Source organism: Nelumbo nucifera, chromosome 3, assembly GCF_055504915.1.
Source record: "Nelumbo nucifera cultivar China Antique chromosome 3, China Antique-T2T, whole genome shotgun sequence".
NCBI classification, from domain to species: Eukaryota; Viridiplantae; Streptophyta; class Magnoliopsida; order Proteales; family Nelumbonaceae; genus Nelumbo; species Nelumbo nucifera.
In genome coordinates this window covers 41880837-41941784 of record NC_142651.1, presented here as the reverse complement: position 1 = coordinate 41941784, position 60948 = coordinate 41880837, and the positions used below count along the sequence as shown (strand labels likewise).

At 36.3% G+C, this 60948-nt stretch overlaps 2 pseudogenes; one reads left to right on the top strand and one right to left on the bottom strand.

Moving 5' to 3' along the window:
• Positions 1-9887: 9887 nt before the first annotated feature.
• LOC148801154 (nuclear transport factor 2 pseudogene) lies at positions 9888-18082 on the bottom strand (annotated as a pseudogene).
• Positions 18083-18869: 787 nt separating this feature from the next.
• On the top strand, positions 18870-20974 carry LOC104603943 (uncharacterized; annotated as a pseudogene).
• Positions 20975-60948: the final 39974 nt, after the last annotated feature.

The following is a 60948-nucleotide window of genomic DNA, read 5'->3' as shown; positions in this document are numbered from 1 at the left end:
TTACTCATGCTATTAATTCTCTTTCCCTTAGGCTATGTTTGGTTTGAAGGAAAATGTAGGGAAAGGTAGAAAAACCTATACAAGGTTTTTAAAGGTTTACCTAACTTTTCCTTCCTTTCCTACTTTTTCCTTCAAACCAAACACAGCATTAAGGATTCCATTAAATTTCCTAATTAATTCTATACTATACTCAATAAATTTTACGGTTGCAAAAAGCTACAAAACAAATCTAAGTAGGGAAACAACACATCAATCACCATACCATGCTTCAACCATTTGTTATAACCATATATGAGTTCTAAATTTTGACTTACATTTTCTCTTCTTAGTACATGCATGCATATCAACAAATTTTAAGAAAGAATTTATTATTAAAATTTATTTTTTATAAATATTAACATTTTCCAATTGCTTCAGCTTCCTATTTAATAGCCGTTTTCGTCCATGTCAGCTTATTCTCTCTCCTCATTCCTTTGAACCCCAATTCTCTCAATATTTTGTGTTTTTTTTTAACACTACTTCATGCATCACATGGATCTCTTTTGGTATAAAAAATGGTAAGAACTTAGTAATGAAGTTTTCAACTGTCATATTTTGGAGATTGATTGCAGGTTAACCAATCATATCCATTAACTAGGCGGATCCATTAATTTGATTACATCTAGAGTGGTTGAAGTTGAATTGAACAACTTATTACTTTGCCTTTTAGATATAATATTTAAATTCCTCCTATTTATAAATTTTTATGAGATTGTACAGCTAGGAACAAGTAGGGGAATTTATAACAATGCAGCGGATACTTTGGCATAAATAGGAATTTGTAACAATACATTGAGAAAATCAATAAAAAATTGTGAGGATGAACTAATCATAAATTTTCCTAATATTATTTATTGCAATCCATTAATTCCTGTTTCTTTGTCTATGTAAAGTTATTTTTGTAGGTGATGTGAAGGACATGGTCCAGCTCCTGTTGGAAGATAGACCACTTCCTCATTTATACAATACATTCTGTGGTTGCAATGTGCTGGAGCTTCTTCTCAGTTTTATGATGTCTCGATGCTATTTAATTATAGGGACATTCGGATTTTGTCTTCACAAACAGCGCTTGTACCCATAGTCTTTAAAATCTATCTGGAGACTGAACCGGTAAGGGGTTTGGTTACCGGGTTGAATGGTTAATCGTCTGGTTCAGCGGTTCGTTGATCAAAATCAATGATATTGGGGGAAAATCCGGTTTTTGGAGAAAACAGAACCGGTCACCTGACCGGTTCCCGGTTTTTCCAGTCTGGTTCGATTTTGAAAACCATACTTGTACCTATGCATTGGGAACATCTAAATACTTGTATGTTTCTATTCATGGGGAGATATTTCCAATGCATGAGTGAGGATGAATTTTCTACAAACAAAATCCAAATTCCCAATAAGGGTTGTATATACTCTTGCTCAGTATGCCCTTGACAAACCTAGCTACCCTCTGGTTCTCTAATCCTTCAAACTTTATTCTCTCTCCTTTTAAGATTCTCCTTGGTATTGAGATATTTAATTTGTTGAATGGTAATCCAAAACAAAACTTCACCTTCAACCATTGAGTATATAACACCTTCCATAAAAACCTATTCACTAAAGCTGTGTTTGGTTTGAAAGAAAAGGTAAACACAGCCTAAAAGTCAAAGCAATAAATCTTTCAATACAGTGATTTCAGCTCTTTTGAGGGGCCATTTGATAAAAGCTGAAGTGGCTCAACAGAATGACTTACTTTTTTTGTTTTGTTTTCAATGAAGAGAGTGGTCATATAATGAAAATATTTAATGGTACAGCAATCAACTCAATATCATTGCCCCTAAAATTGAAAAACATCACTTTTTTGTTTTTTTTTTTTTATAATAAACGTCTCTCTCATAAATTGAAAAAAATATGTAACAATTAAGAGGGTATTTGGTAGTGTAAAAATATTGTTGGTCCTGTCCACGATAGAATGTGGTGTTTTGCTTTGTGTGGATGGTCTCTGTCCACAAAATAACATGAACAGGGATGGGCCATACATCAATTTATCATTCACAATATCTTTTTGTGGATGGGCCACAGTATGGTATGGATAGTTTGTGGAAAGGATTCAGTGTAATGCCGGTGCGTTAACACTGGTCCAACTGCCATCATTTTATTTCATCTTTTAATATATTTTAATTTATATTGAAATTATTTTTTAAATTGTTTGTTGTTGAAGATAATATTGTAATGATAAATATATTTATTTTTATATTTATTAGTAATTGTGTATTGGTGTTTATTTTATCCATTATTATTTCAAATTATTTTTGGCTTAAATTGTGGTTTTTTTTATTCGTGACTGTATGGATGCAAATGGATCAAATCATCTAATCTGAATCCGATCATCTTTTTGTAAGATTCAGATAACCCTTTGTCGGATCTGACCTATTCGATCACTCCTATCCGATCTGACCAATATATGTATATATTTATAAACATAATTACTTATAAAATACATGTATATATTAATATATTTATTTATAAATATGTTTTTATTGCATTTTTTGTAATTTTTTTATAAAAAGGCATGTATATATTAATATATATGATGAAAATAGTTGAAAAATACTTATATTTTTTGTTTTTATTTATATACTTTTTTTTTGTTTTTTCTTTTAATAATTTATTAAATTTTTTCATAATTTGAATCAGATCAGATTTGATTCAAATATTTAACATCCTTAACGGATTCAAATTTGAATCACCATTTGTGAGACCCAATCAGATTGGATCGGATCTTGTATTCTGCTATTGGATTAGATTTGGATATACCCTGATTGATTGTATAAATTATCTCACAAGTTGTACATGAGATGTATGGAATTAATATGTGTGGTGTAGACAAATCCACACTATACCTATAGAATGCCCTTGTGGGTATAAACAATTTCTATTCATAGAGTTTTGTCCACAGTTCATAACAGGTGTAAGCAATAGTGTGGTGTGGATTGGTTCCCGTCCACACCCACCAATTTCTCATCCACGTTACAAAACACCCCCTAAATAGTTCAACAAAACAATAAATTGGATGTTTTTGTGTTAAACACATATGTTACTCCAAAAAACACCATCAATACCAAACATCATCTTAATTGATAAAAACTCCATCATAAGGTTGGAATAGGGCTGAGTGGCTGATGTTGGTTATGAAATTCAAGCCATGGCTATTATAGATGGTTCCCTATCCATAGATTATGATGGCATTAGGTAACGTGTTCATCTCATAGATGGACCATTATGGTCCATGCCACGGGATGAGCTCCCCATTCGATTGGTCATAGACGGGACTAGTCCACACTATCGTGGACCGTCCTCACCCACAACCCAAAATCTCGGCCACGCTTGTATCTCGTGGATGTGGCTAGTCCACAACATTTCCACACTCTATTTTGATACAATACATCTCTTCTACGTACTTTTCTTTCTTTTTAATTTTTATATTTGAAAATAATATTTTTTAATTTAAATTTTAATATTTGATCAATAAAATAATATTTTTAATTTTAATTCTAGCACAAGCCCAACAATGCTTCTTCTCCACATTTTTAATGTTTTTATCAATAAAATAATATTTTTAAATTTTAAAATAATTTTTTATTTTTAATTATTTTACTATTATTTTTATTAAAATTAATATTTATTGGTTAATATTAATTTATCGATGACTTTTTTCAATATATTTATAATATAAAATGTAAAAATTAGACATTTACGATCGATTGTGTAGATCATTCATAAAATATATATGAGATATATTGAATAAAAAAGTTTGGTCTGGACTGCTCCACGCCACGCCTACAGATCGACACTTTGGGTGTGGAATAGTCTAATCTACATAATTTATCCATAGTTCATAATAGTTGTGAATTGTGATGTGGTGTGGATTGATTGGTTGGTCTCTACCACAGGGTGTGGTGTGGACCAGTCCACACCCACCAATTTCTCATTCACACTATAGAACACCCCCTACATTTTGTGGATGAATCTTTCAACTTGACCCGATTAAAAAACTTTTTATACACAATACTCTTCAAAGAGGTTTTTTAATCAACTCTATCTAGTAGGTTGCTTCCATTTACACAATTTTACATGTTTTTTCCATATAGAGTGATCTTGTGGCCAATCCAAACCATCCACCCAGGAGATGATACTTTGGATTGGCAACATGTTGAATCTTTCAGCCCACATCATCACTATAACTCAAGCCCAGATCTGCTATTTGTGCTGCACTTGTCATGCACTACATTCAATCTGTGACAGGTGTCTAATTATAGAGTTTGGGTTAGCTGAATGCTTTAACCGTGTGACAGGCTGTGAGTCTAATGAATTTAGGCATATCAATGATGCTTGAAATTTTGAGGCCCGATTCGATATCTGATTATATTATAATATTTATTGATTTTAATATATAAATTTTATATAGTCATAATTAAATTTATAAAAATATATATTTTATATATTATATTATATACGAATATATATATATATATATATATAATTCAGTATATTATATTTACATTAATTTATTATATATAAAAATTAAAAAGTAATTAACTTTTTACTTTTTTTATATTTTAAAAGATTAAAGAAGAGTTTGATTAAATCCGAATCCACTCAGATTCAAATTCAAGGTTTTCAAAACCAATCGAACTCATATAAATTTTCATTAATCGGATCAGATTTGAATTTTATCGGATTTGGATTTTGCTGAATTTAAATCTGATCCAATTACAACTGCCAGTGATAACGCTCAAACCAGTGTTAAAATATAGTGAGGGGTTGAATGTTTTTAGGTCCCATGCATTTTATCACTGGTGTGTAGTTGAGTAGTTATTGAGTTCAACTAATCCTATTCCCCACATAGTAATAGTGAATTGCACAGCCCAACCAGCACCGGTTCCAACATAACTGAGGAGGTCTGTGGTCTGTCATATACTGCGACCAGCCCTTCCTGGACATGACCACACCTACATCTGATGCCTGGGCTGGGCCTTGGTTACAAGAACCTATGCCTAACTGATCCCTAACTCAAGGCTGGGCTTACTAACTGTGCCAGGGCCCATCTACGGATGAAAACGGAACAATCTTATTCGATATTTAAGTAAATCCAAATTTAATTCATTTATATTCTATTTCAAATCAAATTTAGATTGCAATCATGTTGTATAAATAAAATAAACTATAAATGATGAAAATATTATATATTACTTATAAATGAATTTAAAATGATTTTGATATTATATTTCATGAATAACATGAATAGGAAATTGAGCATATGAAACTTTTAGGAGGCATTCTTGTTTTGGATTTTGAGAGGGGGGAAAGTTGGTCAATAAGATTTTGGTTCCCATTGACCGATAACCCCATATTCATTTTTCAGATTAATGTGGGGATCAGGGAATTTTTATTTTCCTAAGTATCACTTATCCAGAAAAGTGATACCCATCTCCTAGGTGTGTAAATAACTTTCCCACCTAGGAAGAAAATTGGTAACACTTGAATGGGACAAAAATGCCCCTTTTAATAATGAATTTTTATGATTAAAATGGTCATTACCTTATTTACCTGAGAAATAAAAGAACATGGATGAATGCACTTACCTGGGTAAATGTTTCACAGGAAAAACTTACCCAAATAATTGCATTCAGACCAACTTTACACACAAAATAAAATCTAAGTTTATATAAGTATATATATTTAAGTTGAACATAATTGGCTTATATTAGATTGAATAGGGATAGATCGATGTTTGATGTTTGATCCTATTATAAACAGATCAAATTTAGATAAACCATAATGGGATTTAATTCAAATTCGAACAATCAGATATTGTTTGCAGCCCTAGTCCCTGCTGTGGCGCTGCCACCTCTAAGATGATTAAAATGACACTAGAATTAGTTAAGGACAAGGACTTCTCAATTAATTTCATTTTCTCAGATAGTCATTTAAAAAGGGAAACTAGAGGGAAGACTATATAATTAAAGATTTATTTTAGGAGGAGAATGAAATTTACCCTATAAATGTTTTATCCAAGGTTCAAAGTATCGATATAGGCTGATATACCGATACCCAAGGTTAAGTCCCGAATATCCTCTGAACCTTGGGGCGTATCGGAAAGGCATCGGCATGATACGTATCGGTCGATACGAGTTGATACGTATCCATACTTTGAATCTTAATTTGATCAAATCGGGACATATACCAGACCATAGTCATCATATGTTGGCCCATCCACACATCAATTTAGGACCACAGCTGACGGCCTAAAAGGTCCGACCATCCGGTTTAGTAAAGGTCCCATGTAATGTTGTCAGACTTTAGACCAGAAAGAAAGAAGGAAAGCAAACTTGATCAATGTGGTTTTACCAGATAACCAGCGAATTGGATCTTCCTTCTTTTTTTTTATTTTTTGTTGGGTAAAAGCCAATTAGATCTTCCAAGCATCCGGTTAACTTCACTGGGTCACCGGGTCGTTGGTTCAACTATCCAGTCAGGTCCGGTTCTGACAACACTGTATGGAACCTTTACTAAACCGGATGGTGAAGAGTGTAAACTCAAATGAATTTTACTGTATAAAGTTGATTCTGGGTCTGAGTTGATTTCCAGGACCAAAGCCCATATACATCACAACTTACCAATTGCAATTAATCCGGTCTCAAGTCAGAACAAATTAGTTTAAACCTTAAATCATATAGAGAATACAAGAAGACAAACAAACACACCAGAAGTACATTTCTCTCAGATCTAGATACAGAAAATGGCTTTCATCTATTACACTAATACCTCCTCTTTCCAGTCCACCTAATATCAAACTTGGTGTAATCAATTTCAAAATCCAGGGACTTTTAATTAGAATCAGAATCAGCATTCCAACCAGCTGGAGAGATGCCACCAGTTTCCATATGGAAGACCCACCAACCAGGGAGACCTCTTTGGATAAAATAGATGCAATTGCCTCTGCATCCCAATTCACTTGCAGAGACCGATATGCAACAAGTGAATCCCACAAACAGAGTTCTGCCTCCTAGATTTTCCATCTTAATCCAGGAAGGCTTAGCAAGATCAAGCTTGAAAACTTCCACATCATCTACAATGTTGGTTGATTTCCTAGAGATGAGAAAAACCAGCAGGATCTCCCCACCAGATTCAATAAGAATTTCCCTGAAGCCCTTTGAGCAGGTAGAAGGAATGGCTCTTGTTGAACCCAGTATTTTCACTCTAGGATTAGAGTTAGCATCGATCACTGCTAAAGTTCCCTGCAAACTTAAGAGGTAAAACTTCCCTTCAAATACAATGGTGTTTGTAAACTGTATAGTACATGGCTCACTGGAATTTGGGTCGAAGAGTGTGCATTCCTCACCGATCCATTTCCCATCTCTCAATTTATAAAAAATAAAGTTTGGATGAGAACCACTGGTCAGAACCATTGAAAAACAGTTGGTTGTAGTATCAGTGGAGACTTTTTTGAAGCAGAAACCAGCTGAAGAACGCCATGGAAAGGAGAGTCCAATGGAACGAAAGGCTTGGTTGTGGTTGAATTCAAAATCAATTAAAAGGAGGTATTCGCAAGGCGACTTGCCTCCTCTCATTATCAGCTTTCCATGAGGAGAACCCACGTAATTATTCAAGTAGTTTCCGTCGGAATCCGAATCCCAAGTTCCAAACTCGGACCACCATGAGCACCATCGCTCGCTAAAGCTGTGATAAGTGGTCGTGTTTGCATAATTGGAAAGAACGAGCAGTGGAGATTGCTTGGCCGGGCTACATTTTCTCGGCAGTTTCCATGTTTTAGAGACGCTGCCATATTTGATAGTAGAGTCTCTTAGCTTGTACTGGTAAGGATATTTGATTAAGATGTCTATTTCCTTTGGAAGGTCTGTACATGGCTTCATCCTGTAAAGGGCATTTGGGTTAATCTTCTTCTCCTTCTTTCTTCTCCCCATTTTTGTTCCTTGCTTTGCTGTCGGATTTGCTTCTGTGAGTCAATGGCTTATGGTTAGAATTTAGAAATAAGAAAAAGAACAAAAGCAGCTTCGATTCTCTTAGCATTTAGATCAGTCGATCTACTCTCTCAGAGGCCACAAACACAATACCGTGCTTGAGAATAAGTTAATATCCAGTTACAGAAATCACAAGTACATGCATAATACATCTGAAGTTCAAATATTCAACCCATGACACATCAATGCCAAAGCAAATCATCGATTTAATTTGATCAAGCAATTCTCAGCGGCATTCAATTAATAAAGAATAAAAGTAAAGAAAGAGAAATGAGAATGAGAGGTGCGGGTACAAGAAGATACCTGCTGTTAATTAAGCTAATTAAAGAGAATGAGAGGGAGGGTGAGGCTAGTCTGATACTCTCTGGCCCAAGTGAAAGGAACAAAGCTAGAAATATTAAGTAGTTTACTCTCACAGTCACAGACGTAGCCTCCAAGTTCTAGTTATTATATAATAATATACATCAATCCAGACCTTTGTGTGCAAGGCACTCGTTATTTATTTATTAGTTTATTATGCCTCCATTTGTTTTTTTATTGTTCTTTATCTTCATGGAGAAGAGATGCCAAGGTGTTGACTGCCACCATGCGTGATAATGAACAATATTATAAACTGAATTCACTAGTAAGAAATTCTTGGGCTCAGTTTGTTTGTAGTGCGAAATTCATTTGTACTAATGTAAATGTAAGGGAGTGCAAATATTGATTGACTGCAAATTCAGGTTTACTTTGTCTTCACATTTGATGTTCCTAAATTTGAAGTAAAATGATGTGATCCCCACTTTATATGTAAGATAAAAGGAGGTATGAAGAAGGTTATTTGTTTCGGGGGAGTAAGGAAGGAAGCAAATTGTGTGGTACCCACTTATATGAGAGGGAATGGAGAAGGAAGGAAGGTGGTGCAAGTTTGGTATCAGTTTTATGGATGCGAAATTTGCATTTGTAAATGAGTGCAATTGAGATAAAAACTGCAAAATTTGCACCAGGTAGCTAGGATTGTATATCTTAACAAAACAAATGAATGCAAAATTGAACCGAATGCAAAAATGTGTATCCAATTCAAATTTGTGCTGCAAACAAACAGAGCCTAGAGATATGCCTATTGCTATAACAATCTCAGCATTCACTAATAGGAGATTGGGTTAGCTGAATGCATAGGCTGTTTTGTGGACTGTTAGAATCAATAATAACACCCCAGTTAAAATACATGAGGCCTTATAGTGAGAGATTGAATAGTTGTGGGCTCTATGGATTTTATAACTGGTGTGGAGCACGTACTGGAAAATTCATCTATAGAAGAAGCCATAACTGTCTCTAAAAGTGAGTGTCTCTAAAAGCCCTGTCGCTAAATGTTTTAGAGGCAGTTGGTTGAGAATTAGTAATCTACCTCTCAATTGAACTTTTAGAGGCACATACAACTACCTCTATTGTGTAGTGCCTCTAAAAGTTCAATTTAAAGGCACATTCGACTGCCTTTAAATGATTTTGAGGCGATTTTATATACCTCTAAAAAAATCTAAGAAAAGAACAAATCTTAATTAAAAAAGTTTCAATTTTTAGAGGCACTTTTAGTTGCCTCTAAAGCTATATGCCTTGGCATTTAGAGGCACTTTTGGCCACCTCTAAAAAGGTTCTATTATTTTTCTAAAGTATAATATATTGTGAATATTGTTCCATAAAAATGCAATTAATACACTTGTATAAAAATATATTCTTCAATCAAAACATAAAAGTTGTATGTTTTATCCAAAAGATACACCTTATCCATAAATTGTGAATAATTCCAATTGAGTTCCATCATCATTTTAAGAACAAAAAGAAACCAAAAATACAACATTTAGCCCTCATTATATTTCTTCTTCCTTTTTATTAGATGACTTCTTTTTTGACAACCTACAAATCAAATATAGAGTCCAAAAAAAATTTCCTTTAACATATAAAGAAACAAAATGCTCATTATAGTTTTCATCCAATCCTCCCTTCCTCTACAACCTGTAAAGAAAAGCAACAAAAAGAAAAAAAAAAGTAAATAAGTATAATTTTTGTAAATTAATAGCTTGTGTCCATCTAATTACATATAGAAAGACATATGTAAAGGAGAGAAGTAATAAGTATTTGGCTTAAAAAATACATGAAGACTGTTATCAGTAATTTTATAGTTAACTAGATAATAACAAGACTATTATCAGTAATTTTTAGCATTTTGCGTTTAACAGAAATGATAAATACAAATATAATGAGGAGATACAGTGTTGTACATGATGTGGTGAAGGCAACCAGTACTCTTTATGCTCTCAAACACCATATACAAGGTTTTGATACTAGCTCAATTCATTTAACAGTCAAAATGGATTAATCTTATAGTACTTATTAATAGTAGTCAAATACAAATTCAGTATATCAATCAATTAATAGCAGCAATTTTCAATCGGTTGGTTCTAGTCACATTGATCCCATCTTTGAAATCGAGATGGGAATTTGACTAGTTTGTATCCAATAAAGAGAAGATTAATTTGAGTAAGTGGCTAGACATTGATATCATTAACATGATTCAATTAGAACTCCCATCATGAGAGTAATCATGTGTAAGCAAACCCAACGATTATATTTGATACTCTGACAATAAACTTCTATTCTATCCTTGCTATTTCAATTCAAAACTTGAGTAGTCTCCATTTATGAAAAGCTTGACTCTATCAACTAAACGCACCTACATTCTTAATAAATCTTTACTTGAAAGAGTAAAGCCTGGACAAACATTTCTTTCGCTTCACCCTTGATGAGGGCAGATTTGACCCTCCAGTGAAATTGCGATACGTGGCACCTCGTGACAACTAGGCAAACACCTAGGCAAACAACTTATCAAGTTGGTGTCCCACCCGGGCACCGGTCTGGCTGGCCTAGCGCGACCTGCATGCGGCCTACGGGCGGCCTGGCGCGGCCTGCACGACCTGGCCGGATCAGCCTGGTGCATGATCCGACCTGGCCGACCTGGCAACCTATAAGATGCCCACCGAGAACCATTAACAACATACCCGTGAGCTCGGTAGCTCACCAAGGAGCTCGCCAAGGAGCTCGGTAGCTCACCAAAGAGCTCGCCAAGGAGCTAGGCAGCTCTCCAAGGAGCTCGCCGCCAAGGAGCCAGACAACTCGGCATAGCTCCCCCGGGCTTCTCGCCACTTGTAGGGTAGCTCGGTACAAAAGAGTAGTTTGGCGTATCGCAGGAAGATCTCCTGCCTGACAACCTGGCCCAGACACCGACCCGCCGACTAACACAGGCGCCGACCTGGCAACCTGGCCCGGACACTGACCCGCCGACTAACACAGGCGCCGACCTAGCAACCTGGCCCGGACACCGACCCGCCGACTGACACAGGTGCCGACCTGACAACCTGGCCCAGACACCGATCCACCGATTGACACAGGCGCCGACCTGACAATCTGGCCTAGGCGCCTACTTGGCCGCTTGACACAAGCGCCAACCTGACAACCTCGAGGAGTTCATCACCATACCCCGGTTCTGACGGGATATGACGAGTCTTACCATTTGAAGGTTTTTCACCCACCTAACCCACGAGGACACCACTATATAAGGACTCCGACCCCCAAAGCCAAGAGGAGGGAAAAAAGGATGGTAACCCCTACTCTCTAGCTCTCTCATTTCTCTCCAAGCTCTCTGTAATCAGAATGCTAACTTAGGCATCGGAGAGTCCCCGCTGGGAAAATACCCCCGGGTCCTCTGATTCAGTTCTCGTAGGTCCCTCAGCTCCTACCGCCTACAAAGGAGAGGAAATCACCTCACGCAGAAGGTGTCGGGTTGCGCTGCACCAGGGAGCTCCACCATCCTCTGAGTTGCAGGCCGCCTAGGAGCAGGTCAAATGATGATCTCGTAGGTCCCTCAGCTCCTGCCGCCTACAAAGGAGAGGAAATCACCTCACGTAGAAGGTGTCGGGTTGCGCTGCACCAGGGAGCTCCACCATCCTCTGAGTTGCAGGCCGCCTAGGAGCAGGTCAAATGATGAGTCCACTAGGGAATTCACCACCAGGGAGCTCACCACCAGGCAGTTCGCCATCAGGCAGTTCGCCACCAGGGAGCTCGCCACCAGGAAGTTCGCCACCAGGCAATTCGCCACCAGGCAGTTCGTCACCGAGTAGCTCTCCACCAGGGAGCTCGCCACCAGGTAGTTCGCCACTAGGGAGATCACCACCAGGCAGTTCACCACCAGGGAGATCGCCATCAGACAGTTCGCCACCAGGGAGCTTGCCACCAGGCAGTTCGCCACCAAGTAGCTCTTTACCGGGGAGCTCGCCACCAGGGAGCTCACCACCAAGCAGTTCGCCACCGGGCAGTTCTTCACCAAGGAGTTCGCCACCAAGCAGTTCGTCACCAAGTAGCTCTCCACCAGGCAATTCTCCACCAGGGAGTTCGCCACCAAGTAGCTCATCACCAAGGCACGTCACCACCGGGTCAAATAACGAGGTACTTAGCCAAAAAAATTTATACATCACAAAAAATTGTACATGACCAGAAACGGTTACATCAACCCTCTTCATCATATTAGCCATCCTAGGTAGGGATTGCATTTAATTGGATAGTTTTGAACAGTACTAGTAGATATAAATATTTATTACTCAAAGTCTGACAAATAGAAATAGAATTAATGAATTTGATACTCTTACCGTGATGGACGCTAAATATCATTAATAAGCTAATCACCTCCATACCATGGATTGCTTTAATGATTAAAACTTAAAAACAAATTCATCCTTAGTTATTCTTTACAGAAAAATTAAAGAAAATGCTAAACAAACTCAACCTTAGGCGAAAGAAAGCTTTCTACATTACCCAAAAATTGAACATTAAGGCACCATAATTTTTTTTTTTTTTTGGTCAGTGATTAAGGCACTATAATTTCCATGGAAGTAATTTACAAAAGCAACAAAAAAGCAAGAGGAATCCAAAGAAAATTTGGTGAAGAAAATGTTAATTAAGGTGACAAACTAGTCAAATTGGAGGCAGTTCAGACATAAACCACTCTAGTGGGAGAGGGGACATGAGATGGCCATGGGCTTCCTAAAGAAGCGTGATCAAGTCTGGTTCTTTTTTTTCTTGGGATGTTTGGATCACCATCATCCTCATTCCAAGTATATGGGGTCAGCTAACTGAATCCTGTTTTGTCATTCCATTCTGTTCAGTGTCATTACAGGGCATTCCTAATAGATGCCATGAAACTAGCTTTCAAAATTTAGATTTAAAAGCTTGTATCAGAATTCAAACTTGTGAGAGAAACCATTTTCCTTTATTTGAATGCCAAAGAGAAATACAGATGGGAAAAAAAAAAGAAAAGAAACTCAGTTTCTTTGAAAAAGCAATAAGAAAGGACCCTTGCAATCTCCATAAATCAGTAATGTCACCAGATCATTAACAACCATCTCAGTAATAACATTAGTGCAAATTTAGCCTTGCCCCACAAACCCAACAGGTCATCTTTTTGAAACACAGCTCAGAAGAGGTCAATAGAGAATTAGAGATCATTGTCACGTGTGGCACAATCCATTGCAGCTCAGGGGCACCATTCTCACAAACCACATTCTAAATTCGTGCTATAGAACACATTCAAGTTAAATCAACTCAGTCCTGAACATCATCCAAGGAATCTCAACATGATCCCTTCTAGAATGGTTTCATGCTACACCAACATTTAGTTTTAAAGCAAATGGATCAACTCACATTCTAGTCTAGTCCGAAAGAAATTCTGCTCTAGATTATCTTGATTAAAGAAAGAACAGAATGCATGAACTTCAGAGTTCAGATTATCTTAATGGAAGCAAAATTTTTGAAGATTGCAACTCTCCATCATGAGGTTTTGCCACATCATCCAGCCTAGGATCACAAATCAAAAGTCTCAATAGGAAGGTCTGATTACCTGGCGTAGAACATGTACTTTCATGAGAAAATATAATAGTTTCCTTCAAAATCAAAAATATAAAAGCAAATTTCACCTCTATTAGTTTCCAAATTTAGAAAAATATAATAGAAAATAAATTTACAAGAAACACTTCCTACAAAATCCTTGTCGCTGCCTTTGATGCTTCTCCACATTCTTTCCCCATCTCCAAACTTCACAAGCACATTCTAAACCATTTCTCCATTGTCTCTGTTCAGAACATGATAGTATATGGTCAGAAAATATATGCAAATCATTAAAACAACCACTAATTTGTCATCTACCTAGCAAAGCCAAAAGCCAATTGATAGGATCTCTAATTTATTGGAGTTGAGACCTGGGATCAACTCCCGTTGCTACAAGGGTTGGGGGTTGAAGGGAGGGGAATGGGCTACCCCCATTGTGTAGCCCCATGAGACAAGAAAAAAAAAAAAAAACAAAGTCAAAAAATTCATTAAACTAATAGAGAACCACCTATTAGATTATTGAAGTTTTAATAATGTCATCAATTGACCTAGTACTAATGCAAATGAAAAAAATTATAAGGATTGATATGTAGAGAAAATATTATAATGCAAATGAAAAATATTATAATGATTGTTGAACCACCTACTGCCGCTTCTGCCAAAATGGCAAAAAGATGAAATGAGGGGGGAAAGAAACAAAAAATGAGGCTTATAGAAATCTTACAGAACCTCTTCATAATTCCCACTTATGCAACATTACCTAACCCAGGCACTTGCTATCAAACCACTTGAAGAATCACCACTAACAATGCTTCACAGCCCAACGTATACCTTCTTACTTCCAGTATTTCAAGCAGTAGCAGGCACCCTTGGTGCTACGGTCTTCGCTGTTGCATTAACAGCCAAACCAGCACGGTTCACACGGCCACCATATCCTCCATCACCACGGTTTGAAGATCCTCCCCTACCACCACCATTACTCCTGTTGGTAAATTCATTCCTGTTGAAGTCATTCCGGCCATAACCTCTACCACCTCCATAGTTTCCACGGCCTCTTGCCCCATCATTCCTGAACCCAGTTCCCCGCCCAGCTGGAAATCGACCTCTGTTATTCACTCGAGAACTTGATGCCCGCTCTTCCTCAGCAAAAGCTTGTTGACATTCAATCATAATGGGTGATGCCTCTATTGCACTCTGCACAGCACTCGCCACCTCAAATTCAACAAAAACAAAACAAAATGCTTGTTGCTTATTGCTCCTAACTTGAACACCGTTAACCTTGATAGGTCCAAACCTCTTGAACTCTTCCTCAAGCTGTGCGGGTGTAGCATTCCGTCGCAGGTTCCTTATATAAATTGAGTTGCCATCACCTTCTCCTTCTTGGTGACTACCATTTTCAGCAGCATTTGAGTTGGACACTGGTGTCTCATTTGCTGGAGATGGTGACTGAGTTGGGGCCATCTGTCGCTCTTGATTTGCTGGTCCTGACCTCACAGGAGAAGGTGCTGGAGCCGACAGGGGTGCTGCATTCTCTTTCATAACCTTCACAATTGAAGCATACGACTTTTTAGGCACTTCTTGGACAGCAGAGCTAGACTCAGTAACCATCTGAGGTTCAATCTGAATTTCATCAACAACCTCAGACACGGGTGCTTACTCTTCCACAACTGAACCGCCCTTATTGTCAAAATGATTATAAACTTCCTCTACATTGACTTCTTCTTCTGTAACTGGTTGCTCCATAGCCTGATGTTCCTGTGCTGGAGCAAGATCCTTCTCTGGAGCAAGAGGTGCGACCTCAACATTAGGCAACCCTTGGTTCCCATCATGAAGTTCCAACTCTTCCATGTACCTGAACATGTAATTAAAAACAAAGTAGCCTTTGTCCTGGGGAGCAAGGAAGAACGACTGAGTAAAATTCCTCCTTACATTGTCCTTCCCAGTCAAATACCCAGTCACAAGGACAAGAACTCCACCGTTGAACGAATCCTGCGCATCCACTGTCTTTTATTTCTGACCTATATTTGCTATAGTCGAGAGACAGTATCTTCTCATTGATAGCTTGCATGGTTGTTACAGCACTCATGGAGCCGTCGGCTTCGAGGCGGCCGAACTTGCTAATATCCTGGTAGAACCGATACACAAGCTCTGGAGATTGATGCATGATATGGTAGTACTGGTGAACGAAAGCATTCCCGACCACTTGGGCAGTTGGACAAGATCCGGCAGGTTGTTGCGACGCCATTAGTGATCGAGCTCCAAAAGCAACACTCTAATAAACATAACAACCGCTATCATCAGTGAAAGCAACAGAAGAACGCTTTGAACCCTAAACATCAGGAAACTCGAACGGTAGTTGAAGGTGTAGGAACATCTAAAGAACTAAAGGCAGAGATCAATGGACATGGGCTAAAAAACGGGGGGGATCAAAACAAATAGGAAGATTAACCATGCCTGCCTTTCTTCTCTTCTTTCTCCCGTTTCGCGCTTTCTAGGGTTTTTCCTTTTGGATCTGAGAGAGGCGCCAGCAAGGGAGAGAGAGAGATGCCAAACCCTTGGGGAAAACCTTTGGAAGCCTTTATTGGAATGGATTTCTTGAGGGAAAAAGAAATGGGGACGGTACCAACAGATTTCTTAAGGGAGAGGAAGAAAAAGAACAAACAGTGAAGAAATGGGGAAAAAACGCGTTCGGTGCACTGGACGCGTGAACCCACCAATAAGGAGCTATCACGTAGCATTTGGAAATTTGATTTTTGTTAATGGACTTTCTACCGTTAGTAACTAGAATCCGGTTGAACCGGATACAAAAAGACAAAAAATAGATTAAATTCATTCAAACTCCCTCTTCTTCATCTCCTCCGCCGAACCCTAACCCAGAAACATCCCACCGACGATCTCCCTCTTCCTCCTCCCTTTGCGTGGCCAGTTCGCTCATTCTCCCAAGTACAAACTCATCCTTTCTCTCTGTAGAGAAAAGGACTCGTTTATTTTATACACCGATTTGATGTTCTGTACTGAGGCCGCAAGGTTGAGTTGCCTAAGCGCCACTCCTTTTGGTTGGCTCGTGGTGCCGGAGGTGTGGATAAACAGGGCTACGTCGGACGGCTCGTTGACGATTTCATCTATCGACTTCTTCAATGGAACCGTGTCTTTCGAGTCGGATGAGAGAGTAACCTCTTGATGTCGAGTTGGAAACTTGGAATTTCCTAAACTTTTTTCTCTCCACTTCTTTTTTACTACATTTCCATTTGGTCTGTCTCATAGCAGACAAGTGAGAGCTGTCATAGACGGAATGGAAGTGCAAAATATCTGGACAGAAAAAGAAAACTCGAATTCTAAAGCAATGGAGAAGAAGGTCAAAATAGTACCATTCACCCTTTTGATTGATTCCTGAGAAGAAGTTCAGGTACAATTATAACACTGTAAAAAAGATATATCCTACTGATTTTTATTTTTTGAGGTCACAGACTTTCAGAGGAGGAGGCCCGGTGACTCGTCGAACGTCCGTTTTGAACAGAAGAAAACAGAGCTTGTGGATCTAAAAGTATAGGAACCCTCCTCGCGAGTGAGTCACAAACGATCCAAAACTCTTCCCCACCATGCAGTGCCAAGCTGGGCCGTACGACGCATCCACTTCCTGCAAAATCGATCAGCCACCACTGTTAATGCTAAGCTAATTAAAGGAAGGCTCCACTTGAGATTTAAGTTCATTTATTCTCTTTCGTTGCCTAAGATCTTAAATCCTGAAAGTTGGCATCTAAGCATGGTTCTCCGGCGATCCCGTGAAACCGTATTAGTTCGATCATAACACATATCCGGTGATGGTTAAACAACATGTGGAATTATGGACTGTCAACTAAAGAGGAATAAAAACATAATTTTCTTTCTCTGCGGCTTCGTCCAAGAATTTAAAATCGTTAATTGGACCACCAGATGGGTTCCTTCTTCAGAGCAAGAGCCATGGGAGTGGGGTTGAGTTGGGTTGGGTTGGGTCGCGGGCTGTTTGAGGCGGCATCCATCAGAGCCCTGGCCAGTCGGAACGCTAGCTCTTGCATGGTTGCAGGCATATCGGCCGATCTCAACCTTACATTCAGTTCCATAGCAATTGCTACCATCTTCGCCCCCATATCCACAGACAGCAGGTACTAACTATCTTACGCCGTGATGGATGGACCACACCCTCCTTACTCCTCTTCAACCAACCGAGATATTAGTAACGGAGAAAATTTCCGTTAATTCAAGGTTAACATGGATGAGATGACGTGTTCGTCTCTCATTCGTGGGTGTACTGGACGAGTGCACCCATGGGTGCACAGAACGACGCCTCTCTCGCCAGGTGCCTCTAAATTTAAGTATTCTAGTAGTCCCAATTGCAAATGGATGTATACAAGGCCATGAATTTCATAATTTTCAGGGTGGTTTAACATTTAGGTAATAAGATATCCAAACATTTCTCATAAGCAGGTAAGTCTTGTATTCATGGGTGATTATTCTAAGGCCGTCCCATACCAAATCAACACAATATTAATAATAACTATATTGATTTTCTAAGAATTAATATATCTTAGTTATTTTATCATTTTCATCAACATTTTATCCTATTGTCAGCTTCTTCTCACTCCTCCCTTTTCATCCCAGTCCTCTTAATATTTTGAACACGGGGCATATTTTTAACACTAATTCATGCATCACATGGGTCCCTTCTACTGTAAACATAAAAAAGAATAGTAAAGGATTAGTGTGGTTTATTACTTATGAAGCATTTAACCAAGTCAATGTTTGAATTGAACGACTTAATGCTTTTAGTAGATATAATATTTAACTATATAACTTGAAAGTCATAGCAATCAACCCAACCTCAGCTTGGCCCATTGATGATCGATCTTACAACCTCCTTAACTCAGTTGGTAAGGAGTACAAATAGAAATATGTAGAGTGCAAAACCTTATATTTTTTAGTGTAAAACTTTAGATATTTTTACTTACATATTTGTATTTATACTCTTTCCATATTGAGCCTAAGGGTCTGTTTGATTGCTGAGAAAAGGATGAGAAAAGGGAATATTCCTGAATGATTCTCCCTTTCTTGTGTTTGTTTACGGGTAAACAGTGTTTTGGGATGAGAAACAAGAGGAACGCGGGTTCCCAAAATTAAGTGAGCGGGGTCACACCAAAATAGTGCGACCCCGGTGAGAAAAGAAAAGGTTGAGAAAATATCTCGAGTTTGTCAGAGCAAGAAGTCAAAGGCACCGACGGAGAGAGAGAGAGAGAGAGCTCAGAGAGGGAGAGATGGAACACGAAAGTTGCAGAGGAGGAGCTAAAGCAGTGTTAAATCTTCAATCGAACTCCTCAATCTCGATCGCTTATCACCCCCACTTTGGGCCCCATGATGATCTTATGCTTCTTGAAATCGACGAGAAGTTGCTTCCTGATATCTTTCACAACAGGTAATCGCAATGAGTTTTCAACTCTTCAAATTCGATTTTTTAGGTTTCATCCATATTTCTTTTCTGTATCTCTGCAATTTCTTCGACTTGGGTTATGATTCAATATTCAGTTCTAGGGTTCTTTATTTGTAGAGTGAGTCTATGAGGTCAGTCCAACAAAGAAGCTGTTCTTTGTACGTCGTCCAAGACTTATGCCGTCAAGTTCGTCGGAACCTCCAATTCTGTGTTCCTCGTTCCTCCATCAGATCCGTCGGAGTCGAGTGAGACTGCTAGCGATGAGCTAGTGGTTGCATCGGTATTCAAAGTGGCACTTGGAATTATGGAACTTGTGGAAGTTGCTCCTAAGCTGGATAAGCTTAAATTGCTCCTCATGGAGAACCCCTACATACCAGAAGATGAGATGGATGTGGAGGAATTGGAGGAGATTGAGAAAGACAAGACGGGTTTGTTTCGATGGGAGGACTTAGTTGACAGGATACAAGCTAGTGATGAGGAATTGAGAGCTGGTCTGCGAGCTCTTTCGGTTGTGGAGATTGATGGCTATTGGAGAATCGTGGATGAGAAGTAAATGGATATTGTTCTGAGTACGCTTTTACACAATGCGGTGTTGAATGGATGGTCTTTAAATGCGTTTAAGGAAGATGAAGTTGTGGGCATGCTGGAGGCTGATGGGTTTCCCCGCAGGCTAGCACTGCATTGTTTGGAAGTGTATGGAGGCCAGGTAGGAGAGGGGAATGGGAGCAACGGTAGAGCGTGGGTTTTGGATGAGAGGCGGGTTTGTATTCATTTTGCCAGAGTGGTTCTGAAAGGAGGGAAGATGAAAGTAGAGAGTTTTATGGATGAGTGGATGAAGAAAATTCTTGCTGGGATGCCTGCAAGCTTTGAGATGTTGGAAGGGGAAGTGTTGGTAGAGAGGCTTGGAGTTGAGACATGGATCTGTGCCTTCAGTGTTTCATCTCTGCCCTCCACTCCTGCTGATCGTTTTGCAGTGCTCTTTAGGGAGCGATAGAAGTGGGAATGGAAGGATTTACAGCCATACATCAGGTTTGCTCGGATCCCTCTCTCCCTCTTCCTTTCTCCTCGTCTTCTTGGCTAATTTATTGAAACTGTTCTCCCTATATTTATTACTGGATTGGTTGGAATTGATTGCTCTAACTTTTGTTTTTGATTTTGTATTTATAGAGATTTGCGTATACCAGGTTTCTCATCAGAAGAATTGCTTCTAAAGTACACTCAAAAAATGCAACCTACCTCAGATGCTGAACCTATTTTCAATGCAAGATAATCTCACCATGCATCTCACGGGGGTATTCCATGCTTGTCTTCTAATGAGTGGTTAAGATGGATTGTTCTGAAGGCATCTTTACTGTCCCATCAGTTGAATTGTTCAGTGGCTTTGCCATAAAAATTACTAAATCTATTACATAAATCCTGTTATACTTGTATCTTGTTTTACATAATAATTTATTAACAACAGGCTCTCTGATGGGATGTTTGGAGTTCTTTTTGTTGATCACCCAAGATATGTAAAGGGCCCAATATAGGTTCATTGTGGGAGAATGGAATTGGTTTCTCTTAGCCCCCTATTAAGGTGCTTCCTTTAATGGTTGATAATATCTTTAGTTAATCTTTCTCAACAACACACATTTTCATCACTAAAGTGTTTTTTTCTGTGTCTTTCTACTGAAGTGACTATCGGTGTTCTTCTGCTGCATCTACCCTAGAACCTAGTAGAGGGTTTTATCTAGCTTTTTATGTGCCTTTGTTGTCTTCTTTTGGTGATGCAAATGACAATTACATACTTCGAAGATGGTTCTGCTTAATCTTTGATGGTTTATAATCCCTTGGAAGATACTCCTTGGTGATGTTTGTGTAAAATTTGAATATTGAACCAGATAATAGGCTTTTAGATTTATATTAACACTTTGTTGTGGCTAGAGAAGATGAAAAAGCTTTGGCTGATATATTGTGTACTGGTTTGTTGAGGCAGAGACCTTGTTAGTTCTTAAATAGTTAAGCTGCACTTTGGTGGGTGTGTCCTCAAGAATCAAGACCTGGGTCCTTTGGGGCCCAAAAGATCAATGAAGGTGACTATTGTATCTTCTTAATCGCCTTTCTAGGTCCATGATTATCAATGATTTAAAGAGGCAAGGTTTATGGATTTTAATCATGATTATCCATGATTATTAACAAACTAGGTACTAATTATATATGACAAAAACTTGTTTTGATGGTTGAGCCTTTGCGTCCATTTTGTATATATTTTGGGGATGCATTGGCAATTTGATTGTTGTCCTTTTTTTTTGCGATGGTCAATCTACTTGTATTAGGTGGAATGAATGGTTATATTTTACCACAAATGGATTTATTGATATATGGATGATTATGACTACATGGAATGAATAGGTTGAACTATTGGCATTGATGAACTAATTACAGGTTAAAGACAAGTTCAAATGATTTATTGATGTATGTATGACTTTTTGAATGAAATATGTTATTGAATGCAACTTCTTTGATGTACCAACAGGTCCAAATAATAGAGCAATTTTAGTTTATAGTAGACTATTTTATGAATGCATGCACAGGTTTTTTATGGATGAGTACATTGAGTAAACTTATGAACAAATTATATGATGAATGAGCAGGTCCAAATAATTAAGCATTTCTTACTCTTTTTAAGTAAAATTTTTGAATGAGCAAGTTTAATAACACTATCATGTCACGTGGCAAGTTCAATCATATGTGTCATACATTTGGGGGGTGCAAGTTGTCATAAAAGTAAATTACATGCATTTTTTTAGTTGAGAAAATTTTCTCAGCAAACAAACACTAGAAAGTGGATTTTCTCACAAAAATTTTCTTAGCAAACAAACACATTAAAACTAACTGAGAAAATAAATTTTTCTTTTCTCATCCCAACATTTCTCATCCCATCCTTTCTCAGTCCAATTTTTCTCAGCAATCAAATAGACCCTAAAGGACAGCAATAAGCTATTGTTTCCAGCCACTTCAGCTGTTCTGAGGGCCTGTTCGATAAGGGCTGAGATGGCTTAATAGAATGACTTACTTTTTTCAGTCTTAGTGAACAAAGTAATCATATAATAAAAAATATTTAGTGATATGGTAATCAACCCAACTTGTCATTGGCCATTAAGGGAGTTGACAACCTGCTTAAGTAATGATTTCTATATTTACTAAAAGAAGAAATACTTAGCCAATACTCCAGAATGAGCCATCACTGTCCAAATGACCTTTTTAACAGTCACAACCCTTACAACAAAAGGCTCAAGTCGAGGAAAAGGAGCAAAACTCCCACAGTAAAAGACAAAGCAAACAACCTTGAAAATTATAGCATTTTAGACATTTTCTTTGAATTAAACATTTAGACTGTTTCTCTTATTAGTTTATAAGAGAGAAACTCCTTAAGAACTTTCCTTCAACTTTCTTTTTTTTTCTTTTCTTTTATCTATTCTCTCTCTCTCTTTATATATATATATCTCCCATGATGTTAAAATAAACAATAACTTTGACCCTTAAAACAAGTATGTGATATAACTAATCAACAAGATTGCCTTTAAATAAGGGTGTTGTGTGTCAATTTAGGAAAAAAATTAGCCGTCTTGGTTTGACAGACCCTGCTGTCCACTGGGCTCCCCTTGCCTGGCATGTCAGTTTATATGAATTTCTTGTAACAGTAACAGTGCTGAAGGCATAACTACATGAACTAAACATGTCACATGGAGAAGGCGTTGTAGACAACAGAGAATGTCCAATGTGGACAGTCTATGTTTCCTTGCTGATTTGTGGGGATGGATTGTAAGAACGCTCAATGTAGCAATTGAGATTTATTTACTTATATTTTCCTATGGCAATTGAGTTTGGGGTCCTGAAAAAGGTCCTGGTGTTCCTTTTTCCAGCCAATAATATTCATGTCAAAAATTTCAACCCAGCCAATATTCATACCAAAATTTTCACCATGCACCAAAAAAGTGTAAATCATTGAAACAATAATACATCACAACTGACATCTTTAACATTGTTAAAGTATTGATAGCAAATACATCTTATAAAACATAATGAATAAAAAATTAATAGATCATTTGACATCTTTAATGTAATTGGTTGAAACGTTTATTTAACTAGGAATGGTAGGGTGGGGCAGGGATAGGCAGCCACTCCTCGTCCCTATCCCCATGAAAATTTCCATCCACAGCCCTATCCTTGTTCCTGCCAACAGGGATAGGGTTTTCTCCATCCCCGTCCCCACAAGGATCCCCATTCTTGCAGATCTAGATCTCCACTCCCCAATCCCCATGAGGCAAGGATTGGGGACCCCAGGGTGGGGAGTGCTCTCCCCGTTCTCGCCCTATCCCTGCCAACACGGATGGAAATTTTTCCATCCCCATCCTCATCCCCACATGGGAAAATCATCCCTATCCCTACCTCATTTAGGGTGGGTCCCCATGAGGATCGGAGAATTGGGGGAATTGCCATCCCAAAATTTAACGTGCAATCTATTTTAAAGTTAGAACAAATTAGGGTTGTGTTTAGTGCCATTGTTGTTTGATCAATACAAATTGGTAGGCAACTGTTTGTTTCTTGATTTTGGAGGGGGGGGGGGGGGGGGTGTTGAAGTGACCTACATATCTCTCACCAATTTCAATTTGTATTGATCCACCCAACGGTACCATTTCTGTTTCTGCTTGAAATAATTTTTAATTGGTCAATATATAAATTAGCATACACCTGTTATTTGAGGCTATTTATAGATAAAACAGGCATACCATAAAAATGCATGTGTGGGAGGCCATTCGTATTATTCTAGCTGAAATGGCTCTCATATGTGATATGACAAGGCATATCTCTCACCAATTTGCATTGATCAACACAAAATGTTGTTTCAGGTAGAAAAGACAATGGTACCAAACACAACATTAATTTAAACCTTAAATCAAATAGAGAATACAAGACAAACATCAGAAGTACTTTTCTTAGATCAAGATACAGAAGATGGCTTTCATCTATTACACTAATACCTCCTCTTTCTAGTCCACCTAATACCAAACTTGGTGCAATCAATTTCAATATCCAAGGACTTGTCATTAGAATCAGAATCACCACTCCAACAAGGAGAGAAACTACTAGTTTCCATATGCAATACCCACCAACCAAGGAGTCCTCTGTGGTTAAAATAGATACAAAAGCTTCTACATCCCAACTCACTTGCAGAGACCGACATACAACAAGTGAATCCCATAAACAAGGTTATGTCTCCTAGACTTTCCATCTTAATCTAGGAGGGCTTAAAAATATCAAGCTTTAAAACTTCTACATCATCTACAATGTTGGTTGATTTCCTAGAGATAATAAAACCAGCAGGATCTCCCCCCACCAGATTCAATAAGAACTTCCCTGAAGCCCTTTAAGCAGGTGGAAGGAATGGCTTTTGTTGAACCCAGTATTTTCACTCTAGGATTAGAATTAGCATCGATCACTGCTAAAGTTCCCTACAAACTTAAGACATAAAACTTCCCTTCAAATACAATGGCGTTTGTAAACTGTATGGTACATGGCTCACTGGAATTTGGGTCGATCGAGGAGTGTGCATTCCTCACTGATCCATTTCCCATCGATATCTCTCAACTTATAAAAGACAAAGCTTGGATGAGAACCATTGGTCAGAACCATTGATATATATTTGATTGTAGTATCAGTGGATACTTTCTTGAAGCAGAAACCAGCTGAAGAACGCCATGGTGGAAAGGGTTCATGGAAGAATGATCTTGGATGTAGTAGAATTTAATTAGGAGGTATTCGCAAGGCGACTTTCTTCCTCTCATTTTCATCTTTCCATGAGGAGAAACCATGTAATCCTTCCAGTACTGCTGGTTTGACTCCCAACTCCCAGACGAGGAGCATTCCCACCATCCCTTGCTAAAGCCGTGATATGTGTTTTCATAATTACAAAGAACGAGCAGTGGAGATTCCTTATCGGCCGGGCTACATTTTCTGGGTAGTTTCCATGTTTTGGAGATGCTGTCATATTTGATGGTATAGTCTCTTAGCTTGTACCCGTAAGTATCTCTTATTAAGATGTCTATTTGCTCTGGAAGGTTTGTATATATGGTTTCATCCTGTAGACGGCATTTGGGTTAACCTTCTTATCCTTCTTCTTCTTTCTACTCATTTTTGTTCCTTGCTTTGCCATCGGACTTGCTTCTGTGAATCAATGGAATGTTTTTTGGAGTTTGTTTAGAAATAAGAAAAAGAAAAGAAAGTGGCAGCTTCTCTTAGCATTTAGATCCATTTACTCTCAGAGGCCACAAACGCAACACCATGCCTGAGAATAAGATTTGCAAACTCTGGGCTTAGCACACTTGAGAGCAGAAAAAAATCTAGTTACAGAAATCACAAGTAGTATGATATATGTGAAGTTCAAATATTCATCACATCCATCAATGCCTAGGCAAATCATTAATTTTGATCAAGTAACTCTCAGCATTCACTGAAGCAATCAATTAATAAAGAATGAAAGTAAAGAAAGAGATCACGTTTAGAATCCAAAATTAACTGAAAGTAAAACAAGGAAAAATGAAAACTTTGAATAGAGGTCTGAGGGTACAAAGAGGTTATTAGATCATGTTTGATAGAGTCCTCATCAAATCTGTTCTCTTCTCAGATCTGATCTTCTCAGTCTCTATCTGAACCTTATCTTTCTCTTGTACCTTATCACCAGTTGGTTGTATTACACTCTAACTACAAGAAAAGTAGCCTTTAGCCACGGTTTCTCCAGCACCGGACAAAAAAATGGTTGCTAAAAATCATATATAACAAACCAAATATTTTGTTTGTGTCTCTATGTGCTCAACTCTCGTATATAATTTAGCCACGGTTTCATAGCCCGTGGCTTTAACATAATATACCAAGACGGTTTTACAATTAACCGATGCAATACATACTTATTCTTCTTGGAAATATGAAACCGTGGCTATTTGCATATTTGCGCGCAGGTTCTAATTTTTCATCACCTAACTAAAATAAAGAAAAGAAGAAATTGCCCGTGCATTTCTCTACTCTCTTTTCACTCTTTTCCTCTTCCATTCTCCGTCTAGCTCTCTTTTTCCTCTTCCATTCTTCGTCTAGCTCTCTTCTCTATTTCTCCTTGATATTTTGTGAGTGCTCCGCAGGTTGGTCGGTGTTCAAGGATTCATAGGATAAGGGTTTGTTTCAAAAGCCCTTCACTTCCACTGATCTGTCTCTCTTCAAATCAAAAGCAACGGTCAGTCTTTTATATCTCCGCTTGCAACTCACAAGGTTTGCTTCATTTATCTTTGTTTTTTTTTCTCTGTTTTATTCTTCTTTCTTCTTTTTTCATTAGTTTCTTATCTAATCAATTCATGAATCATCTAATGTGAGTGGATTTGTCTTAATGTCATATTCCTTTTTGGTTTTTTTGATGATCATGAATGAATGATGTGGTAACCTTAGTTGTATATATATTTTTTTCATGTTGAAAAGTATATTTAATTACTTTGATCAGAGCTGAAAGAGAAAATATATTAGAGTTCAAAGCATCAGATGACCAATCATCAAGTCATCAACACAACCTGTGTGGCCGTCTTGACTGTATCAATTAGAAAAAAAGCTTTGCCTGTTGGACAATTATTTGTGTAATGAATCGCTTCATTATTTATTTTATTTTTTGTTTTTTGGATGCATAATAGAAATAAACCAATAACAAAATTTGATTTCAAGTTTTCTAGTCCCTTAAAAGAAAAAACAACCTAAGAAAAATGGTCAGGCTCACCTGTGGAAGGAGCTAAAGAATTGCTCCCAAGACCTAAAGACTGAATTTCTTGATTTTTTCTATTAAACTCCTATAACATCTTTAGGAAGTTGGTTAAACCCTTCAAAAGATGAAATCCTAAAGCAAACAAAAGCATTTGATCTATTACATCAATTCCCATAGTATAAGGACTTTGCTCCCATCACCATCATCCACAACTGGAAACATTAGGGCTTATAACTTGGTAGTCCCTGTAGGCTTCACCACAGGATGATCATAATCGATTTCAATTGGCAGTAGGCCTAATCATGCTAAAATGCAACAATTTAAAAGAAAATAATGCTTGGAGAGTGACAACCCCTTCCCTTTTCCAAAAAACACAGATTGATTCTATAATTTTGAGCCCATAAAGTAGTTGACTATAGATTTAATCTTTTGCAAACAAAACACTAAAAGTAACAACGTCAAATAGAAACCAAAATTCAATTATTCCAAATGCACTTAAAACATAAGTAGGATATTGTCTCAAATGACATACACTATACCATGATGAAGTTTGTAAAAGAATATACCTCCCCAAAAGGCAGAGCATCATTTTCAAAGAAGTCACCAAAATATCCAAACTCAGATAGAAGTGTTTGGATATCCATGCTTGTATCCCTATCTTCATCATCAACCTCATCATTTGCCACTCTTGCAACGGCAGAATTGTTAACTTCATCATCCAATCATTTCTAAAACATGCCTTGCCACCCAAGTGAAATGGAGCTGACAAGGGAACACATCTGTAGCTCAGAACTTGAGCATGGCAGAAGGTTAGTTATGGGCTGTTTGGATGGGTTACCTATACTTTGTGGTCAGATGATGCAGAAGTACCAAGACCTCCAACTTGGCTAACTAATTCCTAGGGCAAGAGTGTGCCCCATTTCCAAATGGCATGAATAGGTTGGGTTTTGGAGCAACTTGGTGATCAGAGAGAAAGAGAGAGACAATTAGCCTTAGTTTAAGTCCTTTGGAACAAAATACTAAATATGAAAGTAAAAAAGTAATAGTAATAATAAGAAATGTTTATTTTTACCTCAAATCTTGAGGGATCAAATTTCTCAGGAATTGGAAAATTGTCTGGGCTGTGATGAATGTTCATGAAAAGTGGTAAAACTTTCCACCCTTTTGGTATAAGGTACCCTGAAAGGAGGTAAAAAAAAGGCAAAGCAGTTCAGATTATGACATCAAAATAGACAAAGCAGTTCATTGTGGTAAAACTTCCCACACTCTACAATTCTCACCTTGTCATTCTGTTGCCTTCAAATATCAATTCTATGCATTTTTTTAACTCTAGCCACGCAGGAGTCATTTATCTAACCTGCCCTCTAAATAGAATGTTTCATAGGGCTGCTACTCTATTAATGTGATAGTTGTAGGCCAAGGGAGTAGGCCTATGCATTACCTTTGGGCCTTCGCAAGTGTGTGGTCTACGATAAGATTTGATACTTATGTAAGTATTAACACTTTTAAATCCCAAAGTATAGTGTCTCAAAACTATGTTTTGTGCTATTGGTTCGGCTAATATTTTGTTATCCTCTTGTCTGGGTTGGGTATTAAGTCTTTAGTTAATGGGCCTTAGTTACTAGGCCTATTTTTATTTAGTGTCTTATTTGATTGGGTGTCCCATCACTAATTAGGGGCATCCTGGTCCTTTTTTGTAACTTTATGTATTTTTATTGTATAAGTGAACAGGGCTGGCTGATGAACAGTGCCCATTCGAACATTTCTTCCTTTATCCTCTTCTCTTCCTCTTCTTCTTCCTCTTCTTCTTCTCTGCTCACTTGACAGGTTCAGTTCGGCAAACATGGTATCAGAGCACTAAAACTTGCCTGGTTACAGCAGCTGCCTCGCACCTCTCTCTCTCTCACCTTTCTCTCTATCTTGGTACTACAAAGAAATCCTAGGTCTGGTCATAGAACCCAACAGAACCTATATCTAGGGTTTCCCTTGGTTGTAGGGCCTAAGGAGAGTTAGTCCCAGTAGCTGATGCCCTTAGAGACACACACAACAAGTTGTAGCCATTCGGCTAAGTGAGATCTGTGTAGAACAGATCTGGAAGAGAGGACTGATCTCAGCAGTCCTACAACAGTTCGTGGGTGAGGGTTCAGCCTGCGATTGTTGTGGTTAGCACGTGGTAGAAGCCACAACAGCAAGGTCCAGGTTGTGGCAATAGTGGCTAAACACAACAGAAGGGTTTCAGTTTGGTGCTTCAGCAGTTTGGTGGCAGCTTGCAACAACAGTAGTTAGAGCAGTACAACAGAGTGGAACTTGGTATTTCAGCCCTGATACGGACACTCCTGTTTGAGTTTACAGTGCTGCAAGCTCCGTAAGTCTGAAGTGATTTCATATAACTTGTGTGACAGTTTTTGGCACTCTTGCAAGTCGGAGAAGATGTCATCCATATCCGGGGAAGTGTCTTCTAGAGATGTTAGGGCTAGTGGGAGGTCTCCTAATCTGAAGAACCCAAATCTGCACAGCCTACAGATAACAAATGTGTTGCTAGACGAATACAACTTTAGGGAATGGTCAGTTTCAGCCATGCTCTTTATCACATCCCAGGATCTTACTGGCTACTTGGACGAGCAGAAGAAAGAACCTGAAATAGGGAGTGTTGAATATGCTATTTGGAGAAGAGAGAATGCTACAGTCATGTCCTGGCTACTTGCTTCAATGACTCCAAGGGTAGCTAGGACCGTTCAACACTTCTCCACAACTGCCAAGATTTGGGAAAAGGTGTCTAAGACCTATGGGCAGAAAAAAAAATAATGTCTAAATCTATAGACTGAATCAAGATATTGTTGCCCTAAGGCAAGGAGATATGAGTGTTGCAACATACTTTGCTACATTAGAAGGACTATGGGAAGAGTTGGATCACCACCTCATCATTGACTGGGAGAATGCCAAAGACAAGGAGAAACATGACAAACAAGTTGAAGAGGGTAGAGCATTCAAATTTTTGGCTGGCCTAGATCCAATACATGAGAACATAAGGTCCCAAATTCTGGGAAGATATGAGATGCCCAACTTACATCATGTCTACTACCTTGTGAGAAATGAAGAGGTGAGAAGAAAAGAGATGCAAGTTGATGCTTAGACTAAACTAGCTGAACAGTCTATAGAACATTCCGCCCTAATTTCTACAAATCAAAGGGGGAACAAGTTCTTTGACAAGAGACACCTGAAGTGTACTCACTGTAGGGGAGAACAGCATGTGAAAGAGACTTGTTGGGTTCTCTATCCTCATCTGAAACCAATTGCATTGAGGAAAGATAAGAAGCACCAGAAGGGCCAATCTGCAAGTGGGAACCTGGCAGCAAGTCACAGTGATGGAGGTTCCAAACACTCATCCACAGTTGCTTCCTCTTCCATGGGATAGACTACTAATTCCCAAGGACATGGGTCTATGGATTTCACAGCTGATGAGATAGAGGTACTTAGTCGGGCACTGGCCCTCCTAAGGACAAATTCCCTTGCTTCCACCTCCCTTGCCAGATCAGGTATTGTCTCCGCCTTTAGTGCAACTAGTTCCATTGATCCAGCCTCCTAGATTATTGATTCTGGTGCGACTGACTACATGACTTACATGTCTTCTTTATTTTCTTTCTATCATTTAATGTCTGGCCAAGACAAGATGAAGGTTGATGATGGTTCCCTCTCTACCATATCTGGGAAATGAGTGGTTGACCTAAGCAATGACCTCTCACTCAAATCTGTCTTGCATGTTCCCAATCTCTCTTCAAACCTTTTATCTGTTTTAAAACTTACCAAGAACTTGAACTGTAGCATAACCTTTTTTCCTACTCATTGTGTTTTTCAGGACAGTTTGATGAAGAGAATGACTGGGAGCGGTCATGAGCGTGGAGGCCTCTTCTACCTTGATGCAGACATCAGTTTGGCCCTACAAACATCTACTACTAGTGGTCAATCTAATGTAGAGTCATTAACTAAGCTACACCTATGGCATGCTAGGCTAGGTCATTTACAGTTTTTGTCATTGGAAATGTGGTTTCCATAATTGTTCCAAGGTGTTTTAAGTCAAAAGTTAGTCTGTGAAGTCTGTCAATTATCAAAACAGTGTAGAACTATGTATTCAACTTCTAGTAATGAAAATCAAGCACCTTTTGACTTAGTCCACTCTGATGTTTGGGGTCCTTCTCCCATTGTTTCTATTGATGGCTATCGATACTTTATCAGTTTTATTGATCACTATTCTCGATGCACATGGATCTACTTATTAAAGACACGAGATGAAGTGTCGTGGGTAACCATGGTATTTTGCAAAATGATTGAAACACAATTTGGCAAGAAAATCAAGCAATTCAGGTCAGATAATGTTGTTGAATATTTCGAAAGGTCCTTAAACTTGTTTATAGAGGATGCGGGAATGATCCATCAGTCATCTTGTGCTAGTACCTCCCAACAGAATGGGGTTGTTGAGCGCAAGAATAGACACTTATTGGAGACTGCACGAGCTTTACCATTTCAACACAAGGTTCCAAAAGCCTATTGGCCTCAAGCAATCCTTACTACATCATATCTGATAAACCGAATGCCATCTAAGGTATTGGGGATGAAGACTTCATTTTCTGTTCTTTGCCCTCACCTTCCTGTTTTTTCTCTTCCACCGAGAGTCTTTGGGTGTGTATGTTTCATACATGTCAAGGATCTGAAGAAGAGCAAATTGGATCCTCGAGCTACGAAGGGAATTTTCTTGGGATACTCTCCTCAGAAGGGATACAGGTGTTACGGTCCAGTCACCAAGAAAAAATATGTCACAAAAGATGTGGTGTTCTTTGAGTCTCAATCCTACTTTCAATCTTCCCTGGATCCTCTTCAGGGAGAGACTAGTGGGATGGAAGAGGACCCTCCTGTTGATCCTTCTATTCCCTCCTTCTTTGTGCCCCTCTCTGTCTCGGATCTTCCATCCTCTCCTCTTGATCCTCCTAGTTGTAGTATCCCAGGTGAATCTAGTGAGGCTCCCATTGGCTCAGCTACTACTAGTGACGTTGCAAATGTTACTAAAGACTCCAGTAGGTAGCAAAAAGATATTAGAATCACCTACAATAGAAGGAAGAAGAGTCATCCAACTCATGACAGCAACCAATTGGACTCGGATCAACTTGTCTCAGTAACTCAAGGTAATCCTATCAATTCCTCCGACTTGGATTTTTCGATTACCCTTCGTAAGTCTACCCGTTCTTGTACTATCAGACACCTCATTGCTGATTTTGTGTCTTACTCACATTTGTCCCCTTGTTATTGTTCTTTTGTGTCTGTTCTCTCTTCTGTGCATGTTCCTACTAGGTACTCAGAGGCATTGTCTGACCCAAAGTGGAAAGAGGCTATGAATAAAGAAATGAAGGCCTTAATGAAAGCAGGGACTTGGGAATTAGTAGATCTACCAGAAGGGAAAGGCACTGTTGGATGCAAGTGGGTGTTCACTATGAAGCATAGGGAGGATAGGTCCATTGAAAGATACAAGGCTAGACTCGTAGCAAAGGGATTTACTCAAAAGGAAGGAATTGACTACAAAGAAACATTTGCTTCGATAGCAAAACTCAACACTATCAGAGTTCTACTATCATTAGCTGCAAATTTCTCGTGGGAGCTTCATCAGTTGGATGTGAAGAATGCCTTTTTAAATGGTGATCTACATGAGGAGGTATTCATGGATCCTCCACTAGGTTATGAATTTGGCAGGAAAGTGTGTAGATTGAGAAAAGCATTATATGGCCTTAAACAATCCCCTCGAGCTTGGTTTGAGAAGCTATGTGAAGCCATGAAAAAAGGTGGTTATACTCAAAGCGGGGCAGATCATACCCTATTCATAAGGAAGAGAAATGAGAAACTTATAACTCTTATCGTCTATGTAGATGATATGGTAATTACTGGGGATGATAAGGAAGAGATTAAAAGGCTGAAGGAGGTCCTAGCTGCTAAATTTGAAATCAAAGACCTGGGTCAACTGAGATACTTTCTAGGGATTGAAGTTGCTAGATCCACAGAGGGCAACTATATATGTCAACGGAAATACATCCTTGACCTTCTACAAGAGACAGGCATGTTGGGGTGCAGGCCAACAGATGCTCCAATAGAACCAAACCATGGTCTATAGGAATCGGTAGGAGAGGACTACCCTGATAAGGAAAGATACCAAAAGCTAGTGGGGAAGTTAATTTACCTATCCCTCACTCGTCCTGACATTGCTTATGTTGTTCATGTTGTCAGTCAGTTCATGCACAATCCAAAAATTCTTCACATGAAAGTTGTAGAAAGGATTCTCAGATATTTGAAGTCTTGCCCTGGGAAGGGGATTCTGTTCAGAAAAAACAATAAAATTGAAGTTGAAGGATATACTGATGCAGATTGGGCTGGTTCTGTGGGTGACAGAAAGTCGACTTCAGGATACCGCACCTTTGTTGGAGGAAATTTAGTTACATGGAGAAGTAAAAAATAGAATGTGGTTGCCAGGTCTAGCGCAAAGGCTGAATATCGAGCTATGGCTCATGGTGTTGCGGAACTGTTGTGGCTTAAGATTCTTCTTGGTGAATTGGGAGTGAAGATTGAGTGTCCTCTCAAGTTGTACTGCGACAACAAGGCTGCCATCAACATTGCAAAAAACCCAGTGCAACATGATAGAACAAAGCATATTGAGATAGACCGTCACTTTGTTAGAGAAAAAATAGTCTTAGGAGAACTCTGCATTCCTTACACTCCCTCAGAGATGCAAATTGCAGATGTCTTAACTAAAGGGCTAACCATAGTGAAATTCTTGGACTTATTTGGCAAGCTAAACATGATTGACATCCATGCTTATTTTGAGGGGGAGTGTTGGTTCGGCTGATATTTTGTTATCCTCTTGTCTGGGTTGGGTATTAAGTCTTTAGTTAATGGGCCTTAGTTACTGGGCCTATTTTTATTTAGTGTCTTATTTGACTGGGTGTCCCATCACTAATCAGGGGCATCTTGGTCCTTTTATGTAACTTTATGTACTGTTATTATATAAGTGAATAGTGCCCATTCGAACATTTCTTCCTTTCTCCTCTTCTCTTCCTCTTCTTCTCTGCTCACTTGACAGGTTCAGTTCGACAAACATGTGCTTTTTGGGATTTAAAGGCACAATTCTTCAAACTTTTTCAAGCATAACTATATTAATCAGATTTAGGTCAGCCCTAGATTGTCTTGAACGCTTTGGTACTTAGAGATATTAAGATAATCACTCCATGTTCCTTTAAATGACTTCATTTTTTATACTACCATTTTTTATCCTACCCTTAATATTATTTACTTATATTGATTGTTGTGAATTTATCGGATTAATTATATTCATAAGGCGTTCTGCATAGGTTTTGTGACATCTAGGTAGCTTTGGAAAAGGATGTAAGTAACAACTTCGTGGTTTAATCTGTTTATTCCTTTGGCTATATTTTCTAATATTGAAATGCCATGGAATGTGTGCTATGGATATGCTTTATCTGATATTGGAGTGCTATGGATATGCTAACTAACATGGTGAGGAGTTTTAAGAGATTACATGAATCCACCATATAGATGTGTGCGTGTTTGTGTTTTTTCTTTCTAATTCTAATGTTTATATGCTTTACATGGTTATGAACAATGTGCTAATCCATGTGACAAGTAGTTTTAGGGAATTACAAAATTCTTAGGTGGGTTTTATAACCATATCCTAGAATTTCTTACAAGAAAAAAAGGGATTGCACCATGGTTAGTTTTTAGTTTGTTATTATATTCGGATAAACCAGATGCAACCTTGAAAATACATAATTGAAGGTACAAAGGTACAATTTTAGGCCACCCAACGGAGAATCCATATGCTGAAGTGAATAGGATTGAAAGAGAATCTTAACAGGCCACCCAATTTTAGGCCTATTCCAATATATTCATTAGTCTTTGCTATTAGTAATGGGGGGAGAAAAGAAACAGAAACTTAACAGAAAATTTGCTATCACCCAATTTTAGGCCTATTCCAATATGTTCATTAGTCTTTGCATCAGCCAGATATGATTGAGTGTTTGTCTATTTATTGATATGATTAAGTATTTGTCTTAATAAAAATGGGAAACTTTGGGATTTTCATCAGATTTCCATTTCAATAAGTATGATTAAGTGCCTTCATTAACACTAATCAACAATGTCAATTTTCCTTAGATAAAATCCAACAAACTCTGATTATAGCACAATCCCTTTCCTAAGTTCACCATTGACCCAAGAAACAACCTTAGGAACCCCATAAGCTTCAATCCAATTTATCTCTGTAGTGTATTGATCACAACAGCCTTAGGAACCCAATCAACAATATATTTGCATGTACAGATGACCAAAAATCAAAAAAGGATGCTTTAGACACATTTTCTATGAAAGCAGTACAAGAAATCAAATGACCAGCAAAAATAATAGTCAACAGATTTAAAGTCATAGATTACCTCTTCTTTCTCTACTTCTTCAGTATGCTCAAAAAAACTTGAATATTTTTAGATGACCCTTGCAAATCTTGGCGCTTGTTAATATGAAAATCTAGTTGTAGAGAGGTTCAAAGTATGCAGATTATTTTTCTTGAATTGGAAAACTCATGCTTATATAAACTACTTACCTATATACACAAATTTAGGAATGGAGCAATCTCTTTTTTCAAACTATCACGGGTCATCCCATATATCTTCTCAACATATGTGGTTAGGTGTTGTTTAAATAGCAGGGCAGGGTATTTTGCTTCAACTCTTGATGGGATTTTAGGCTTGCCTACCATTCCATTGTACCCACTTGAAATCCCCATCCCTGATGGTGATGAACGAAGACCCTAACAATATAGTTCAGACCATTATATTTTTTATACTCCCTCATTTTGTAATATAGGGCATGTGAAATTAAAAGAATTTTACTAAAGAGAGCTTTACTTGAGCCATTCTACCAAATAAGGTGGTTGGTGAGGTTCGGCTACGGTGTGCAAGGCTTGGTGCATTGCCCACCTTAAGTGTATTTTGTAGAAGAAACAGAAGGGTATATGTTGTTGAGAGCCAATAGGCAAGTTCACTAATGTTCAAGTTCTATAAGGTATAATGAAGAAAATCAATCTTACATGTAAAACCCATTTTTATCACTCTAACTTGTATACCTATTGCTTAATTATATGATATCCATAACATGTCAAATAGCTTTAGGATTCTGAAATGACACCATCTCAATTGATGAATGAATTATGTGAATAATCCGATCAAATATGTTTGTCTTTTCTGCTTCAAAGGATTTCCACTGAAGAAGTGTCTTATAGACAATACAAGCAGCAATAAGTCTTTTCTTGTCAAATTTCTTATCTTCCATGAGACACTTTATATGCATATCATGGCCTGCCTGGTTAGAATAGGAAAAAATAATAATGTTAGTAATGCATGTCAAACAAGCAATATCTATTGGAGATCACCCATTCATGTAAAGATTCTTATTGTAAAGTTCAATTGCATACTTGTTGCCTATCTGTTAGGAATTTTTGCTTATTGAGGGGAACTGCAAGAGGTACTGTCTCCTGCAAAATAGAACAATTTTCAGATTATTAAATAATTTTAAAACAGTTGTTTTTCATCAGTGGCCTATTATTTAAGGAAACTTCATTGAATGATGTTGAGTATACTTTTGTTTCTTCAACAATTCTTCTGTGTTTGTATTATAATCAATCACTTATGTAACTCAATCACTTTAGTGTTTGTATTATAATCAAACTATAACTCACTGATGTTGAGTATACTCATTGGATTATTTCTACTCTTACCGAGAGTATATTCTCTCAAGTGGTAGGCCTTCAATCATCATATGAGGTATGGAATGCACTTGTGAAATATTTTTCTACTAATTCTCGATCTCGGATTCTTCAGATGCGTAGACAATTACAAAGTTTAAAGAAAGGAACTCTCTCTATTACCGAATATATAAATAAAGCTAAATGTCTCTTTGATAACTTGTCTGTTGTTGCCAATCCCATTAGTTCTATTGATCTCATCATGTTTGTTTTAGTAGGCCTTGGCCCGGAATACGAATCGGTGGTCACTGCAGTCACAAACCGATTTGATATAGAGGAACTTGGCATTGATGATTTATTGAGAATTTTTCTTAGTCATGAGGCTTGGTTAGAACAACATCACTCTCCTTCCATGGATAACTCGTCGATTGCTAATCTCTCTTTATTCAAGAACAAGGCTCAATCACCTCAGCCATTTTCCCCCACTAACCATGGTCGTGGTGGTCCTAATGGTTGGACAAATGGAAGTCGTGGTTGCAGTCGCTCTTCCTTTGTCTATCAAGTGTGCAACATTCCTGGACATGGTGCTCTCAAGTGTGGGCGACAATATGATCTCAATTTTAATAATCTACAAACAGAAGAATCCAAACCAATAACTTTTCATGGAAGGGTTTCCTCCAATTTTGATCCCACATGATATCCAGACTCTGGTGCCACACATCATATGATACCCGACATTGACAATCTACAAAATTGTTTTGATTATGGTGGTTCTATCAGGTTAAAGTCAACAATGGGGCAGGTTTGTTGATTTCTCATATTGGTACCTCTTCACTTATTTATAATTTCTATACTTTCCAGTTAAATGATTTAATGCATGTGCCTAACATCTCGAAGAACTTATTATCTATTAGCAAATTTACTCACAATAATGATCTATATTTTGAATTTCATCGCAACTATTTTGTCTTGAAGGATTATACAGGGAGGCAAATTCTGCGATGACCAAGTAGAGATAGACTTTATTGTTTCTCGGGTAGTCTCAGCATCAAGGATAATTCTCCAACTTCTTTCATAGGTGAACGTACATCCATTCATGGTTGACATCAACGAGTGTGACATTCAACTCTTTGCATTGTTCAGAAAGTCGTCTCTTAGTTCGGCCTCCAGTCTTATGCCATGATGTTCCGTTTGTTTGTAAGTCTTCTCAGTTAGGGAAGAGTCGTAGGTTGCATCTTTCTTCTTCTCCTAGTTCATCCAGCCTTAGATTTAATTTACTCAGATGTATGGAGACCTGCTCTTGTGGAGTCCAATAATGGTTATAGATACTATGTAATTTTCTTTGATGATTATAGTAAATTTACTTGGTTATTCTTGATGCGAAACAAGTTTAATGTATTTGATATTTTTATTAAATTTAAGAGGCATGTAGACATGTTCCATAGTTTTTGGCTAAATAAGGTATCACGCATCGTTTGATTCTGCGTCTGATTTGATGTTGTCTTGCTTGTTTGAGAGAAGTAAAATAGGATATAAAATGATGTAATTCCCACGTGCAAATGGGAGGAAGGTTATTCGTTTTGGGGGAGCAAGTTATATAAGAGAGGGATGGAGATGGGAGGAAGGTGGTGCAAGTTTTGAATGGATACAAAATTTGCACAGTAAATGAGTGCAAATGAAACAAAAGTGCAAATTTTGCATTAAAGGATTGCAAATCTTAACAAATAAATGGATGCAAAATTGAATCAAATGCAGAATTTGAATCCAATTCAGATTTGCACCACAAACAAAAAAGAGCCTAGAGATCCAATTTCTCAGGACCAACAGCCATTCACATGGTTTTCGGTATGGCTAACTGTTGTCAATGTTGACTTGGTACATGCACGAGGTGCAGGCCTATTGCTTAGAGAGTCTCAACATTCAACAATGGTGGTTGCAGAGGTCAAGAGTTTGATCCATTTTCAGCTTTTTGATTGTTTTTGATTTCTGAAATGATTGAGATTTGTACCAACAATATATGTATATTTGGCCTATTACGCATGGATATCCCCAGTCTAATACTTTTTTTTTTTTCTTATTTCACCAGAAGAGACAAAAAAAGGTTTAGAAATGGAGTGGAAGGAAGATGAGCGATATTTTATGATGAACAATCTTAAATTGAAGTTGGACGAATAAGTCAAGATCTACGCTTTCCGGCCCAAGAATTGGTTCAAGTTGGGTTCAGCTGACTCTGGCCAAGACAAGCCCATTTTAGCATATTGATTAATGCATATGTATATCTCTGTTTGTATATATGTATAAATATATGGTTGTAAATATGCAATTATGCATGCAATGTTTAAAAAATTGACCCGAAATTAAAACCTTTATCAGTTTTTGGGTCAGTGGTTCAACTATCTGATCCAAATGAATGATTCATTGCAATTCAAAAAAAAATAAAAATAATAAAAATGACAAAAAACCGTTGTTCAGGTCAAAAGGATCAATGGTCCGACCAGCTAGTTGCTGACTAAGTCAACGGTTTTTCACAAAAGAACTGAAACAAAACTGGTTGCTTAAACGGTGGGTCAACGACGATTCAAAAACCATGCATGCATGTATTTCAACTTGGGATGAGATTAAGCCGTTTTAGAACATTGCCCGATGACCCCAGCCTAAGTTTTAGTGGGCTTTTGCCAGACCTGGGTCAAATTTTAGGCCCAAAATTGATTTCTAGAGAGTAAAGGCCAGATCTGGGTCAGATTTTTGGCCCAAAATTGATTTCTAGTTGGAGGTCCAGAATAATCATGTCCATCTTGACAAAGCTAAAGCTGCCCAATCAACTTATTTAATCACAAGCCCAAAACGTCAAGCTAAACTTACTTATTTAGGCCTGCTTGCTTAGATATCTGTGTTTGGTTTGATAGAAAATAAGAGAGAAACCGTTTTCTATTTCTCTCTTACTTCACTCTCTATGAAACCAAACTCAGCTTAACTAAGGGAAAACATTTCCTAATTGGGCCAATGAGGCTCCCAACATGACCTCCTATCCTGCCATGTGGTGATGTGGAGAAACAAGAGGGGGACTTTCTCTTGGCCTCCTTCCATGTCAGCCTTATAACCAACGTTTGATTAGATCCTTTTTTCCTGAGTGATTCTAACTTGGTTTAGCCACGTGGTAAGTCTTATTGGGCTGAAACTTGCCTAAAATGAGCTGGTTCTGGAATGGCCTAGGCAAATCCAATTCCATATCTGAATTGGTAAACCTTCACCGTTATCAAATCCATGTTCGCCTCTGAGTTGGGTTCAAAAACCTTTTCATATAGATCCCATTTGTATATTAGGACCTGAGCTAGTCAGACCCTAAAGAAAAATGCATACAATAGAAGATCCAGATCCAGCTTTTTTATGTTTTTTTGATATACATTGTTGAGTTCAGATCTGGTGTATTTTGCGTTATTGTCATCCAAACCCATTAAATACAAGGATGAAGAGAGGCAGATCATAGATTTACCTGCTCCCCATTTTACCATATGGAAGATTCCTGCAAAACTTGCACTTAGCTAAGTGAGTCAACTAGAAAATCTGTGTGTCTCATACAATTGTTTTGATGTCGATCATTTGATCTTCTTTGTGAGACTCGGTTTGTGCAAAATTTACACTTATCCAGGTGAGTCAACTAGAAAATCGATTATAATATGTCCAGTATGACAAGCTCACCCAAGTGCAATTACTTCTGTTAAGATAATCATCAACATGAAACAAATAATAATAGTGGTGCAACTCGGGTACCAGATTTGAAAATTTTACAAATTACAATGCATTGGACCTGATTTTTGGGCTGGGCCCATTAAAATTTTAACAATTTCACAACCTATGAGCCCACCCAAGTTGCAACCCACAAATAATAATAATAGATGCATAATTGGTGTGCTAAACAAGGGAATAAGAAAACTAAATGAAAAAGAGAAACAAAAGATGAAACACTTGAAGTTGTGAAAATGAGTTTGTTGGTTAGAAAATCAACATATTAGCAAATCTACATCATGTTTCCCATATTCTTAGAGCTTCAAAAGAAAAGACTAAAGAATGGGGAAGTAAATAAAAATAATATCCAAGCACAGTCTCAGCTAAGCATATGCACTTGCTATTCAAGGATGGGTTACGGTAAGTTCATTGAGTAACAAATCCTTCAGGCTTTTGAGATCAAATCAGCCCCCACAAGATTGTCCCCCATAACGTCCCACAGCATATCCCCGTTATTTATTGAGAACATCTTCCGATGATAATATCAGAAATGATGATGTCATCATCGGGAAATGTTCACAAAACATGGCAGGGATGTGCTGTGGGACATTGTGGGGGGCTGATTTGAACTCCAACGCTTTTGTTGGAGAAACTATGAGAAATGAAAATTCCCTATTTGATTTACCAATACTAAATGTTTGTATGAAGCAATTTAGATGTTTTATCGTAAATGCATGAGCAAATTCTTCTTCCGTTTAAGATCATACTTTTGCTTTTTTTATTATTTTGGTTATTTTCAAATTAAATTTTTACACAGATAAACATTTTCACTAGTTTGATTGAATACTATTTAATTATACTAAACTAATACTGCAATACTTTGATCAAGCACTATTTGTCAAATTAACATATTGAATATCCTAGGAAAAAAATGAGAAGTTTATGCCTTAAATAAAACTATATCATGAACTAAAATTTTGTTGAAATCCCTAAATAAAAAGATTGAGCTTCTGTCTTAAGGATTCATGTTACCTTCCACCAAATAGATATTTGTTAATGCATGCAATCCTTGATTAATTAGTATTTTTAATTGATTATTGGTGTCTTTTCAGCAATTATATATTTTAGTAACAAGTTAAGGAGTTTTAGACTTTTATCATTTAAAGAGATTAAAATCTATAATTTACACAAATGAAATCTTTTCTTTGATTAATTAGTGTGGAGTTGGTATCTACTGTTTGAAAATAGTAGATCTCATTACTTTGAATTTTCCTACTTTTTTTTTTGTTTAATCATTATTTTTTATAGTACAATTAGGTCCTGTGTGTGCTAGGTAGGGGTGTCAATTGGACTGTATTTGGTCCAATCTGATCCAGTCCAATGTGAGTCCATTATAAATGGATCAGGTCCAATCTACTCCAATGAATATTTTGGACCATTTTGGACCGGTCCAATTCAATGTCTGGACCATCCAATCTTTTCAAATTCGTTTTGATTTAGATGAGTTTCAACCCAAACCTAGTCCATTGACACCTATATTCTTATCTTATATCAATGAATCAGATATTGACTTACTCCAACCCAATCCAATATAAATTTATTACGGACGGACAAGATCCAATCAAATCTAATAAATATTATGAATCAGATTGGTCCAATCTAATATGCCTTGTTGGTCCATCCAATCCATCCAAATTGATTTTGGACTGGATGGGGTCCAATACAAAATCGGTCCATTGACACCCTTAGCTAAGTGGTACAAACTCATTATGAAAATTTTTGCTCTTTCTTTTGGAGGTGACATGAATATTGTTTTCGATTTAAGTGACCATTGTTATATTATTTCAAGGAAATTAATGTGGGTGTAATTAAGTTAAAGTTAGCTAAGTAGATGGCACTCTAGTAGATTAGAATTGTACAAATTTTAGGAAATGAAATGCTTGTTTCACTTGGATATGTAGTACAATTCAAAATCCTCATTAGGGTTTGTTTATTTTTGCATTGATTTTTTCATATTCTAGAGCAAGAGATGATGTATGGTAAATGCTAAAAGAAACATTGAAACCAGAATGTGAAAAGGATTCCAAATTCAAAAACTCCTATTCATCATTTTTAGTAACTTTTAACCTATTTAGTTGCATAATAATGCAGGGCATTGGAATGATTATTTTACCCCTAAAATTTATTGAGTATTAATATTACCCTTTAGTCTATCAAAATGTCTAAGTCTTAATTTATGTGTCAACTGTCAAGAATTGTTATTAGATCTGATAGTCCAAAATCATGGGCAAGCAAAACATCGGGCATTTAGCAACAAAAAGAAAATGTTGAACCATCAATCAATAAGGTCAGTTAAGAAAATTTTTGATAATAGTCATAGTTTGATTTTTTGGATTATTTGCTTGATCTAATTTCTTTAGTTAATATTTACAATTCATTTTATATATATTTGGAAATTTCTCCATCTTAGAGTCTGGTTCCACTTTGGCTCTAGTTTTTTTAGTAGTACTCTCAATAACCCAGGTTAAAGAAAACAAAAATATGAACGTTAAACTTTCTTTGCCATAAAAAAAAATGAATTTTCTTGTAACATTTTCAGTGAACTTTTCTGTAATTTTATATAGATGTCATTTACATGGAAACCCCTATAGTTTCACGTATATACTAAAACCTATCCTATAGCTTGAGTATTACTAAGACACCCCTATAGTTTGTAACCACTTATCACTGTTTTTCTTAAAAGGAATAGGAAATGGCATTCTTGACCCCAATGCCTGTTCAACCAAATTACTCAAAATAAAATAAAAATCAAAATGTTGATTTTGCCTCTGGGTTTTGTTTCTAAAAGGTTGATGTAAGAGCTGGGTTTTTTTTGAAAAAAAAGAAAAAAAAAAACTGGGCCCATGCCCTTTTCACATTTTTTACTTGCTTTAAGAAAATGGTTGCTAACAATAGGGGGTGTTTTAGTAATATATAAATTATAGGGTAAGTTTTAGTAAATATGTAAAACTATAGGTAGTAGGAGGGTTGGTGTAAATGACCCTTTTTTCCAGGGCAATTTCTTAAACTACCCTTACTATTTAGCTAATTGACAAATTCTACCCTTACTGTTTATAAATTGTCTTAGAGCACCCCTACTGTTTTTGACAATTGTCACCATCGTTAAATCATAATGATTATCATATGAACTCCCACCATCTCTTCTACGGCTACCGATTTTGCCTTAGTCGAGATTTGCTGAAAAACTGATTTTTCAACCAAGATGAAATGACGATGACAACACCACCACCACCTTCTCTACCTCCATGACGGTGCTATGCCAAACTCAACTCAGTAGCAACCATGTCCTTTGGAGAGAGCAAATAGAGGTCATCTTGACTAAATGAGATTCAGAATCTTCAACCATAGATCACCCTGCAATCACCAGAAATAGATCTTTTAAATTGTGAAATGTATAAAGAAAGGGGTGATATTGGGTTTTAAAAAAAATTATAGGTCATGTGGTGTCACATGTGCATGGAATGTGACGGAACATTAATGGACACTAACAATAGGAGTAGAGCTAATCAATTGTAAAAAAACTTAAGGGTACTTTAAGACAATATGTAAACAGTAAGGGTAGAGTTAATCAATTAGCTAAACTATAAGGGTAGTTTAAGAAATTTGCTATACCTCATCCTTTGAAAGTGATTTAAGAATTTTCTCTTGAATTAACATTATTTCAAGAAAAGAAAATGATTAGGTTTGATTTAGCTTAGTAGTCGGCTCAAGAATTAATGTCTTTGACTTGTTTAAACAAATTAAAATCCGCTTTTGTGGCTATATATATATATATATACATCTTTTTTGAAAAATAAAAAAAAACGCTTGCAGGCTAATCCATTCAACATCAACTTTTAGTTACATCTGAGTGATAAACATCCAACAGAAAATCTGGCACAAAAAACTAAGCTTTAGAGGATTTGGGTTAACCTCGAATAGAGAATCAACTAGTACTTTAGCATCACCTTCAAATGAGATTGAGTGTAAATCCAACTGCATGGCAAGATTAATGCCTTCAAGAAGGGCCAAAGCTTCAGTAGCTAAAGCCGAATGAGCAACAATTTGAATAGACCAAGCAACCACTAAGGTTCCCCTATGTATCTCTGATTTCAAACCCATCTAACTTTTCCTCTCAATTTCTCAAACCCGTTAAACCAGTCCTAACCCGTCCCACCCATTAAATCCCTTGACCAAAGGTTTTCTACTAAAAAAAGTTTCTTAATGCTTATAGTGTGACTTGAACCCAAATTAATTAATGATAACACCAAATCTCTTACCATTATTTTAATCCACTAAACCATCTCACATTTTGTGTTATTTAATGAAATAAAATAGATTTTATTAACTTTTTTGTTCGTCAAAACAATCAATACATATATATGATTAACAATTCCAACTAAAAATTAAAAGAAATACTATTTAAAATTAGCATTTTATAACTAAATGAAATAAACAATCTATCAAATCCAAATTTACTTCAAATGATGATTTTAATCCCAAGAAATTTATACAAATAATATATTAATAATAGAATAATTATTTTAGTACTTAAAATTTATAAATTTGTGCATGATATATAATATCATAGGTTTATATTATGCAACCTAGGTATCAGGTATCGGATACCCTAAAGTCAAAACCCAAACCCGTTCTAAACCCTATAGGGTTTTGATAAATAAGTTATATTAGAGTCAAGACGGATCAAATACCCAAAAATTCCCACGAAATTACCATCCCTAAGTAGCACCATCAAAATTTAGCTTAACCTTCAAGCACATGGTCTTTCCCATTAAATTTGATGTGAAGGAACCGATAGAAGACATAACAAAAAACAGTTGCTTCTTGGACTTGACCTAGACCAAACATGTGCCTATCCTTTCATTTCCTTTTCTATAACAAAAGCTCTAATTAATTTCTAAATTAATGTGTCAACCGTCAAAGAGGGTTATTACTAAAATAGTTTAATCCGCAATTGTAGCTAAGCAAAACACTCAGCGTTTAGCACTAAATAAAAATCTTGAATCATAAACCAATTAGAAGCCAGATTAGTTACAGAATTTGTCATGATAGCCTGTAAAACCACCTGTGACAACTGGGTTTGGCTGGTTTGGACTCATCTATGTATTTATTAATTAAGAAAGCCTGATTAACAAAAACAATGATATATATGTATATTCAAGTATTTAAGAAACTTCCCACTAAATTCTAAGCTGATACTTTTCTCTGAGAGATTAGTTCTTAATTAATTAATTAAACTCTCTCTGATGAACTCCAGATGCTTTGCCTTAGTAGTTTAACTTATAAATGATCGTTCTATGTAGTACGTACACACACAAGTACTTGGAATTAAACCGTGCATCTCTGGGTCCATGTGTTTAGTGTAAGTTGATTAAGATTAATGTATGTTCTGATGAAAGTCAAATTTTCACTAATAAAATAGTGTCTGTCTTTCTACTGTCCAACACCTGGAACAGCAACACCTTAACCGTAAAGTGATGAGAGGATCATTCTTTGAGCAAAGAGGGGTCAAAAAATAGGATCTCATGAAACATTTTTAATATCATATATTCAATATATTAAATAAGAATAAGTCTTATAAATAAGAAATGATTTTATTAATGATGAAAATAAAATTTAAAATTTAAAACTACTTAGAAATAAAATTATTTTTTTTATTTTCACTCATTAAATCTCGTATCTAAAGTATATTTTCTCATTAAATCATTTATTTAAGATATATTTTTCTTATCATTAAATTCTATTAATTAAATCCATAACATTAATTTTAATAGTATAAAAAAACTATTTAAAAAATGAATTTAAAAACAAAACCATTTTCTTCTCTCCCGGTGGTGGGTAAGCAATTCTACCATATGGGATCAAATGGGTTAATAAATAATGTCACAATAAAATAATAAAAAATTAAAATAAGTTGAATATAATACAAATAAAAACAATGAGAATTGGGCATATCTCTAATATTGTATATTCATTATACTAAACAAAAATAAGTATGAAATGTAAGAAGTATTTTGATTAATAATGAAAATGGGATAGCAAATCTAAAATAAACCAAGAAATGAAATGATGTCATAGTCAAATAATAAAATTTCTAAAAATAAAAAATACAAAGAATCACAAAAGTAAAAAAAAAAAATAGAGAAACATTTGGACACATATCTGATGTTATATATTTATAAAAAATAAAATATTAGGTACATATCTAATATCATACATTCATTATATTGAACAAAAATAAGTATTATACATAAGAAATAATTTTATCAATGATGGAAATGTAATAAAAAATTTAATATCGACTATTTTTCTTTTTGGGTGGTGGATTAATGGTTTGGGTCAAATGGATTAATCGATGATATGATATCTAAATAATAAATCTTTAAGAAATAAAAAAGTACAAATAATCAAAAGAGCACATAAAAAATTATATACTAATTATGTCAAACAAAAATTAAGTACCACATGTAGAAATTATTTATATAATGTAGATGAAATATATAATTTAAAACTAATCTGAAAGCAAAGCTATTTTCTTATTTAGATGGTGGGTTAATGGTCCAACTTTTCAAAGAAACTGATGATGTCATAATTGAATAATAAATATTTAAAAAAAAGATAGAACACAAAAAATGAAAAAGTGCAGAATTTTGTCAAAAAAATTTGGACTCATCATATTAAATAAACATAATTGTTAAAATAAAAATTATTTTGTTTATGACAAAAAATGGAATACAAAATTTAATAATAATAATAATAATAATGTGTTATTATAATTTAAAATTTCCCCGTGCACATTTACTACAAGTATTTAAGTTTATTTTTAACCATATTCTTATTTTTTGTTAATTTTCAATATCTTAACTATGATATATCTAAAATTCAAGTAAATAATATGAAGAAAAAATTCTGCTTAATTACTAGTGCACCCAAAATATTTGTATATGAGAAAAAGCTGGAGGTGGAAAGCAGAAGCATCATCACATACCTTACAAGTGGTTTCCACATCAACAATTTGTATAAATTAAAAATATAGACGTGGGTGAGGCTTTGTAGAGAGAGAGAGAGAGAGAGAGAGAGATTACAGGGTTACTGGGTTACTGGAGCTGGGCGAGCCATTGTATATGTAAGATAGTAAAGATATATAGTAAGGATATTTGAGGGAAGGGAGAATGGGTGATGAAACAATCACCTAGCTATTTAGCTAATTGCTTGCTTATCCTTTATGCATCATAAGGGATAAAATATATAGGAGGTTTCTGTTTGATGGTTTTTCACTTTCTGGGACTGATCATTCATTCTGGTTTTATTTTGGCCCATAGAAACTGAGGCCCCATTTGGTTCACAGGAATAGAGGTCTGGAATTGAATGGGCTATTTTGATTCCAACTGTAGTTTTACTTGGATGGAATCAAAATCCCATTCTCGTTCCTGCTGGAATGGCCATTCCCTGCCCCTCCTTTTAAAATGAAATCTAAATCCAGCTGATTTTAATTCACATTCCTATTCCTGTCTGAACCAAATAGACTACGGCAATAGATTATTCTGATTCCGGTTCTGATTTCAACTGCAAATCAAACAGACCCTGCATTTTTGCCTTAAAATTACACGTAAATAGGTAGATATTAGTATATATATATATATACACTAAAACACAGCACACCTCGAGGTGGTCCTAGCTGAATGGACTCATTAATAAAAGATCATTATTTCAGATAACCCAATAAGATAATGGTTTGTACATTTGTACAACACTCAGTTATCTTGAATTCTATCCAATGCTTGTAGAATGAAATTTCAACAATATGCCAGTCGGCTTCTGACAATTGTGTATTTTGGTGGCTTGTCTTAACTCTTTAAGTGTGTTTGCATTCTATACATATACTGGTGACTTAGTGAGGTGACTGTGTGTGAGTAAAGAGTACAGCCCTCTGTGATTGGCTCAGGCTGCCTGAGATGAGACCCACCCACCCCTGTATGGTGGTTAAAGTATATCATGTGTGTTCAGAGACAGCCCGACACCTTTCATTTCTCATTGGGAATCGTTTTACTAAAATTATAACCTGGTTAGGAGACCTATGGCACAAAATGGTGGGTCCCGGATGATGAGAAGCATCTCTATCCCCAAAAAGGTCTAATGCATGAACTGATTCATTCATGAGATATACATATACACAAATACATTCATAGAACTTAGTGCCCTATCAATTATTCTGTGTCATCCTCTACTCATTTTAGATTGGAAATCCTTCTCAGTCTGTTGAAGTGCTGGATATATAGCTAGCCTTTTGGTGGTCCTAAGTTGAAGAAATCTGATATATACTTTTATTACAAATATCACACCTCTTTGTTAATTTTACGGGTTAATAGGGGTTAGTTGGTTTAGTTCTTACCCCTTCAAAGTACAGGAGTTGCCTACTGAGTGATGGCTCGGTTGGCATGTGAATTGATAGCCTTAGCAGACATGCGGATTCGAATCCCACTATTATCACATACGTTGAAAAGCTAGGTTTACTTTGGCCATGAGCCCATCACCCAACTGATCGATTTCGTTAGCACCCAAAAGCAAGGTGATGCTGATGCCATCAATTTATACAAAAATAATGGGATAACAAGTGAAAGGAGGATCCATAACCTTTGTAGAGAATCATATATCCAAATTTGGGTTCTTTGAACATGGTCAGAAACATCAAATGTGCTTGTCAACTTCAAGAAAACAGTGATCAGGGACCCTCAGAGATGATCAAAGCAACATAGAGTATTATTTTCTATTTCTTTCTTTTCTCTTTTCTCTGTTATTCTCCTTTTCTTCCTTCTTCCCCCCTTCCTCCCTCTCTCCCTCCCTTCCCCATGGCTACATGTAATTAAAAACAGTGATAGCTGGAAGCAGATACTCTGAAAAGAGAAGAACAATCACTATATTGACTTGTTTTAGTCCAGCTTTTTTCATGGCACTTATATTCTATATAGGTAACCAAAATTGGTGTGCTACATGTCATATGCTTTTAGCTTGCCACCACCCCCGCCCCAAATTGTTGTTGAACTCTAGCCTCAGGCCTGGCTGGGCTCTATAGTAAGCTTAGTTATTTTTAATAACTAAAGCCTAACTTAGGTCATACTCTACTTACAACCATTTCCTAACTTTTGAAGTGTCACAACATTAACAACATATATATTAAAAAAACATTAACAACATATACAATAATAAGAATAGTGATTTTAGTGGCATTAGATTCCATTGATTTCATGAAATCCTCTTTTTCCAATTAATTAATGATAATTTATAAATTCCATTAACCTGGTAGTTGCCATGTCATGAGGCACCTTTCCTTGGAAAAGATGCAGGTCCAAATCCACGAAAATTTGTGCAGGATCTCCATGAGCATAGGCAAGCAAAAAAACAAATTAAAAGGCATAAACAGGTCGAATTTGGAGTGGATTTAGTTGGATCTCTCCAGATTTGATAAGAACAAAAATAGTGTTTAATTTACAGGTCCAAATGAATCCAAACCATCTTTATTGATTAATTGTATTAAAACAGGTTTTGACATACACATAGGGCTGTCATATTTCACATGATCAGAATTGGTTCTGAAAGAACCAATAAACTAGCTGGCTAATTTTCTTTCGAAAAGAAATTATCAGAGCAATTGACCCATGGTTTAATTCTCTCCCTTTATGACTTAAGAGCCCCCACAATATCAGTGGCAAGTCTAGATTAATTGAACCCATCAACCAGATCTGAACACCTACTGATTATATATGGTCATATAAGGTGAATCCAGCTAGTTCATGCACCAAATTACCTCAGCCTGTTAACTTTAGGTTCATGTTGGCAATACTGATAAATCGGTTCCACATGGGCCAGGGTTGTTCTCCATTAATGATATAATTCTTCATATTAGAGATCAAATGAAAAGAAAATTAAAATGAAGAGAAATCAAAGCTTCTGATTCTTGCTTTCTTCTTTACAGCATACACTATAGATACATATATAGACACCTAGAAGGTGCAGTGGAAGACCAACCTTATCATTTCACCTACTTAATTTTAATAAACCAGAATATACAAATTCTAAAATGAACTTGGACAGGTTGACCAAGGCACCAGCTGGGGGACGGGGTGTCTACCATCAATATTAATTATGTGGGGTTGGGGTGGAAGGAAGTAGTAGCCATGAGAGCCCTATCAGCTGGTATGTACTATGTACTAGTAAACAATCCAACAAAACCTGAGCAAATTGTTTATGAGCCTGCCGCAGATAATGATAAGGAGAACCAACAAATTAAAGGCCTAGAGCGTCATCACCACGCAGGCTATTCGTGCTGTCTGGGGCCCAAACTCTCAGTGAGGACACGAATCAAATGGTTGGGCGGGACAAGAAAGAAATTTAAAATAACAAGGAAAAGGAAAACGAGGCATCGCACCTGCTTTTCTGAGCAACGTCCATAGGTTGTGAAAGGTGATGGGACGGCTTCCGCCTGATTGTTTGATCCATGCATGCACATAGAATTTGTTCCTTCTTCCTTGATTGATTGATTGAATCCTGCCTCTCTCTCTCTCGTATTTGAGTGAGACAAACACGTCCAGTTTCATTACGTTAGGGGAATGGAAATGCCACGTAAATTTCTTAGCTTTTGACAACTTCAACTGTATGGTTACAGGTGGCTTTATATTCTTAAAACGGGCGGACCCAACCATTTTTTCTTGGCGATTCCTGATTCGGGGTGGCCACCTTGAATTTTACTAATAATTAAAAAGCTTATTGGGAACAAAGTTTATTTATATGTGTCTCTATGTATTGATAAAATTTGTTTTTCCAAAGGCTCCATTTCGAAGGAGTACAAATACGAATATGTACACTGTAAATCTATACAAAATACAAGGTTTTATACTCTACAAATTTGTATTTATACAACTTCCAAACTGAGCCAGAAAGACAAATGAATTTCTCATAAAAGTTCTGTCAAACTTATAGTGGGTCTTTCATTTCTTTGCTTTTTTTTTCTTCAGTTTTTAGTTAGATTTGGATTAATAAAATTTTTCGAGTTGGAATCACTATTGAAGTGTATTCCTATAAGTTGACTATATGATTGTTTTCCTTTTAAAGCAACTAATTTGGGTAGGGTTATAGAATTCAGATTTCCTATCAATTCTTTACTCGTCGTGAATTGTAGCCACACATCTTTCAATTTATAATAGAAATGTGTGGGTATAATTTACTGTAGGCAGAAAGTGGATAGGAAAAATGAATAGAAAATCTGTTTGAGGGTTGTGTTTGATAATAGTTGAAGTTTCTAACTTATAAATAGATAGATATGCTTAGGCTCTTCTCTTTTTCCCATATGTAGCAGGAGTCCTAATCCTAACAAGGTCGATACGTACATACCATGGATAATAAACTTATACTGAACGGCACAAAATAGGATGGATTTAGGATTCCATCCTCCAAAGAATTCGGATTTCCTTTTGACAAAATTGTAGCCAATGTGTGGCCGCTTCCTATAAAATAAGCATACAATTACGAAAATGTTCCCCATGTGTGGTTACAAGGGATGTGAGGTGGATTTAAGGTTCACTTTTATAATAGGAAATCCATTCACCTCAAATACATGAAAAAAAAAAAAAGTCTTTTGGAAGAACTACTCTACTCCTATAATGAGTAAATAGTGGTCAAAGATTCAAATTTCACTATATAAGTACAAAGCCTAACATTCACTTGAATTTTGAGACAGTGTTTTGACTTCAAAATTGGGGGATCACGTACCTTACCTATAGTTCTTATTATTGGGTCATTTGATTTGATATATTATGCGTTCCTGTGATTCTTTTCTGTTCTTACCTTACACTTGTCAAAACTCAGGGGGGTCTGTAGGGAGATCATACCGGCCGTTGCAATTATGATAAGGGTTATACTCTAGGCCTGGGTCCGGCTCGATCTGGGGTTTTGAGCCTAAAATATAAGCCCAAGCCCAGGCTTATACGTGCCCAGGCCAGGTTGGGCCTGATTCTGGGCCTATATCTTTCATATGTAAAACATTAAGTATAATTAATATTTTATATTAAATGATATATAACATGCATAAAAGTTTATTTTATACATTATATAATATATAATATAAAATAATGTTTACATATATATATACATTATACATAAAATGTGTATATTGAAATATTAGGCCCAAGCCCAGCCTTAAAATTTACAGGCCTGGTATGGGCCCAGGCCGGGCCTGAATACAAAACCAGGCCCAAGCCCAGAATTTCCAGGCTAAGCTGAAATGATCACCCCTAGTTTGTCTTGACCATTGGACCACATGCCCATTATCTTCATAGAGTAATCCCAAGCATAATTGGATTTATGCATCCATTAGGATATCTCCTTTGACGTTCCAAATTGATTTGATGGTGAATTTGCCTTTTCTGGAGACTGCACTGGTTTGTCTTCCTTCTCCTCCTGCAACTTACATGATACTCTTGTAGAGTTCAAATATAGTGGTATTTGGAATGGCATCACTAATTAATGTTTGATTCTAATGGGTATACTACCCTGCCACATCTTTGACTTTTAAAGGAGTTCTTTTTCTTGCATTGTTTTAATTAGAGGGGTTGATGATAGTGTGATTCTTTGTGAGCATTCAACAATTCTAAAAGTATCTACATCTATATCTATACTATTATTAAAGTGTGTATGAGAGTGTAGAACTTTTGTTTGATTAAAATATCCAAATTTTTGAATTTGTTCCTTCTTTAATTGTAATGATAGAAATGTACTTTGAGCAACCACTTTTCTCCTCAATTAAATCATTCTTATTAAATCATATTTAAGGTATTAACTCCCATTAACATTGTTGCATCCTATTCTTAACTAGAATATCCCATATTTATGAATTTATTCCCTTTTCTAATTGTGAGAGTACAAAATATAATTTGAACTAATACATTTATCCTCATTTGATTTCCTCTCATTAAGTATTATATTTAGGGTATTAATTCCCATTTTGTCATTGAATCTTATATTTAAACTATTCTTTTCATCAATAAATTCTATCAATTATATCTGTACCCAATGCTTTTAACAATATATAATACATGCTTTTTAAAATTGACCCAAAAATGAACTATTCTTCCATCATGATGGTGAATAAGAAATTCAACCATCCAAGTCAAATGGCCGGTCGAACTGCAAAATAAGTAGATCAAAGGACCCAGGGTGCTTTACCCGGTGTAGGCACTCCGATGCTTAAGTTAGCAAAGAATTTGTAATTGCGAGCTATTTGCTTAAAACTGAGAGTCAGAGAGCTAAATCGCGCATACCTTATGAGGCTGGGGGTGATGCCCTTATATAGGCAAGCTATCATAGGCCTCACAAAACATATCCAAGATCTTTAGCCCATGTAACCTAGAGTCCATTTCTCACGCAGAGGTGGACTTCGTGTGAGCTGATAAGGCTTATCGAGTCCATCCGAAACAATTGGCTAGCTTCTAGAAGAGGGCTATCTGATAGCTCAGCAGGTCAGGACACCATGAGCTATTCAAACCTCGGCCTTGGCCGCGGTGCCCGAGCTGACTTGGCCTGCTGAGGTTTTGGAAAGTGCTTAGTTGTCATCCATTCATCAGGTTGCTCCACGTGTCCACGTGCTAACAAGTCGGGTCAAATTACCCCTCATCAATAATTAACCAACAACAACAACTAAAAAAGGTAAAAATACAAAAAGAATTGTAGAAAACATTTGGACACATCTCTAATATATTGTATAGTCATCATATTAAACAAAAATAAGCGTGACAAATAAAAATAATTTTTGTGCACATAAAAATGTTAAAAATGTAGAAAATTTATCATGTGATTTACTGTCATCACCATCATCATAAAAAATTTCCATGTACAAAATATATGGACACTTACTAGTAATAAATAGGATCTCATGGTTGTATTGTCTACTGTGTACATAGAAGGTAGAATTTATACAATAGTTTCTTTGGGATGCATAGTAAAGCTTTAACAGAAAGGAAGCTCTATGCCAAGAGCTCGTGACAGAAAACCCCAAAACCCTAATATTATTAAATTAATAATAAGATGATAATAATAATAATAATATAATATTAATAAATAGTTTATGAAATAATAACAAAACATTAATAACTGAATAATAAAATATCATGAGCACAATAATAAGATAATAACAATAACAATAAAATAAGAATATATCAATAATTAAAATATTAATAAAGTATTAATTAAATAACAGTATTATGATAAAATATTAATGGATATCATTTTCCCAATGACCAACTTTCCCCCTCTTTTTTCACAGGAAAATGAATGGGGCCTTATTGTCAAGAGCATTTCGCAACCCACTTAATAGGTAAAAGATTATTAGAAGAAAAAAGCAATGTTTTTGAACTGTCGTTGACCAAGACGGTTAGACCGTTCGGATTGGAAATCGTTCAGGCGATCGGTTCCGCTTTACCCCAAACCTGGCATTTGGTCAAAAACCGTTGAATTAGTCAACGAACCGTTGACCCAGACGGTTTGACTGATAAATTGTTCAACCTGGAGAGTGGTTTGTTGCTCAAATCTCAAATCTAAGAAATCTCTAAGATTGAGAAATCAGAAATCTCATATTTGAGACAGAGAAATCACATATTTGAGAAATCTCACGCGAGAAGGTGAGAGAGAGAGTGTGAGATCTAAGACTGAGAATGCCATTGTAGTTCGCCATCACCGTCGTCGTCGTCGTTGCAAGCTTGCAAGTCCTCGTCCTCCTCCTCTTCTTCTTCTTCTTCTTCTTCTTCTTCTAAACTCTTTCAGTTTAGTTGACAGTTTCCTATTTTTTTTTTCAAGTTCCAACCCTTATTTTCTCTTATATAGTACGCATCTTACCCTAATATTCCAATCTAATGGGTAAGATGCTCAAACCGTTCGAACCATTTGACCTAGACGGTCGAACCGCTGACCTAGAAACCGGTAGCTAGAACGGTTCCATTTCCGGGTCAATTTTTAAAACCTTGGAAAAACGTCCTATTCATATAATTGAGTTTCAATTGTAAACGTGTGCATAGATAAGGAAATATGCTTAAGATGGATTTGCAAACTAGATAGAACTGATATCAAAATTTGCCAAAGTCTCTCTAAAACCTATTGAATTTTTTTGTATTTTTCTCATGACTTTTAGTTCATAAATGTACAGTACCAAACTTTTTGGGATTGCTTAAGTTAAAAATAAGTGTTTATTCAAATAAGCACTTATTTGCATTTGGCACCCAACTTATTCAAGTGATTATTTTTTAAAATAAGCACTTATTTTATATTAGACGTTTAGTAGCTTTTTTCTCTAATAAGCACTTGTGACTATTTTGCCTTTATTTTCTTTTTAATTTTCAAAACATACCCTTTGAAAGCACTTTCATGAAAGTACTTTTATGAAAGCATTTTTATAAAATATAAAAGTACTTTTATAAAAGTGCTTTCATAAAAGTACTTTTACAAGTGTTTTCAAAAAAGTACTTTCATAAAAGTGTTTTCAAAAAAGTACTTTCATAAAAGTGTTTTCAAAAAAGTACTTTCACAAAAGTTCTTTCCTAAAAGTACTTTCATAAAATTACTTTCGTAAAAATGCTTTCATAAAAGTGCTTTCGAAAAAGTATTTTCATAAAAGTGCTTTCGTAAAAGTACTTTTATAGAAATGTTTCAGTAAAGTACTTTCACAAAAGTTCTTTCATAAAAGTACTTTTGTAAAAGTGCTTTCATAAAAGTGCTTTCGTAAAAGTACTTTTGTAAGAGTATTTTTATAAAAGTGCTTTCATAAAAATATTTTCGTAAAACTCTATTATAAAAGTACTTTTATAATAGTGCTTTCATAGAAGTGTTTCATAAAAGTACTTTTATAAAATTCAATTAGGGATAATTTTATAAGTGGTTTTTACTGTATTGGCTGGTTCGTTCCAGCTTCAACGAGGAATCGAATCCCACCTAGGAGATGGGTATCACTTACCAGAAAAATAAACTTTTCCCAATCCCACATAAAACTGAAAAAGAACATTAAATTCTTGGTCAATAGAAATCAAAATCTCATTAAATCCTATTAACCAACTTTCCCACCTCTTCAAATCCAAAAAAAGAACACCCTGAGACCCAAAATCCATTTTCAACTTTTCAAGCTTTCATCAGCTTCCCTCTATAATGTCTTATGTCTTATTGCATGGTTAATTTATTTAGAGACAAGGTGGGGGAATACCACCTCAATGGGTTTGCTTTTAAGGTTGGGTGACCAGTGACCATCCTTCAGTTCTTAGCTCTTTTCTCTTATTTTATTAGGTGGGCGGGGTTCATTTAGAATGATGTATTTGGAGGATTTTGCTCTGCCTGCTTTAGATTATAAAAACGTTTTATAGGTGGCCCCTTCTCCATCTTTTGAACAATTTGATGAAAGAAACAAAATAGAACGGTTCATTGTTATCATCAATAGTTTTCATAGCAGAGGATCAGATAATCCAGTTGTTAATTGAAAAAAAAAAGCCCAATAACTGAGTCAGAATCCTCCACGTGGCAACTTATATTAGGTACTCAAAAGGACTACTTGTCTTCTTATCTGTCCTCTTTATTTGTGGGACTAAAATTATCATTCTAATTTACAACTTTGTTTACTTAGATTAGGACCACTGATGGTATGATGTATATGGGCATGCAAAGAAATGAAAAGACATGAATATGGATAGAATTGGGTTTTAGCCTAATAGAAACTAAGAAAGTATGGATATGGATGGATGGATGCATTTAATTTGAAAGAGAATTTAATTAACTGAAGGACCAAAATAACCTTGCAAGGATGCAAAACTCCTATCAGGGTCACTAGCATTTAGCAAGTTGCCTTCAATCATGATCATCATTTAATGGACGAATAATGACATCGCCCTAGGGTATTATCGTACAATGGCAAAGTGTTTCCAACCGTACGATGGTGCACATGCTCATTGGCGGGATCTGTCCAATCAACTATCTTTCTCTGTTTGGATTTATTTCTGCAATGGTTCATGGGTGTCCACATTATAAATCAAGGAGGGAGTGGGTGAGACTGTGAGAGGGTGAGTGGATCGGATTATGACATCAATTGGGTGGTTTTGCAAGTCAATCACCATAATATGACGGCTCCTTCAACATCACATCAATTCTCCTTTGTCCTTTAGAATTTTAAGGAATGTGTCCTTATCACCTTCAAAAATGCATGGATTTAGGGAAGGTCCATAAAAAACTGTTGGGAGTTAGGAGTTTTTTTCAAGAAAACATTTTTTTTTTCAAATTTCAGGATTTTAGATAAAGATAAAACAAAAAAGCCATTTATTTGCACACAAAACCTTAAAACATAAAAGCATGATTTTCAAAATCAGACCGGATCAGAAGGTTAGACCGGAAAAATTAGGCCATTTTTCCTTGACTTTGGTTAGCAAACCGTTGACCTGAGTGGTTAACCATTCAAATCGTTCGAACGGTTTTGACCTTGCATAAAAGCCCAATAAATTTTAATTATAAGTAAATGGATGGTGTATTATATATGTATATATAGTTTATTTTTAGCCTTTTGACCAACTGACCCTAGCCTGACAAGCATATATATATATATAACTAACATTGGCCCCCTCAGGCCCTCCCTCTAATAAATGATGAAATGATAATCAAAAGGAACAAGTTTTTTCGGTTCGTTGCATAGTCATTTATATTAAAATCAAAGCTGATTATAGAATTTGGATTTGAAATCCAAAAGTACCTACAGGCCTCACTATAGCTTGAAAAAAGAGATGAAGAACAAAAAAAAATATATATTATATATTTTATATATAAAATATCGGCCTGAGCCCGAGTCTATATACCTAAAATCATGTCCAAACTCAAGAAAGAATGAGTTGAGTCGATATGCACAAATGCTAAATTCCAAAGACCTCCTAAATAAAAGGAACAGATTTATTATCAGATAATTCTTACTATATTTGTTGGGTTCCATCTTATTTTCTTTTCTTCATTCATTCACTCATTGATTGGTTTGTCTCTTCTTTTCCCATTTTTCTTAAAATTGCAATTGTCATATTCGTGCATTGAAAATATGATGCAAGTGATTACTACAATATCTAACTAGGCCAACTTTTTGGTTTGGTAAATGTTCTAGATGATGAGGGGAAAAGCTCAACATAATTGATTGAGAAGGTTGATTAAATCCCAAATTATATGGTATAAAAGCTTGTAATGCCGAAACTATAGTAGTACAAAGGACAAACAGACACAAGCAAAAACGTAGGCCCTAAGATTTGGTTCCATATCTCTTATACATACAATGATGGTTGTTACTTGTGTCCTGCACTAATTAGCATATTAGAATATGTCCTCATCATGGGGACTGTGGAGAAATGAAGAAACAAGGGGAAAATAGAATCCTCATAAATTAAACCAAGGCATTGAGAAGGAAAAAACTGGATGCATTTATCAGAATTTAGAGGGAAAGAGATGAACAAAGTAGACTGTAGTGCTTTCAACAATGAGGAGTGGTTTAGTGAATGATAAATGCTTTCAACAAAAAAATTAGGGGCCAAAGTGGTAGGAGATTGAAGTAGTGAATGTTGAAATATGAATTGAAAATTGCACTGCAATAATGACAAGAAACCAAATTGTAATAAGAGTTAGGTGGTCTGTCAAAATGTCTATATACATTGGTTAGATCGACCAAATTTTCTACTAAAGAAATAAAGCTACAAAATGACCAAACTTTAGGGTTTTAATCATATGCAAGGTTCAAAATATTGATACAGGGCAACATACCAATAGGGTATCAGTATTGTTTTTTTTTTTTTTTCGAATCTAGTTCAGAGGGGTCAGTCTACCCCCTGAACCACCCGTTGATCCGAAATACCTTCTGTATGAGTGTATTGAAAAGACTCTGATATACGTATTAGTCGATATAAGCCGATACATGATGATATTTTGAACCTTGATCATACCCTTTACTCTCATATATAGAATGAACTTTCTTTCTTACTAAAATGACCAAACTTTTATTTTTTTTTTATTTGCACTTAACCCCGAAGAGTTATATTCATTGACTGCATCCCTTAACAAAAAAAGAGAGAAGAAAGAATTGAAAAACTAAGGTTCATTTAACATTATAAATTATCAGTTTTCTTGTATTAAGGGTAAAAATGAAAATTAAAACATGGGAGTTAAATGCATAAGGACATGAGTGCACAGACACAAATACAAGTTAAGTAGGCCAATGGGTTTGGTTCCACATCCCCTGCATATACTATGTTTAGTTATTTTTGTTGCATTCCAAATGCACTGAGACAAATTCTCATCATAGCACTGTCTGAGCAATGAAGACCCAACCAATAGAAAGAATATGCACATATCAAAAAAGACATTTAGAAGGGATGATCTGAAAGGTTAGATTAGGGAAGATGACATTATATTGAATCAATGTATTCATGATAACCTACATACAGATATAGATGAACAAAAATTGACTGAAATGTTTTAAACATTTGCATCAAAATACAATATTACCTTGATGACAAAGAGTGGTTATGCCCATCAAGAGACAAGATGAAATAATACAGATAATTCTTTTGATTGTTTATACTCATCAAGGGGCAAGATTAACAAATTTTCCACTATAAATAAGTAGGAGTACAATGGTTTAATTAGTTACAAGATTTTAATTAATGACACTCTTTCTTCTCCTAGAATGAGCTCTTATTATGGAAATTCTATAACCCTAAAATGAATTCATAATAAATTTATGCACCTGATCAGCATATATTGATATATTGTGCGAGTATTCTTCCATACTAATAGGCTATACTTGTATATTTAGCTTATTTCGTGTAGGGAAAAAAAGTATATTTTGCAGACAGACTTTTCCCTTTCATCAATACAACTAAGTCTTAATAATAAATTTAAATAAAATATGAATTGACAAAAAGAAAAGAAATTGTATAATCTATAAGAAGTCATTTTTTATACTTCTTGATCAGTTCAATACAATTAAAGATTGAAATAAATAAAGGAAAGAGGTATTAGGGGTTTGAGACATGTTCGTAGTGAATAAAAACTAAGGGTGCAAGTTGGGTTGGCCCGAATTGACAGTTTTCACTGTTTTGGGCTCGGACTTCAGGTTAGGCCC